The sequence below is a fragment of the Quercus lobata genome, chromosome 5, assembly GCF_001633185.2.
Source record: "Quercus lobata isolate SW786 chromosome 5, ValleyOak3.0 Primary Assembly, whole genome shotgun sequence".
NCBI lineage: Eukaryota > Viridiplantae > Streptophyta > Magnoliopsida > Fagales > Fagaceae > Quercus > Quercus lobata.
In genome coordinates, this window is record NC_044908.1 from 79,175,353 (window position 1) to 79,233,078 (window position 57,726).

Below are 57,726 nucleotides of genomic sequence, written 5' to 3' on the forward strand. Positions count from 1 at the left end.
ATGCCTTCAAATCAACTCCCAGTACTTCTCCCAAACCACTGCCGATTTCCTTACCCACCTCTTCCAATAACAAGTCAAAAGGTAGACTCCATATCTGAACCCACATCGGCATTGAAATGAATCTAACCGAAGTGGCTGTCATACCTCTCTCCCATCTTCGTAATGCTAGAGGGTGGTCCTCAAAACTCCATGGACCATTTGCTAGCACCCACTTCAACTAACTCTCCATTATAAATTTGAATTGAAAAAGATCATTCCCCACGTCAACAATGCCTAAGTTCGAGCCCAACCTCCACACAAACCTTAGCAAATCCTTGGCCACACGTTGGTTGAAAGCTCATGTAGTGAGAAACCTCCCCAACAAACTAAGGGAACATTCTTCCAGCATCCTTTCCCTCTGTGAGACCCCAACCTTAATGACTTCTCCCTCCTCCTCCATCAAAGTTATACTTTGCAACTTGTTTATAAAATTTGAATCCATCATATAAACAAGAAAAAGATGCTAATAATTAATTAGTCCTCACCCAGAGTGTGAGAAGAAAAGTCTCTCCCTAGAGAGAAAAATACTCACCTGGCGTGAGAATAAACTTACTCGTTAACTTGTTAGTCTATGGTTAAGTAGGGTTAATTTAGGTTTTTCAAATATACAGTATAAAGCAACTAAGTCAATTATGTACCAGATGCTATTTCAGTTTGGTCAAGGAAAGGGTATTAATGTGGTTGAATATATATATATATATATATATGAATTGATGGGGGGGGGGGGGGGGGGGGGGGGGGGGGGGGGTGTGGGGATACGGTTAGCTGTTGGTTTGTCCACTCTTTGTGGAGTAGTATTTAGTGTGCCCCTTGCCTTGACCTAATATAAAATTCAAACTTTCGAAAAATTTTGAGTCAAAATATGCAAGCGTTGTAGGTGATTAGTTAGATTAGCTTTTAACATGTGAGGATAAACAGCAAACACATTCCCATCTATTGATTATGAAGAGGATATTTAATATCCATCGAAGACTGCACGTTTGGCTTTTATCTTTCCTTTAAAATTCTTATGTTTGGCTATGACTTCTTGCATGGAGCTCAGAAATTTGTCTGTAGGTTACATAATTCTCCAATACCGTTCAATTATTAGTATATCAGGCTTGCACTCCAGTTATAGATCTTGAAAGGTCAGGGGAGACTACATTCCACTGAAGTAGGCTGTTTTCACCAGCATTTATATTTTAATTTTGAATTGCTTGGTACAAAAAGGAAAGAAAGAAAAGATTAAGAAATTATATAATTGTTCTTTAATACAAAAAGAGTAAATGTTAATTTTTCCCATAAATCCATGTAGAAGCAATAAGATACAGCTAACTCAAATCTTCAACTTTAGCGAGCTTCAAGCTTAGTTATTGTCACGCGGTCTATAGAGTGAGATCCCTCTCCTGTGTTTGATCCTAGATCATTGCCTGTTCTTCTGAAAATGAAGGCAGGCTCTTTTGGAGAAGGAAGAGTTATTTCACTACTTAGCATGAGATGAACTGCCAACATTGTTGGTCGATCCATTGCGTCTTCTTGCACACATAAGAGCCCAACTTGAATGCATCTCAAGACTTCATGAGAAACAAATGACTCATTTAGCGATGAATCAACTATATCCATGGCTTTATCTTCTCTCCATAGTTCCCAAACCTGTATGGGTCATCACATTATTTATAAGGGGTTGTGTTATAAATGCAAGTGAAAAAGATTGTTGGTTTTTCTTACTTACATGCCCGATCAAAGTTAGCGAAGTATGCTCTTGATACGAATTGCTGTTCTTCTGGCCACTTACGATCTCCAACATTATGACACCAAAACTAAAGACATCTGATTTTGTTGAAAATTTTCCAAATACAGCATACTCCGGTGACATATAACCACTGCATGTAAATAATATCAAAGAACATCTTAAAGCTTGCATAGGCCTTTATTTTCTATATGTGCGGCAAGTGTGCAAGTTTACATGTGTGAGCAAATGTGTTTGTGAGTTGCTTACTATGTTCCAACAACTTTGTTTGTCTTGTCTTGGATCTGGTCCCCTTTGAATATTCGGGCTATGCCAAAATCAGAAATTTTGGGGTTCATCTCATCATCTAGTAGAATATTGCTGGTTTTAAGATCCCTATGAATAATTCTTAATCTTGAGTCTTGATGAAGATACAAAATTCCACGAGCAATCCCAACGATGATTTCAAAGCGTTTCCTCCAATTTAGCAATGAACTTCTTGTAGGATCTACAACAAAATTTTCAACCAATGTGCTCAAAATGTGATTTAAATAGTGTTGAAATATGTAGTTTTATGTACTTTAAATAAATCATTCGGACATATAAAATAAAATCGACAATGGAAATAGAATTTTAGAAAAATATACCAAAGATGAAAGAGTCCAAGCTTTTGTTGGGCATGTACTCATAAATCAGCATCTTTTCTTCCTCCTGGATGCAACAACCAAAAATTTTGACAAGATTCCTATGTTGAAGTTTTGCAATCAAAGTAACTTCATTTTTGAATTCTTCTATTCCTTGTCCTGAACTCTTGGATAGCCTTTTTACAGCTATTTGTTGTCCATTAGGTAATTGACCCTGAATTCATGATAAAAAATAAGCTTACTCATAACTATTATTTTTAAGCAATTAAGTTCAATGCTTATATTTGCTACTTCAATAAGTTATTTCTTAGCTTTTGAAACTCACTTTCTACCTGCATTCACACCCTCACATAATTGGAATGTGAAATAGAAAGAAAAATAGGCAAGATATCAACAATGTCATAATGAATTGTAACTGTACCTTAAAAACAGAGCCAAAACCACCTTGCCCAAGTTTGTTGGACGGAGAGAAATTGTCAGTGGCAGAAACTATGCGACTTAGATCGAAAATTGATAAATCAGGATGTCTACTATTGTCCTCAAGCTCATTCCCGTCCAAAGAGTCTTTGGTGCCAATAAAAGATAATGATTGATTTTGCAAATTTCTCTTCACTGTCCTACAACATATTGATAGGAATTGCTCACTATAATTTTGCAATTTAGCATTTATATACCTCGCATGGTGGACAAATCTAATTACTCCTGTGTTTGTATTTGTTACCTTTTTTTTTCCTCTTCATTAGCCACATGTAGGCTATCAAGGACACCAGAAACAATGGCACAGAAACAGATATAATTATAACAGCCCTCCGCCCCTTGGGGCCAAGAAAACCTTTGGACTTCCTAGTGTAAGTAGCTGGGAAAAAGAAAACCGATGAATATTGAATCCACAATCCAAAAGGTGAAAATAGGCAGAAATGAGAATTTATGAAAAATTCAAGCAGGAATAGAAGGCTACCTAACTCCGTTGCATCCACACGTACATTTAGATCCCACGGTTCTAATGTATTCTCTGAAATGTCCATCAATTCACCATACCATGCCAAACAGCGGGTCCCCTTCCCATCAATATTCATGCTGGTAAAAGCTGTGCAAGAACAATTACTCAAGCATGCCTTCTCGCACTCTGAGCTACTCATACTAATGTCCATCCACGCTGCATTGGATGAATCTGGACCCTTCAAACGTGTCAACTTCACAAACCCTTCTCCATTTCCACACATAGAAAACCCCGGCTGCTTCCTTACACACCCCCCAGAACCATCTCTGAGATACCAATCCTTTGGTGACTTGGGTTCATACCCTGGCAAACACGTACACTCGAACTTATTAGAATTGTCATCCGAATCAAGAACACATTTACTATTTGGACCACAGTGTCCATAGTAATCACACTGGTATTTACGTGCTGACCAGGATTCCTTCCATTGGAGATCATCATCATTCCACATAAGGTTTTGGAGCAATCCAGAGTTGTCAACCACTAGTCTAGAAATGATGGAGAGGTCGTCCAAAAAGTATGCGTAAGATACTTCATCTTTGTTGTTAACAAAATCGTTATAAAAAACCGATGAGACTGATGCTGCTGCTGATGATGATGTTTTCCATGGCCATGGATCTGACCGCCAATAAAGGGTCGAACCCTTATATAAGGAGACCTGTGGAGAGCCAGTAGGATTCATCTTATAGAAGTAGTCCCCAGTTCCAGGGTCATCTTCTGACTTCCAAGATGTCAGGAACCTGTCTCGCCCAATTATCCGATTCAACCCAAGCCTCATGTTTGGAAGCAAAGTGTCTGTAGGATAGTCAAAGCTTTGCCATAACACCTTTTTGTTATTGCCCTGAATCAATACCAGGTTTCCTGAATCTTGAAGCTGAGCAACACAGGAGGTTGTCTCTTGGACAGAAACATTTGTAGACCAAAGAAGACGGTTAAAACTGTCATGGAGGACAAGATTTCCAAACTGGTTGATGGAGAGAACTCCAGAGGAATCTTTGACAGGATCATTCCTGTTCGCAACCCAAACAACAGTTTGTTTTGTCACTTTAACATACCCGATACCAATATACCGATAGCTGGAGTTGCTGGGGCTGAAGAAGCCTAAGGCAAAATTATTTTCTCTGGAAATCAAAGATTGGCCATCCTTGATGGATTGGTCTGGTGTGAAGGTGTTAAGGGAAGTGCAAAATGGAAACAAAAGAATGATCAGAATCAAAGACATGACTATTTTTTCAGCATCCATGTTTCTGCTAGCTTTACCCTACCAAAAGAGCTAGAGAGAGAGAGAATTAGGAAGTCCTCTCTCTCTTTCTCTGATAGCAGCTGTCTCTGACAATTTTGTGTTTTTTAGGACTAAGCATCCCTTCTTTCAAACCAAAAAGTAGCATGGCAAAAAGGATATTACATCAATTCAATAAGCCAGCTTACAAAGTCAATAAGAATCATCAGCCAACCAGAATTACATCTAATAGATAAATTTCTCATTTTGAAAATTGACTGCTGAAAAGTTATCCCAATATATATTGTAAATTGTAGAGTTTGAGACACTTGTATGCCTATTGGCATGTCAAATTAAAGTTTTCTATCTGATGAAATAAAATTTATGACATGTTTGTTCAATGCTATGGAATATTAATAATGTAATATACATATAATGTTCAAACATGTTGTATCACTATCTATTCTATAGCGTAGCAAGTTATTTACGCATGTATGACAATTACTTTTTTCTTTTTTCTTTTTTATTTTTCCTTTAATAAATCTTTGTGGTGATATTGTGCCGTGGACTGGAATGCATTTTTTATTAGTATAGCGTGGTTGGTTTATCAACTCAAGGAGGTACGTGCTTCCTTTGCCTTGTGTGACAGAGAGGCAACTTAGTACAAAATTAACTTTACATCTTAATCATATTGACATTTACTATTTAAAGAAACAAAAGTAATAGGTTTCAAACTCCAAACTTGTGATCATATATAGCTTGCTGAAGAATAATTCATTTGTTAGTGATCTATAACATTTCATGGACTCATCAAAATCTCACATGCACCCAAAAGAGTTGGTTAATTTGGCTCTTTGGTGATTTCATTTTGTGATGCACAGATTGTAAATTACTAACCTAACTTGGGGTTGATTTATTTGGTCAAGTTAAATGATGGTATGCCTAAAAAAGCACATCTTATTATTATTATTATTCTTATTATTATTATTATTATTATTATTATTATTATTATTATTATTTTAGACCATATGATAGATAAGAAAGACCTGTTACCCCATTGATATTGTGAAATATACAACAAAGTTTATAGGGAAAATTACACTTTACTCTCCTCCACTATGACTCCTTTTTTCACTTACCCAAAACTATACTCCCTTTTACACTTATCCCTATAAATTATGAGAATGCACACTTATTACCCTAAACTATTACCCGTGGGATGAGGTACAAACTAATACATGATTAAGAGTTTAGGGGGATAAAGTATGCATTCTCATAGTTTAGGGGGGTAAATGTAAATTGAGGTATAGCTCAGGAGGGTAAAGTGTAATTTCCTCAAGTTTATAAAAGTTGCATGAATGCAAAGTTAATTTTAATAAGGTAACTATAGTATCTCCAAGACTCCAACTTCTGGTCCAATTCCAATAATCATTGTTTGGAATTTTAAAAATTGGCGTCCTTGATGGATTGGTCTAATGTTAAGGTGTCAAGGGAAATGCAAAATGGGAAGAAAAGAATTATCAGAATCAAATATATGATCAATTTTTCAGCATCCATGTATGTTGTTATTGGTCTTTCACTTAAAATAACTTTTTTGGGGGGTTTGGGGGAAAAAAATACTGATATTTGGTTTGATTGAGGATTGTGAAGTCTTCCTACACACATACACAGAGAGAGAGAGAGAGAATTATGAAATCTTCTCTCTCTGATCCCTGTCTCTGACTATTGTTTCTTTTAGGACTAACCACATCTTTTTTCAAACAAAAAAAGTAGAGTATCAAAATGGAAATTGCATATAGTCAATAAGCCAGCTTACCTTTCACTAAGCATCACAAGTCAACCAGAATTGCTAATTGGAAGCACAATTTTAAAATTTAAAGAGAGGTGTTACATCCACAATATTTTCAAAAACAAATCATAGATGATTAGTTATTATTAGTTCTAATTTGAACTTACCACTAAAATTACTTATCTACCCCACCAATAACAACTTATAACAACTTGCTATATAGCATTTGTTGTAAAAATGTTGTGGATATTTCATTTCTCAAATTTAAAAGAATATCAAAGTATATGAGATCAAAGTATATTCTATGTGGCATGTAAGCCTTAAGTACAAGGTAGTAGATCTTCTCCAAAAAATAAAAGCACAAGGTATTGGACAAGTTAAACTATATCGCATAACTAAAACACATATTTTTATAATTTTTTTATTAACCCATGCAACATAATAGCTAGGATGCACGAACACGGACACAAACACAACTGTAAGTACGAGTATAGATGAGATACGGCAACACGGGTCATTTTAGAAAAATTTTAACATGATACAATAAATAGGACACTGTTAGTTACGATACGGAGACATGGGTACAACACCCCAAATAAAGTGTCAGTTCCTCCTAACATAATAATCCCTCATTTTAACCTTCTATCTCCCATCCAATGCAAAATTTGCTATATGAAGAAAGCAGATGTAGAGAACTCCAATAAATAACTGATTTCTGGGCCTCAAGTCAGTAGAAAGACCAAAGCTAATCAAAGTTGATATTGAGATATGAGTTGCATTGCATAAATAGCAAGAGTTAGAACTATGAATTAAGGAATGGTGTGATTATGTAGCTATGGACTAAGAGCCCGGGCCAACACCCCGAATTTAGTATCTTTTTGAACACATAGTTTCTTCTCCAACTCAATCTACTACCAATCTAAATCACATACACAAATAAAACACAACATGCAGAGAGGGCGTCAATAAAAACATTAAGTAACAGAGATAATCATAGAAGTTTCACAGTTTTAGGAAACACAGTCACTGATTCTCTCACCTGCTGCTGGGTGCTGCTCCCTGCGAGTCTGCGACCCACCCTTCTCTCTCAACAATACCACAAGGCAGGCACAAACTCTCTCTCTATCTGAGCTCGCATTTTCCTTCAAGAATTGATTTGGGTTTGTCACAAAGGACACAAGCTGGTGAGTGTTTACACCAGTCCCAGCTTATCTTGGCTTCAAAAAACTTCATTTTCAGTCTTTATGGCCTTTGTGTTGTGTCTCTTGTGCTTCTGTACGGGCTTTTTATGATTTTGATTTTGATTCAATAAATTTTGATTTTATTTTTTTTGAGAGAGATTGATTCGATAATTTTGATACTGTGGTTTAGGAACCAAACACTTATTTATTTTTTGGGAAGCATTTTTTAGAATGCAACCACAACCTTGGAAAACAGATTATTTTCAAAAAAAAAAAATTTTAGGGTCCATTTGGATCCACTTATTTTGCTAAAATTAATTTTTTTTGCTAAAAGTACTATGTAAAAGCTAGCTGAAATAGCTGAAATAGTACCATGAATAATACTAAAAAGTGTAGTGAAATCTATGGATAGTATTAAAAATAAGTTGGGAAAATAAATTTTTGCTAAACGGACACTTAATTGAAAATATTTTTTGGCAAAACAAACATCACCTAAATATTGCTAATCTAGAGCTGCATTTACTCTCGCATTATTTAAAAATTTAAATGGAAGAAACCAAACATATTTAGTATGATAACCAAAACTTATTCATTATTTTTTGAATTTATTTAATTTTTGGAGAGAACAAATTATTTATAATAAAATTTAGAGAATAAACTATACATATTTAGTATGATAATCAAAACTTATCATATAATTAGAGAATAAAATTATGATTATCATAATAATCTCTTTTAAGAGAATGAAGAATTTGAATAATTTATTTAAATAAAAATTATATATATTTATTTATTTAGTTTGAAGTTATAATCAACCTCATGCAATTCATTTAAAAGTATTGATTTTAAAACACGAGTAACTACCATAAATATCAAATTTGTATATTTATAACCTTCCTAATTAGAAAGACTTTCACTTACTGGATCGAAACGGACTAAAATGCTACTTTAATGTGGCTCAACAAAAGTGTAATGACAATAAATAAAATGCTTAAAATTTTAGATATTACGAGTTTGAGATTTATATATTTTTTAATAACTTTGGATTTAGAATAGGTGCTCTCATTCAAACATGTCTTTTTCCTATATTTAGTACAGAAAAATGGACCAAAGTAGACCAAAACGAACTGAAGTGGTTTGAATGGACTGAGATGGATACAAATGGATTGAATTGGACCAAATAAAATGAAGTGGACCAAATGGACAGAATAGGGTTGAATTGGAACAAGGTGGACTGAATGGGACCAAAATGGATCGAATAGGACAGTGTACCAATGTGTACTGAAAAGGATTTAAGGGGATTGAAGTGGACCGAATAAGAACAAATAGACAGATTTGGACCAAAGTGGACATAATGGACCGAATAGGAACAAATAGGATTGAATAGGACCAAGTTGGACTGAATAAGACTGAAGTGGACTGAATAGGACCAATGTTGACTGTAGAGGACCGAAGTGAACAAAATAACATAGGACCAATATGGAGCGAATAGGACTGAAGTGGATAGAATAGGAGCAATGTGGATGGAATGGACCGAATAGGACCTAAATGGACCAAATAGAACCAAAGCAGATTGAAAAGGATAGAATTGACCGAATAGAACTTTTTAATATTAATAATTTTTATTGCATTTTTAGGGCTCATATTTCTAATTTCTAATGTCTATTTTATTTGTATTTTTGTACTCAAAACTATAGAGTTTTGCCCAAACATAATAAAATTTCATACTTTTCTACTCGAAAATTAAGGAAAAAAAAAAAGAATTTTTGAGCTAAACTTTAAAAGTAACCTATAAAAAGAATCAATTAAGGCCCAATTCGTCCAACATGGACCAAAGAGGACCAAAATTAATGAGTAGATCAAATTGGATTGAATTATACCGAATGGGGCTTAAGTAGACCTAATTAGACCGAATAGAAATTGTTTAATTTTTAGGGAAAAAATTATCTTCAACAAATTTTAGAGAAAAAATTATACATCATATTAGAATTACAAAATAATTATTTATTACCATGCATCATGTGAGCTTGCGATTAGAATATATTATTGTAATTATCACCAACTTACATGTGTTCTTTAATACAAAAAGATTAAAATGATATATTGTCTTGCAAATCCTTATAGATGACATTTAGATGCATTTGACAAGAAGCATTATCTTCAAAGCCTATTTGGATTGAGGGGAAGTAGAGTAGAGTTGACCGGATATTGAACTAGTTTATGGCCAACTCTACTCTACTCCCCTTCCTCCCTCTCAATATATCCAGACATGTTATTAGTGAGCTTCAACCTTAGTTATGTCACGTCATTTATAGAATAAGATCCTCCCCCTGTGTTTGATCCCAAATCATTGGTAGGTCTTCTAAAAATGAATGCAGGTTGTTTAGGAGAGAGAAGAGTTGTCTCACTACACAACATGAGAATAATTGCTAACATTGTTGGTCGATCCATCGCATTTTCATGCACACATAACAGCCCAATTTGAATGCATCTCAAGACTTCATGGGAAACAAATGTCTCATTTATTGTTCTTCCCACTTATGATCTCCAACAATATGACACCAAAACTAAAGACATCTGATTTGGTTGAAAATTTCCCAAACATTACATACTTCGGTGACATATAACCACTGCATGTGACAATATTAAAGATAATGTTAAAGTTTGCATATGCCATTATTACCTTTGAATATATAGGCTATTCCAAAATCCGAAATTTTGGGGTTTAGCTCAGCGTCTAGTAAAATATTGCTGGTTTTAAGATCCCTATGAATAATTCTTAATCTTGAATCTTGATGAAGATACAAAATTCCAAGAGAAATCTCGATAATGATTTCAAAGCGTTTCCCCAATTCAACAATGAACTTCTTTTATGATCTACAACAAAAATTTTCTCTAGTGTACTCAAAATATGTGGTTTTATGTTCTTCAAAAATATTCATTGAACATATATAATAAAGGAGAATAAGACAAATGAATGCACAATAGATTTTTAGAAAGAAAAGGTACCAAAAATGAAGGAGTCTAAGCTTTTGTTGGGCATGTACTCATAAATCAACATCTTTTCTTCCTCCTGAATGCAACAGCCAAAAATTTTGACAAGATTCCTATGTTGAAGTTTTGCAATCAACAAAACTTCATTTTTGAATTCTTCTATTCCTTGTCCTGAACTCTTGGATAGCCTTTTTACCGCTATTTGTTGTCCATTAGATAATTGACCCTGAATTCATGATCCAAAAAATTAAGCTTACTCATAACTATTAGTTTTAATCAATTCAGTTAATGCCTCTATATGCTACTTCAGTAACAAATGTCTTAGCTTCTTGAACTCATTTTCCGCCATTCACACCCACAGAAAAATGGCGAAGATATGAACAATGTCATTGTGAATTGTAATTGTACCTTAAAAACGGAGCCAAAACCACCTTGCCCAAGTTTGTTGGTTAGAGAGAAATTGTCAGTGGCAGCAATTACGCAACTTAAATCGAAAATCAATAAATCTGGATGTCTACTACTGTCCTCGAGCTCATTATTCTCCAAAAGGTCTTTGGTGCCAATAAAATTTGATACTTGATTATGCAATTTTCTCTTAATTGTCCTAAAACATATTGATAGAAATTTTTCACTATAATTTCGCAATTGAGTATTTATATACCTCACATGGTGGACTGATTTAAGGAGTAAGAACTATATATATCTGTGTGTGTGTCAACAATACAATGCAAGCAATTTTGTCACCTTTTTGTTTTCCTCTTCTTCATTAGACACATATGGGCTGTGAAGGATACCAGAAACAATGGCACAGCAACAGATGATATAATAATAGCCAGCTGCCTCTTGTGCCCAAGTAAACGTTTGGACTTCCTTGTGTAAGTTGCTGGAAAAAAAAAATATATATATATATATATATATATATATTGAGTCCAAAATTCCGAAAGTGAAATAATGAAAATTTAGAAAAGCAAATTCAAGATAGCATAAAAGGCTACCTAACTGAGTTGCATCCACACGTATATTTAGATCCCACCGTTCATTTGTATCCCCCAAAATGTCCATCAATTCACTATACCATACCAAGCAACGGGTCGCCTTCCCATCAATGTTCATGCTGATAAAAGCAGTGCAAGAGCAATTACTCAAGCATGCCTGCTCACACTCTGAGTCTGAGCTAGTCATACTCTCGTCTACCCAAGCTGCAATAAACGAATCTGGAAGCTTCAAACGTTTCACCTTCACAAACCCTTCTCCATTGCCACACATCGACTGCTTCCTCACACACCCTTCAGAACCATCTCTGAGATACCAATCCCTTGGAGACTTAGGTTCATACCCTAGCAAACATGTACACTCAAACATATCAGTAGACTCAGGACCACATTTAAAATACGCGCCACACCATCCATAGTTGTCACACCGGTATTTAGGCATTGACCATAATTCCTTCCATTGAAGATCACCATTATTCCACATAAGTATCCGGAACGATCCTAAGTTGTCAATCACTAGTCTAGAAATGATAGAGGGGTCTTCAAAAAAGTAGGTGTAAGATACCTCATCTTCGTTGTGAACAAAATCATACTGAAAACCCATTGAGGCTAATGACGATGTTGGTGATGATGAAGATGATATGTGCCATGGCCATGGATCTGACCGCCAATACAGGGTCGAACCCTTATACAAGGAGACTTGTGGAGAGCCGGAAGGCTTCATCTTATAGAAGTAGTCCCCAGTTCCCGAGTCATCTTGTGACTTCCAAGATGTCAAGAACCTGTCTAGCCCAGTTATCCGATTCAACCCAAGCCTCATGCCTGGAAGCAAAGTGTCTGTAGGATAGTCAAAGCTTTGCCATAACACCTTTTTGTTATTGCCCTGGACCAATACCAGGTTTCCTGAATCTTGAAGCTGAGCAACAGAGGAGGTTGTCCCTTGGACAGAAACATTTGTAGACCATAGAAGACGGTTAAAACTGTCATGGAGGACAAGGTTTCCAAACTGGTTGATGGAGAGAACTCCAGAAGAATCATTGATAGGATCATTCCTGTTTGCAACCCACACGACAGTTTGTTTTGTCACTTTGACGTGCCAAATACCAAGATACCGATAGCTAGAGTTGCAGGGCTGAAGAAGCCTAAGGCAAAATTATTTTCTTTGGAAATCAAAGATTGGTCATCCTTGATGGATTGGTCTGGTGTTAAGGTATCAAGGCAAGTGCAAAATGGGAAGAGAAGAATTATCAGAATCAAAGACATAATCATTTGTTTCAGAATCGAAGACATTATTAGAAAGAAAAGTTTTTTGGTTTGATTGAGTATTATGATTATATAAGTTCCGTTTGGATATAACTTATTTTGCTAAAATTAAAAACTGAAAATATTGTAGTAAAATAATTTTTAAATGTGTAAATAGTGCCGTGTGACTCATTTTTAATGAAAAAATTGATAAAAAGTGAAGTTTGTGGAACCTATGAACAGTGCACGGGTGCACTGTTCACTGCTAACTTGGTCAATAACTACAGCTAAAGCGAGAAGAAAAAAAAGAAGAGAAAACACAAACTTAAAATGTAGACTTGGATCCAAACCCACACTTCATACACGTTTTGAGTTTTGTGTTTGCATTTTACTCTTCTTTTTTTTTTTTTTTTTTAAGCCGTGTTTTAGTTGGACTTGAGCAGTTACGGCTATTGTTCATGCATTATTCATGAACAGTAGCTGCAACTTTTAACTATTCTCCCACGTGCACTGTTGACGAGAAAATTCAGCATGTTTTGGAAACATGCATCCCCCCCCCCCCCCCTCACAAGAGTCCACCCCCTTGTGAGGGGGGAGAATGCATGTTTGGGGTCTAGGGAGAATGCATGTTTGGGGTCTACCCCCTTGTGAAGGGGAGGATGCATGTTTCCTAAATATGCAATACCTTCTCACTGTTCACAAGTCCCACAAACTTCAATTTTCAGTTACTTTTCATTAAAAATAGGTCTCACGGTATTATTCACACATTTAAAAATTATTTTACTACAGTGTTTTCAGTTTTAGTAAAATAAGTTCTATTCAAATGGACACGAAGTCTTCTCTGGTCTCTTTGATCCCCGTCTTTGACTTTTCTTTTAGGACCACTACTAAGCAGTCCCTTCAAACTAATTAAAAAGTAGCGTATCAAAAGGGATATTGCATCAAGTCAAACAGAATTGCGTCTAGGGATTGGAGGCATTCTCAGCATCAATTTTCGGCGAATTAAGGGTATGCATTTTTCTACCTGAAAATGACTGGCGTATTAAATCTCTTTAGATTTAGAGAAATTTAATGTATGTCTACAGCAACATGTTACATATCATTAACTTTTAGCACGTATTACTCACTGAAGTGAGTAATTTAGCGTATCAAAAGGGAATCAAGGGATATTGCATCAAGTCAAACAGAATTGCTCTAGGGACTGGAGGCATTCTCAGCATCAATTTTCAGCGAATTAAGGGTATGCATTTTCCTACCTGAAATTGACTGGCGTATTAAATCTCTTTAGATTTAGAGAAATTTAATGTATGTCTACAGCAACATGTTACATATCATTAACTTTTAGCACGTATTACTCACTGAAGTGAGTAATTTAGCGTATCAAAAGGGAGTCAAGGGATATTGCATCAAGTAAAACAGAATTGCTCTAGGGACTGGAGGCATTCTCAGCATCAATTTTCAGCGAATTAAGGGTATGCATTTTCCTACCTGAAATTGACTGGCGTATTAAATCTCTTTAGATTTAGAGAAATTTAATGTATGTCTACAGCAACATGTTACATATCATTAACTTTTAGCACGTATTCCTTCCTGAAGTGAGTAATTTTGATAGTTTGATGAAGTTGGCAGATACATGGTCCAGAAAATTGGCTTGAGATTGACATACTGGGATATAGAGATTAAAGTGCGAGTCATCAAGGCATGGCCAAATATTAATTCTTGGCTTGAGCGAGTAATTGGTAATTTAGCATCATGACTGATCGCAATCAGCAGAGATTAGAGATATAGAGAGACCAATTATATTGAAGAGAGAGATGAGGCTGAGAGTAGGGGTGGCAATTCGTGTTCACGTGTCGGGTTCATGTCGTGTCAACTCAAGGCCAGCCCTAGATATTTTGGGGTCTAAGGTGAGAACTAAAATGGAGCATTTTTTATACTTATGTATTAATTAAATTAATATTTATTTAATATTATTATATTATAATATATTTCATTAAAAATCTATTTTTCTTGCCTTTTGAGATGCAAATTGGCTAATTAAATTTTTGTATTCAAATTCTTCTAACATCTCCTTTTCAATCAATAATATAGATAATCCATTCAATCTTTCTTAGGATCAAGGTTTTGAAACCCAGACCGTTCATTAAACCGTAAAAGAGAAAGGTTCAAGGTTTTTGAGGTTGAACCAAGGTTGAACCGGGGTCAAACCATGATGATGTCATAATTAATTTAATAATTATTTTTTTATATATAAAAATATTAAATTAATAAAAAATATTAAATTAACTAAAATAATCCAATTAAATATAAATATCTATATTTCAAATATATATTTTCATATCATAACTTTTACAAGACAAATAAGAAATATCAAATTCTAAGCAAATTTAAATATAATATCTATTTATTTATTTATATATTGATTAGTTAAACTTGTAATAATAATAATAAGAATTATTATTATTATATAAGAATTAGAAAGACACTCAAATAAAATAAAATAAAATATGTAAATTATTTAATAATTTTAAATTGAAATAATTATTATATTCTTAACTGTAAATATTAATTTAAATTAGAGAAATAATAGTACCATAACATTTTATACAAATTTTGCCACAATTTGCCACATGATGAGATGTGAGTGGTAGAGATGTAAACTCATAATTTTTTTTTTCATTACTCACACTTTGCCATGTGTCAAATTATAGAAAAAAAAAATTGTTTGAAATATTGTGATACTACATTACTATCAGAGAAATGATATGTCCACAACATTTTCACAACATTTTTATAACAAATCCTAAGCTGCAGGTTGTTATTGGTTGTTATTATTAGGGCAAAAAAGTAATCTTAATGTTAGGTTCAAATTTGAACCAATAACAACTAACCACTTATGATTTGTTGTAAAATTGTTGTGGATCTAGCACCTCTCTTACTCTCAAAAATACTTAGAATATTTAATGCACCTATCAATGCATGTTACATCACGGTTGGGCAGCTGAAAAAAATATCTGAATCTAATGGCTGAAATTTTTTTGCTTTTATTAAAAAATTTAAACCTTTCATCATTTCCAAGTTAGCCACGTGAGGTATAGGGACTTAGGAATTCAAAAGAAGTAACAAAAGTAACAAAAGTCTAAAGAAAGAAAGAGAAGCACATACCTCAGTGAAAAAGAGGAAATTACAGAGCTCTATCAACGGAAAAAAGAAAGAGAAGAAGAAAAAAAAGAAGAAGTAGCAGCAGAAGACGAAGATACGTGTTACTGTAATTCGTGTTTTTGTTTTTTTGATCTGATGTAGTTTGTGTTTACTATTTATTTGCTGAGCAAGTGTGGAGTTTTTTATGGTGCAGACCCTGATTCGTTGTGTTCTTCTCTTTTTTTTTTTTTTTAAGGAACTTGTCTTCTTCTTCTTCTTCTCTAGTTTTTTTTTTTTTTTTTTTTCCCTTACAAATCCCTTTGTTCAAGATCTAAAATTATCAGATCTCCTTCCGATCTTTGTTCTTCTTCGTGCTCTTTCATTTCTTCTAGATTTGATCATAACTTCATACCGGTGTATTGGCCAAAATTCACTGGAAAAGATGAAACAAAAAGAAACTGTCTGAACCTCACAAACTGGTCACGTTTCTCAGAACCGTACAGTCTGACCACGGTTCACACGCGTTCCTGCTTTTTTCCCATGGAGTGGTTCTTGAAGTTAAAAAAACTGCAAAACTGAGAGGTTAGCGGTTTTTCTGGTCGGACCGTACGGTCTAGTCTGAGTTTCAAAACCTTGCTTAGGACATTTTCGATCTTAGATATGATTTTATTAATTTTAATTTTGAAAAACTTCTTTCTACAGAAGCTACTGTAATAGGTATTGTTAGTAAAATCCTATAAGCAATGCATGTATTTGGAAATGAATCTAATCTTTTTGTATAATTTAGTATGTCAATCAGAGTGTAATCTTATATTTGTAAAATTTCTTTTAAAACCTTTAACTCTAAAAATAAATCTAAACCATTAATATCATAATTAACATCATGTTTGAGAAAAGATTCAAGTTTAAGACAGTATTTTTGTAAACTATCATTATCTAGTGATTTCAAATTTTGTAAAATTTCTTGCACATTTGTGATATTTTCATCTAAATTTTGTGTTATATTTTGTTTATTACTAATAACAAATATCTATTGATTCTTTTTGAGACTCAATTAATTTTTCTTCTTTTTTCCTTTTTTTAAGTTTTTCATATCTAGATGCATATTTTCTAGTAAACATTTCTAATCAAACAATATATTTATAAAGACTAAAATAATAAAAAAATAACTTTCAAGTGTAGAGCAAATAAGAAATAGAACTTGATTTATATAAAAAAATATTGTTGTAATTTTACCGAATAATAACAAGTTTTTAGCAATTTCAACCTACATAAATAAAGATTTATTCATTATATTACTAATAACTAAATATATATATATATATATATATAAACATAAACACAAGATTAAAATTTTAAAAAAAAAATTAAAATTAAGCACAGCCATAACAAAAGTACAAGCCTAGCCCAACCAAAAAGATGCCAAGATGACCACACAAGTCTTATTAATAAGACCCACCCACAAAAAACATAAAACAAATCCTATTACACCTAAAAAAAAAAAAAAATCTTGAAGGCCTAAACGTGAAATGTCAAGCCATAACTCAATATATAAAGCCCAGTCTTAAAAAATCTAAAGTAGAGAAAGTCAAGTCTTATAAGTTATACCTCAAAATTCAAAAGCCCATTTTGCAGAATCAAAAGCAGCAGCGAAAAAAAATAAAAATAAAAAGGCAATCGACTCGACAGTCCTTACTCCTCAAAGTTTTCAGATCAGATGCGATTGGATGATTTAGATCGAAGGAAGCTCGAGCTAGGAAGCTAGCAACAGTGGAGAGAAAGAATGAGAGTGGCGGAGAGCAAGAGCCGAGAGAAAAAAGCAGAGCAAAAATGAGAAAGAGAAACGGTAAAAATTTTAGGGATTTGAGATTTTTTATTTGTTTTAATTATTGATTGTTTTGTGGTTAATTTCTTAGATTGTATTTGTATTTTATCTGGTTGAATTTTGGTTTGTTTAGTGGATAATGATGTTATTTTCGAAACAATTGATTTTATTTAGACCAAAAAATTTTTTGTGCTACCAATGTTTAACGGGTATAATAGAAATTTTGTTTTTTGGTCAAAAGTATGTGTCAGATTTTTTTTAGATTCATATAAAACCAAAATTTTTTTCCCTACTATCGTTCTTTTCAAAAATTTTGGGGCCTCCCTTCCACTTGGGGGCCTTAGGCAATTGCCTAATTGGCCTAGTGGAAGGGCCGGCCCTGTGTCAACTCATGAGTATCTGACTATATGGGTCAATACTAACCCAACATGTTTATTAAACAAGTCAAGATTGCTCAACCCTAACATGACCCATTTATTAAACGGGTCAATCGTGTTGACTTGTTTATCAGATTTTATAAAAAAAAATATATATATATATATATATTTATATGAAAAAAAACAAACAAATAAATATTTTTAATATAAAATTCAAAACTAACGAGTAACTGCATCACAATTAATCATTCAAAACTAAAATATATCTCAATATCACAAATAATTAATCACAATATGTCAAAAGAAATAAACCACAACAATTAATAAGTTTATATACCTAGGGTTTGAAGAATATATTTGTAAAATGTCATTCAATTAAACAAGTTAGATTGGTCAAACGGATTCCATGGGTTCAACATTAACCCAACCCCTTTATTAAACGGGTAAGTTGTATCAACTTGAATATGACACGAACCCACTAAACCTCAATCAATAACCTGCTAAATTTGTGCTGTGTTGTGTCGGGTTCACGAAGTGTGTTCAATTTTGCCACCCCTAGCTCTGTGAGAGAGAGAGAGAGAGAGAAAGTTGTTTTGGTCCATTCGGTCCTACTTAGTCCATTTGGTCCATTCGACCCTTTTTTCTTTTTCTTTTTTTTATTTTAATTTTTATAAATGAAACGGTGGCATTTCTTATCAGGCCTCACATTCTGTCATTAAAACACAGATGTGTCCATGTGATATTCATATTATTGATACAAACGATGTCATTTAATTAAAGCCTTTTACATTTTAGCAAAAAAAAAAAAAAAAAAAAAAATTAAAGCCTTTTAAATGTATTCCACCAAAAGGTGACGTCTCCCTTTATAGCTGTTAGATTCCAAAAATAGTTAGTCTGTTAACCAGAACCTCCATGTAATACTTTTGTTTGTGTTTTATTAAAATCCCTGCTATATTTAAAAATTAAATTTTCAATTGAAAATTGGGCCAAGCTTAAAAAAAAAAAAAAAAAAAAAAAAAACTTTGATAGTATGCTCTTGATTTCCCTAGTTTAATTTCTATGGACAATTAGATTGAGGAAAAATTATAATTCTAAAGTTTTAATTTAAACCCCTTTTGTTAATTATGTGGATTAATTAAAAATAATTTTATTAGATCAATTTGGTGATCATAGTATTAATCAATTAACCACAAGGTCCACAACTACAAATATAAATCAAACCTAAAGAGTGATACAATCAACACAAGAACACACATATTTTGATAATGAAGTGAAAATTAATGAAAAACCAACTCCAAACGAAGGAAAAAAAAAAGGACTCTGATGGTACCTCTACTCCTATAAATTAATCCACCATATGAAGCGGAGTTATATAAACTATTTCAATTAAGGCATCCTTTATACAAATTAATTCCATTTCGGTTTGCTTTATGAATTACTTTTGCAAATTTTAACGAAATTTGATGATGGGGCAGTTGCCAACAATAGGCCTGTATACGGGTCGGTCCGGGTCGGGTTTGTGCCCAACTCGGAACCGACCCGATCACTTCGGGTCTCCTAAACATGGACCCGCTGCCGACCCACCGACGGCAATAGTTCGGGAGTCAGATGTCAAAGTTTTCTGGTCGGTTTACGGTCGGGCTCGGATTGTGCGAATAGCGCCGGATTTTTGCCGAAATCTGCTTATTTTTGATGGATTTGACCGGATTTCGAAGAGATCTTGGCTGATCTCAACAAGATTAGGCCGAACTTGAAGAGATCTTGGCAGATCTCAAAGAGATCCAGCGAGATCTCAAAGAGATCAGGCCAGATCTTGACGAGATCTCGATAGATTGGACACAATCATACCGGCAAACTACTTCAATTGGTAGAGAAAGTTATTTTCGGTGTGTTTTCTAGTCGGGTCAGTTGAAATCAATTTTCCATGCTCTAACCCGTCAACCGACCCGCCGGTCTCAGATTTTGGGATTGGAGATTTGCAGCCGACTGTCACTGGCGTCGGGTCGATCGGTTATTGGGTCGGATGAGCTGGGTTGGGTATCGAGTCTGGTTGGACACCCCTAGCCAACAACATTCATTGGCAAAGAATTAAAGAAAAAGACTATTCTATTATAAAATTTGTGCCTTGTAATACACGAAGGGTGAGTTTGGCTCAGCTTTTTAAAACTGGGCTTTTTGAAAAAGTGGGGTTTTTAAAAAGTGCGGTATAAAAAAAGTGTTTTTTGAAAAAGCTGAGTATTTGGTAAAAGCTGTTAAAAAGTGATTTTTGAAAAAGTTGAGTGTTTAGCTAGTACTTATAAAAGTGGCAGTTTGAGTTATAATTACCAAAAAGAAAAGATATATATAAAGAGAATTTTTTATTTTAATTACCACTCTTAATGCAAGTTATGGACACAATGTTTTCACAAAAATTTCACAATAAAGTTTATATGACAAGTTGTTAATGGTAGGAAGAAAAAAAAAATTAATGTCACTAGTAGGTCTAAATGAGAACTAATAACAACTTACTATGTAAAATTTATTATGAAATTGTTATAAAAATATTCTGTCAGTAGCACTATTTTTTTTCTAAAGAAAAATAGTATTAATTTAAAAAGTTTAGAGATATAATAAAATGTTACAATATTTTTACAATACTCTTTGTTTTTAGTTGTGGTCAATCCTAGTCTAATATTTTATTAATTTATTTAATTTTATTTTGACATATGAAATATTTGATACATCAACTGTTGTGAAAATATGTTGTATTTTAACACAATTGTAATTTTTATTTAGTAAATTTCCTTACATCATATCCACATGTCCCACTCACTAATTTTTTTCTCATCCACCTGTTTCTTCCCCCATTCCCATCAAATATCTTTTCTTTTCCTCCACTCACTATCTTGTCTCATCTTCAGTCCTTCCTCACCAGGGGTGGCTCCAAGGGCAGCCCAGGGGGTTTAAATGAACACCCCCGACCCAGTCCCCCCCTCCCCCCCCCCCCCCCACCCACCCACCCTGCCCCCCAAAAAAAATTATATATAATTTTTTTTTAATCTTGTTTTAACCCCTACAAAATAAAATAAAATTAAATATGAACACTCTAACTTTAAATTATATATAATTTTTTTTTAATCTTGTTTTAACCCCTACAAAATAAAATAAAATTAAATATGAACACTCTAACTTTAAATTTTTGGTTAAGCTCAATTGAAATAAGCTTGAAAATGATCCTTAGTTTTTCTCAATGTTCAATCAAGTAATTTGATAAGTGCTCTACACATTTCCAAACCCAAGAAATCTTTTACTGCTTACTCCAATTCCAAAAGAGACTGCGTGTATATTTATAAAACTATACACTTCAAAAACAAAAATTTATTACTGAAGTATTATTTTTCTTAGTTTTATAGTTACTCTTAGCCCTACTCCTAACCGTGTTACTATTCTTTTTTTTTTTTTTAGTTAAAGTGTTTAGAATACTCTACTATTCTTATTTATTCTATTGTTTTTATTCAATTGATATAATTTATAAATATAATAAGTTATTATTAATTTGATAAAAAAAAGTATGATTAGTTATTTAATTCTATTTGTTTATGCATCCAATGATTGTTGTCTTAAGACTCTTAACGATCTTTAAACTGTTAATAATTTTTTAGAACTTGGAAGTTGTATATATAGAAAAACCAAAAACAACAATTACTCATCTTATTTTTTTCACTTGCACCTACCCTCCACCAATAAATTTTTGGTTCCGCCACTATTGACCCCCCTAGAAAAAAATCTTGAAGCCGCCACTATTCCTCACCCAAAATACAGTTCTTCTTCTTCACCCAAAAGACAAGAAAGAAATATATTACACACCAAGAAAATGAGAGAAGAAGCCGCAACTGCAAAAGAAGAATCATGTAGTAGTAGAAGAAGCCTGCAGTAGTAGAAGAAGAATCACGGTATTTTTATTTTTTATAGAGATCTTGGTAAAATTGGGATTTCAAAATAAAAATAAAAGTAGTTTAGGGATAATGCTGAAAATGACCAACAGTAACATTTCAAACTTATTTGCTTTTTCGAGAAAGCAACTCCAAGGTCTGTTTTCAAAACGCGATACTCCTTCATATTTGGAAAAGCTGCTCTTTGATAACGCGCAGTAGCAATAATTGACCAAACACACATTCTAGAATTTGGGCTTAGAAACACGCATTTTGGGATCTAAAAGTGTAAACAAACACACCCAAAGTCACAAACCCAAATGAGAATTAAAGGAGAAAGTTAGAGAGAGAACCAAATCTTGAGGTCCACCTATCTTTAATAGCCTATTCATGCTAAAAAGGTATTTATCTCACGCATTAAACATACGCTGCATCTCTTTTATAGAGCATAGGTCCCAAATAGTTGTAGGATTTAGTATTTACACAGTATGAGAGAAAATATACATTTATCCATTGTATGAGATAAATACTTTCAGATGACTCGATGAGCCATGGCTTGAATCACAACTTCTTAGACTTTCCATGGCTTGGAGCTGAGCTAGCACTCAGCTAATGACTTGTAGCCTCTCCTCGACTTTCGTATCTCATATATGCATTGTTACTCTCATAGTATAGTATATGTATCACATAAATGCGTAGGCGTCACATACTATGCAAAAGAAGATGCATATATCTCGCTTCAAAGTCACAACTCAAACACCTTATATCAAACACTTCTAAATTTTGGTAAAATAAAAAATTCTGCTTGACAACCATATGGTCCATCCTTTTGGTTGAGGAGGATGCTGCCATTTTCAGGAAGAGTTTATGTTGCGAGAATTTTATTTTATTTAATTTTGGAGAAAAAGGAGAATTTAGTTTAGTGGTTTGGTAATATGGCTATTTAGGTGAACTAATTAGTTGGGGTGTTTCCGTCATTTTATTGTGGAATATTCTAGGAAGGAAAAGATTCCATTATGTATTAACAGTTTAACTAACGGTAAAGGATATCTAGGGGGTGTTTGGTGAGTGTTTTCAAACAACAATTTTCAGTTTTTAAACAACATTTCACGCATTTCTACATACTTTTTCACCCACACGTATTTCTACAAAAAATTTTAAACACATGTACCAAATGGCCCCCTACTCATTTTTAATTATTAAAGAGAGACAGCTCAATTTATAGTTTAGAGTGAGAATTATGAACTCTCCCATAAATAAATAGTGAAAAGTGATTTTTATCTAATATTATTACTTTAATACTAATACATTTATTTGTAACTATTAAAAGGGAAACATTTACTTCACCTATTTAAAAGATACATTTTTTAACTTTTTGTCTACAAAAGGTTCATTAGGTCTATAGGCAGAGAAAAATGCTTTGACACCTCTTGAACTTTTAATTATTAGCCAAAATACTTCTTGAACTTTTAAATTAACCAATTTATTTCATAAACTATTCACAATTATCAAATCAATACATAAATTAGTCTCCTATTATAATACTAACAAAACAGTCCTATTGGAATACTAACAAAACAGTCACGTGAGACTCACGTGAACTTCAAAAAATCAATTCTAATACATGAATCAGATGCTAGAGGAGAGAGAAACCTTGGGGTCAGATTTAGAGAGAGAGGGAGAGAGCCCGTAGAACCAGACTTGTCTCACTGGAGTTGGAACCCATCGAACCAAACCAAATTTTAGTACACTCAACTCAAATCACCTCAAATACCAGCTTTCTTCTGTTGTGTTTATGAAAAACAAGTTCAATTAAAGATGTCTATTTTATGTTCAAGTTCAAGCTTAGGTGAGATTTCATTGGTGCCCAAAATTGCGGAAGGCCATCTCTTCCCTTTTATTGAGATCTGCAAACTCCTCTCCCGAAATTACAACATTACCCTTCTTGTTGGTTCTGATATTACTTCTTCTATCCCTTCCTCTCTCCTCCATTCCCTTCTATTCCATTTCCAACCGACCAAAGACATAGATGGTATCTCCAATGTGACCCGGGTACAACCCGACCCATTTGTGCCATCATTGACCACATCATGAACAAGACCACCCACCATGTGTTCTCCAAATATGCCATCCCCACTAGATTTCGTCGCATCTGGAGCTTGCTGGGCCGCCGTCCACCAACCTTTGTTTGCTTCAATGATAAGCTCTGTTATGGTTTTCTTTCCTTTTATTTTTATTTTTTTTCACTTTTTATTGGGTTTCTACTATTTGGTTGATGTTGAGTTGGTTATGCAGATGGGTGTATTTCGTGTTAATATTATTTGATATTGCATTTTGTGTTGGGTAAGTTTTCTGCTCTGGCCTAATTGACTTGCATAGGAGTTGGACAGTGAGATCGGCTGTGGGACACAAACTTTGGCTCTGGTGAGACAACTTTCTTGTTTGATTCCTTTCCTTAAGAACTCTACTGGTGACTAAGGAATAAAAACAAGCTCTTTTGTACTACTTTAATCGCTAGCCTATAATCCAGCCTAGCAGGTTGAAGCAAGGAATCCTAGAGTTCCCAAAGCTTCATTTAGGAGAGCCTATGGATATCTTTAAAGTAAAGTACAATATCGACTTGGATGAAACTATAGATGGCTGGTTTGGTTCAATGGGCTCTCTACCTCTTTCTCTCTAAACTTGACCCCAAGGTTTCTCTCTCTTCTAGTATCAGGTTCATGGATTAGATTTGGTTTTTGGAAGTCCACCTGAGTTTCTGTTCTGTTAGTACTCTTACGGGAGACTAACTAATATATTGATTTGATCGTTGTAAATAGTTATGGAGTAAATTGACCAATATAAAAATTTAGGAAGTGTCTTGACTAGTAATTAAAAGTTTAGGGAGGTGTTACAACAATTTTCCCTCTATAAGTTGCATAACTGAGAAGATAACACCTTTGTTCTTTATTTATATTTTGAATTTGATAGCCATGGGAGAGGAGATTTGGACACTAAATATTCTAGAGTCATCAAGAGATGCCAACTAATAGCTTTAAGACTTCCCCCGCGCGCGCGCCGGGGGGGGGGGGGGTGTGGATTACACCTAGATCCACCACAACTCATTCAAGATTGTTGTTAATAAATCAACCTATAAAGGAAAGCGCATGCTTTAAACTGCTGTAATAGGTTAACCTATTGTGGCAGTTCCTAAAAACACTACTATAAAACTAGTTTTTTGTATTGATTTTGTTGTTTGTATCCATAGATTTTATCAAGTTTTTAATGTAACTCCAACATTAAATTCTCAAAGTTGCATCTATTCATGATTAAATGAAAAATTCAAGTGGGTTCTAGTTAGCTCAATTAGTAAAGTCTCGGATGGTTGAATAAGAGATTTGAGATTTAATCCCTGTCTAGACCAAAAGCTTATTGGTGTGTTAGTTTGATGATAAAGAGCTATTATCAGGAGCGGACGCTATAAGTTGAAACTCTCTAAAAAAAATGAAAAATTCAAATTTTGTCAATATTTAAACAAACATTGGCTTGCATTATTTTGATATGGATTTATGATATTGATAACGTAGTAAAATCTAAATCATTTATATAACTATAAAATATTAGACTTTTAAAAATGGGTAAATTTCAAATTACACTTCTAAAGTTTGGGGATGTTTAGATTTTACATTAAAGTTTCAGTTTGAATTTTACTCCTTGAAATTCGGGTGTGTTTGGACTTTACACTCTAACGTTTCAGAATATAGATTTTACTTCCTAAAGTTTTGGAGTATTTAAATTTTACACCCCCAAATTTTAAAATTTCAGGATATAAAACCCAAATACCTCCAAATTTTATGAGGTAAAATCCAAACACCCTTAAAATTTACGGGGTAAAATCCAAATTCTGAAACGTTAGGATATAAAATCCAAACACCCCAAAATTTCAAGGGGTAAAATCCAAATTTTGAAATTTCAGAGTGTAAAATCCAAACACTTCCAAACTTTTGGGGTATAATTTGCAATTTGCACTTTAAAAATCTATTATAATGTTATTTTAATAACTCTAAAACACTTGCAGATTCCATTTCCACTTCCTTAAATATATTACACTATTAAACCAATTGACCATTATTAAAAGGCCCATTCTTTCGCCACAAAATTGAACATTAATTTTCTCCTCATAAAAGAAGAAAAATAAGTGAACATTAATTTAATAGACCAGCCTCTAGTCTTTTACAATATAAATGTTATGGTAAAAGTTTTGCTGCATATTAATATGCAACAACTGTTGCATAATGGGTTATGAGGCAGCAAAAAAAAAAAAGCAGTATATGTTCAAGGGTTCACCTGGTCATGACTCTAAAATACATGTTGCTTTCTTTTTACTGCCATATAACCTATCATGTAGCAAAACTTTTCCCTATTTATCTTTACCTATTTAATGACTCCTTTACTTATCCCAAAAAAAAAAAAAAAAAAAAAAAAAAAAAAAAAAACAATATGAATGACTCCTTTACTTATCCCAAAAAAAAAAAGGCAAAGCCAATATTAATCACTTACTTTGCCACAATTGAACTTAACTACCCTCTTGGACACTCTTCTCTATTTGAAATTGATCCATTTCATGATTGAGATAACAAAAATTACATAATCTTTTTTTTTTTTTGAGAATAAAAAAAATTACATATTCAAAGGTGTAGTGATTGTCATCTCATTTAATGACCACCTAAACATTGTTAGATCTAAAAAAAATAATATCTTAACCAAAAAATAGAATCTCTTTATTTCAAGTAAAATGGAGAAGATCTTGTTCCTTTTTTCAACCCAAAAACCCATGCAAGAGGCTAACCCAAGCTGACATCACTGTCTCAAGCCTCACCATCAATATTCATATGTTCAAACCTTTCACACCAAGCCCCTCTCTAATGGTTCATTTGGATTTAGGTGGAGAGAGAGAGAGTGAAAGGGAGTAGAGTAGAGTTGGCCGAAAAATAGGCTATTTCTATTTTTCAGCTAACTCTACTCTACTCTCCTCCACTCATCTTCCCTCCCTCTCAATCCAATTAGGCCCTAAGTCTCTCTATCTCTCTCTCTTCCATGGTTTTAAATTTTGTACCAATTTCAAATACCCTCAAAATGTACTAAATAAATTATTGAGCTGTACTGTGGGTTTCTCAAGTGTTTCAATTGGTTTTTTTTTTTTTTTTTTTTTTTGGAGGATAAACGGCAGAAGTGTTTCAATTGGTTTTAATATTTCTACTGATACAAGAAATCCGAAAACAAATGGGGGTTATAAAACAAGCTATTTGGATAATAATTTGCGCTAATGTATTTGAGCTTCTAAAATATATGGATTTTAATGTTTATGTTTAGAAATATAAATTATTCTCATAAAAAAGAAGAAGAAATATATATTATTTATTTATAAAACTTGTTGTAACGACCTAATGGTACATGGGTACTAACCACTATCTAACTATTTTGTTCCCAGAGTGCTATCCATCACAAACTGCATGTTTGGCTTTAGCTTTCTTGGAATTCATAAATTTGTCAATAGGTTAGGTAAGTTTCCAATATGTTTAGCTTGCAACTTCGTAAATACACCTGAGATACATTTACAAATAAGCATTACTAAATGTGTATTAAAATTTTACCACGATTATACATATAATATATATATATATATATATATATATTTATATATATATATAATGTTTGTATATTTGAAAATATAAAATAGCTACTAATAAAATAAATATAAGTTTATTTGAAATAGATGAAAAAAAAAATCATTTAAATTTTTGTAAAGACACGATTTGTGACGAACCGTAACAGTGTTGGGTTCGTACGAGAAATGGCCAAAACAATATCATTTGTAGAGCGTGGATTTGAAAGGCTAGGCCTTGGTCACCAGGCGATGGGTTTCTCGTGGTGTTCATACATGGTTAAGTTTTCTTCACCCCTAGAGTCTTTCTCCTAGAGGTGGGCTGGGAGGTTCTGGTTTTTGGCTATTTTTCCCAGCCTCCTCTTTAGATTGCTTATTTTTCCTTTTATACTAGCCTGCGTTCACTGTCCTTCGTCCACGTATAGAGTCAACCTTTCCAAGACTGATACTTGTCCCATCAGCCCATACCCAAAGTCGTTGGGGGTGGTTGTAAAAGTCGAAGAATACGGCTCTGTCAGGTTCAGAGTATTGAATGGCAGTAAGGGCAACTTTCCCTGGATATTTTAGATTTTTCTTCCAAGTTTTGGTCCTATACCGTTTTTACCCCTCTTTTCGGTGGGACTTTGGGTCTGCTGAGGACTGAACTGTCCTCGGCTGTATCCCAAGGCTATCTTGTGCTTTATATTATCGAGCTTGGGCCATAGTCCTCCTCGGCTTGGGCCTTTGGACTCCCCACGGGTAAATGGGCCTGGCCCATAAATTATTTGGGCCCCACAATTGTTATCCATGAAATTCTTAATTTTAGTTTGTCTAACCTTTATTTATATAATAATAATGGGAAATGCTAATGAATGCCCTTAGGGCATTGGTTAAAAATCCATTTAAAAAAAGTTTTTATAGGGAAAAAAAATTAATGTTTTAATAATTTTTTTCATTTCCCATAGAAGTTATGTCAAAACTTTCCTAAAATGGATTCTTAACCAATGTCCTAAGGGCACTCATTAGCATAACCCAATAATAATATCATAAGAAAAATGAATCAATGATGGTGACTTTTTTTAAGGTTTATTAATTTTGATTCTATAGTTTTCACACTTAATAACTCATTTAACACAAAAAATTAAGAAATTTAAATTAGACTCCTTGATTTTTGCAGTGTAGTAAACAGTTGCACCAATTTTTTTTAAAAAAAATAATAATAAAAAATTGGATGAGACACACAACATAAAATTAGACTCAAATTTGAGATTTAGTTGAATTTTCTTTTAGCTTTGTCTTTAAATACATATATATATATATATATATATATGTGTTGACTCTTGCACTGCGTTATAGTCTATAGATCTTGAAAGATCAACGTCTCAGACTAAAAAACAAAAAAAGAATGATGTTGAAAGGTCAAGGGAGAGTGCAGTCCACCTAAGTAGGTCATATTCACCATCAATTCTGTTTACTTTTGGATCACTTGGAGTAAAAGGAGAGTCAATTTATTTTTATATTTCATCTTATTTAGAAATTAAAGAATATTATTGTCACTTTCACAAGGGAGCTGAACAAACTTGGAGAATTAATTGAAAAATCGAACAAGAAAGGTAGCGGGTGTCTCAATTATTGAATCTTATGATAAAAAACCAAGTTAATGTGTATTTATTTTTAAATAATTTAATAGTTACAATAACGAGAGTGGAATTTCAAACCCTACCGGCAATGCCACTGACTAAATTAAGAAAAACAGATTATTAGTAACAATATAAGTAGTAGTAGTAACAACTGAAAAACAAAGGTAAAAATTTAACACTTAAGAATAAAATGAATAAGAAATTACATTTTTTTTTTTCATAAACACAAAAAGAGCAAAATTTTAATTTGTCCTAGAAATCCTTATAGAAGCATTTTAGATGCAGCTAACTAGAATCTTTACCTTTAGCGAGCTTCGAATTCGGTGATTGTCACATCATTTATAGAATAAAACCGCTCACCTGTTATTGATCCCAAACTATTGGTAGGTCTTCTAAAAATAAAAGCAGGTTGTTTTGGAGAAGGAAGAGTTGTTTCACAACTTAGCATGAGAAGAACTGCCAACATTGTTGGTCGATCCATTGCATCTTCTTGCACACATAAGAGCCCAATTTGAATGCATCTCAAGACTTCATGGGAAACAAATGAGTCATTTATTGATGAATCAACTATATCCAAGACTCTATCTTCTCTCCATAGTTCCCAAACCTATATGGTTCATAGCATTATCCACAAGGGGCTGTATTATAAATGCAAATGGTAAAGATTGTTGTTTTTTATTACTTACATGCCCTATCAAAGTTAGGGAATCGTGCCTTTGATAAGAACTGTTATTCTTCTTGCCACTAACGATCTCCAACAATATGACACCAAAACTAAAGACATCTGATTTTGTTGAAAATTTCCCAAATATTGCATACTCTGGTGACATATAACCACTGTATGTGAACAATATTAAAAATAAAGTTAAAGTTTGAATAGACCTTCATTTTACGTAAGGGTGGCAACTATGCGAGGCTTTGTGCACGCAAGCGTGCATGTGTTTGGGTGATACTTACTATGTTCCGACAACTCTAGTTGTCGTGTCTTGAATTTGGTCCCCATTGAATATACGAGCTATCCCAAAATCCGAAATTTTAGGATTCATCTCACCATCTAAGAGAACATTACTAGTTTTAAGATCCCTATGTATGATTTTTAATCTTGAGTCTTGATGAAGATACAAAATCCCACGAGCAATCCCAATGATGATTTCAAAGCGTTTCCCCCAATTAAGCAATGAACTTCTTGTATGATCTACAATAAAATTTAACTCCAGTATACTCAAAATGTGATTAATTAGTGTAAAAATATTTGGCTGTATGTAGTCCAAATATATTCTTTGAACATAAATAATAAAAGAAAATAAAACAGATGAATGCAATCGATTTATTGAAAGAAGACATACCAAAAATGAAGAAGTCCAGGCTTTTGTTGGGCATGTACTCATAAATCAACATCTTTTCTTCCCCCTGAATGCAACAGCCAAAAAGCTTGACAAGATTCCTATGCTGAAGTTTTGCAATCAACAAAACTTCATTTTTGAATTCCTCTATTCCTTGTGCTGAACTGTTGGATAGCCTTTTAATAGCTACTTGTTGTCCATTAGATAATTGACCCTGAATCCATTATCCAAAATTAAGCTCAGTCATAACAATTACTTCAAAGCAATTGAGTTCAATGCCACAATCTGATTCTTCAATAACTTATGTCTTAGCTTATGTAAATCATTTTCCTGCATTCACACTCACAGAATAATGGAATTTGAAAAAGAAAGGAAAATATGCAAGATATTTACGTTAAACGATGTCATTATGAGTTGTAACTTGTAACTGTACCTTAAAAACAGAACCAAAGCCACCTTGCCCTAGTTTGTTGATCGGAGAGAAATGGTCAGTGGCAGCAACTATGCAGCCTAGATCAAAGATCAATAAATCTGGATGTCTACTACTCTCCTCTAGCTCATTTCCCTCCAAATAGCCTTTAGTACCGGTAAAATATAATGATTGATTGGGCAATTTTCTTTTCACTGTCCAAAAACATATTGATAAATTGCTCACTATAATTTTGCAATTAAGCATTTATATAGCTCATGTAGGCTACTAAAATGACTCTTGATTTAGTATGTATATATATATTCCTCTGTGCTTGTGTGAACAATACAATAGAAGTGATTTTGTTACCTTTTGTTTTCCTCTTCTTCATTAGGCATATATAGGCTATCAAGCATACCAGAAACAATGTCACCATAACAAAAATTATTGTAATAGCCAGCTTCCTCTTGTGGCCAAGAAAACCGTTGGACTTCCTTGTGTAAGTAGCTGAAGGACAAAAAAATAAATTAAAAAAAAAAAAAACAAATAAGTCCACGATTTGTAAGGTGAAATAGGCAGAAATGCAAGCAAGTGGAGAAGGCCACCTAACTCAGTTGCATCTACACGTACATTTAGATCCCACCTTTCATATGAATTCTCCGAAACGTCAATCAATTCACCATACCATGCCAAACAACTGGTCCCCTTCCTATCAATATCATTCATGCTTACAAAAGCGGTGCAAGAGCAATTTCTCAAGCATGCCTGCTCGCACTCTGAGCTACTCATACTCATGTCCATCCTAACTGCATTAAATGAATCAGGACCCTTCAAAAGCTGCACCTTCACAAACCCTTCTCCATTCCCACACATCGACAACCCCGACTGCTTCCTCACACATCCCTCAGAACCATCTCTGTGATACCAATTCTTCGGAGACTTGGGTTCATACCCTGGCAAACACGTACACTCAAACTTATTAAAACTGTCAGCAGACTCGGGACCACATTTACCGTATGCGCCAGTGTCTATAGTTGTCACAACGGTATTTAGGTGCTGACCAGAATTCCTTCCATTGAAGATCACCATCATTCCACATAAGGTTCTGGAGCAATCCTGAGTTGTAAACCACTAGTCTAGAAATGATGGAGGGGTCATCGAAAAAGTAGCCGTAAGATACCTCATCTTCGTTGTTTACAGAATAGTACTTATAACCCGATGAGGCTGTTGCTGCTGTTGATGATGTGTGCCACGGCCATGGACATGACCTCCAATATAAAGTCGAACCCTTATACAAGACGACTTGTGGAGAGCCAGTAGGATTCATCTTATAGAAGGAGTCCCCAGTTCCGGGGTCATCTTGTGACTTCCAAGATGTCAAGAACCTGTCTAACCCAGTCATCCGATTCAACCCAAGCCTCATGCCTGGAAGCAGCGTGTCTGTAGGATGATCAAAGCTTTGCCATATAGCCTTTTTGTTATTGCCTTGGACCAATACCAGATTTCCTGAATCTTGAAGCTGTGCAACAGAGGAGGTTGTCCCCTGGACAGACACATTTGTAGACCAAAGAAGACGGTTAGAACTGTCATGGAGGACAAGGTTTCCATACTGGTTGATGGAGAGAACACCTGAGGAATCAATAATAGGATCATTCCTGTTTGCCACCCACACTATAGTTTGTTTTGCCACTTTGACAAACCAAATACCAAGATACCGGAAGCTAGAATTGCCGGGACTGAAGAAGCCTAAGGCGAAATTATTTTTGTTGGAAATCAAAGACTGGCCATCCTTGATGGATTGGTCTGGTGTTAAGGTGTCAACGGAAGTGCAAAATGGGAAGAAAAGCATGATCAGAATCAATGGCATGACCATGGTTTCAGTATCCATGTTTGTGTGCAGTGGTCTTTCACTAAAAATAATATATATTTTTTTTGGAGGGGGTGGTGGGTGGGCATGAAGTATTACTGCAAGTTAGGATGCACGGACACTTTATTTAGGCTATCGTACCCGTGTCGTAACTGTGTTCTATTTGTTGTATCATGTTATAATTTTTTGTACCCATAGCCATGGCCGTGCATCCTAGACTGCAGGAAAGGGGAGAGAGAGAGAGAGAGAGAGAGAGAGAGAGAGAGAGAAAATTATGAAGTCTTCTCTTTCTGATCCCTATCGCTGACTATTTGTTTCTTTTAGGACTACACGCCTCTCTTTTTTCAAACAAAGAGACCGGAGGCATTCAAGCATCAATTTTATAAAACATGTGGATTTTGTAATGGCATTTGTTATTGTGTGCCCTAGCATTTGTTACCGTGTGCCGATTTTGTAATGGCATTTGTTACCGTGTGCCAAGGGCACACAGTTATGCCAACGATAGTGGTGGCTTTTTACATAAGAAATTGAAATAAGTCGTACAATGAGTACTTTTTTGGTCTAACTATCCGTTTGGATCCGCGTTTGCGGATCCATGTTTGCGTTTCTTTCCTTTTTTCTTTTTTTTTTCCCAACCGCATGTTTTGACTTTTCAGCAGTGAATAGTGCACCCGTGCACTGTTTACGGGTCCTACAAACTTCTTTTTTCAGCAACTTTTTCCTTAAAAATGGGTCTCACGACACTATTCACACATTTAAAAATTATTTTGCTACGGTGTTTTCAATTTTCAATTTTCAATTTCAGCAAAATAAGTTCTATCCAAATGAACCCTAACAAAACAAAATGACAAATATGGCCTCCAATTTTTTTTAACAAGCCCGATCTGTCCAAACAAAATGACCAATGTTGTCCTCCAATTTTTTTAACAAGACAAAAATGCTCTTTTTGCATTTTCCCTCCATTTTCTATTTCATCTCCCATCAATAATTACTTTACCAATATTTACCTTTTCTTCTCCTCCACTTTACCAATATCATAGAAAAAACTAAAAGAAGAGTTCAATGAATGATCAAAGAATGTCTACAAAAATATAGTGTTCAAGAAATTATAAATAAGGTACATATATTTCTTTTGTTCTTAATTTATTTTTCAAATATATTGAAATATGTTGTTAATATTTATTTAGGCGTAAATGCTCTTTTTGTCCCTACATTTTGGGGTCATTTCTATTATAGTCCCTACATTTCTATTTTACCACTTTTAGTCCTAAATCTAATTAACGCTTGTTATTTAAGTCCTTTATGTCAGCCAACAGATGGAAATGGCTGACATGACTAACAGACTGATTAAAATATTAATAAAAATCCACCATGGCTCTCGTCACCCATGCCACCTGGGTTTCCCATCCCATTTTTTGCACGTGACGCTCACTGCCCCCCAAATTAGTACCAGAAACCCAAAATTGGTCCACCTTCCCCCAAACCAAATCAGTCTACCTTCTCTTTCTGTGAACCCCCAAACCAAATCAATCCACCTTCTCTCCCGATCAAACCACCACCATCGCAGACAAACAAACCACCATCGCAGACAAACAACCCTAGAAATAGATATATACCCAAACCCATTTTTCTTCGAATAGCAGAGAAAAGAAGAGCAGTGAGATCTCTATCTCTGTGAGATAGAGACCAAACACACAGGTATTAGCTCTCTCTCTCTGTGTATGTCCTTATATATAGCTAGCTTTATATTATGCGTAAGGGCCACAATGTTGCTTTTGTATATTCATTGTTAGGGTTTTGGCTTTATTATGTTTGTTTAGTTACTTTTGATTGTTTGTTGGTCCTTGTCTAGGTATGTGTTTCTTTGTGGCTTCCAATGTGTTTCTGCTGTGGGACAAAATGCTTATGACATTGCTATTTAATATGTGTTTGTTTGTGCTTTCCAACGTGGTCCCCCTACTCCCCTGTTGAAGATAATGTGCATTATCATAACATATAATTCAAAACAGCTGAGGTGGATTGTGGAATGATGAGTGCTGAGTTGGGAAATAATTACTATGTGATATATTGTTAACTAATGAGTACTATTTTGGAATGTAGTCAGTATTATTTAACTAATAAGTAATGAGTGTTGTTTTGTAAACCAATGGTTTATATGTGTTTTGCATGCAATATGAGTGAGCTATTTAGTTTGTCTGTGCATCATGGTGGGTATTTTACTGATGACCCTCGAAAATATGTGGGAGGTATAGTGGATATAGTGGACAATTGTGACCCTGATAGGTGGTCCAAGACAGAGATCGAGAGTATATGCAAGGATTTTGGGTACACCTCTGTGAGCAAGATTTGGTATAAAATGCCTGGTAGTGATCTAAAGAGAGCTAATTTCCATTTGATTGTTAATGATGATGATGCCATGTTTATGACAGATTTAGTGATTGGTCATGAAAAAATTCATGTGTTTTTAGAGCACCCTGTGGATAATCCTATACTAGTGGATGAAGGTGAGCTTGTTGGGGCAGATGTGCAGCCATTGGCAATGGAGCAAAACCCTTTAGGATGTGGTAGTAATGATGAGGATAATAACAATTATAATAAGGATAATAATGAGGATCACATTGAAGTAGATGCTGAACAAGCCTACTCTAGGAGAGAAAGTAACACACCAATGGTTGAGGAGGTTGATAATGATGATGATATTGTTGAGGTTGAAGCTACAGAGATTTATTCTAGGAGAGTAGGTAAGGAACCTATGAATCAGCACCCATCTGAGGACAAGGATGTAGTTGATAACAGTGACAGTGGAGGAAGTGATGGAGAAGGAAGTGGCCTAAAGGATGAAGATGTAGTGAATCCTGAGGAGAGGGAGTTTGTGGAGGACAGTAGTGATAGTTGGGATGTTTCTGATGAGGATTAGACTGAACCAGTACAAATGGGTGCTGGTGTATTAAACTCTGATTATGAGAGTGAAGAGCTGCACAGTCTTGAGGAATCATCATCTGATAATGATGTTGGGGATGATACTGATAGCTCTGAGGATGAACTGAAAACACCTGTGAGAAAGGGAAGGGGACAAAAGAGGACCTTCCCAGTGTTCAAGCCAATTGCTAAGGCTGAACGTATCAGATTTGAGAAAGATATGTTGTTCACAACATCTAAGCAATTCAAAGAAGCTATAACTGATTATGTAGTTAATGGTGGCTGGGGGATTAGGTTTGTAAAAAATGATTTGCTGAAGGTAAGAGCAGTTTGCCAGGAAAGTTGCAAGTTTGTGGCATATCTAGCAAAGGTGCCAAGAGAGAAAAGCTACCAATTGAGAACACTGAACTTGGAACACACATGCACTAGGAGTTTTAAGAATCCAAGGTGCACTTCTTCATACATTGGGAGGAAATTGATGAAGAGGGTGAGAAGACAACCTAACATGAAGCTAAAGACATCCAAGATGCTGTACATGAGAAGTTTACACTAAACATAACTCTGGGAAAAGCTAATAGGGCTAGGGAGAAGGTAAGAGAATATGTTGATGGGGCTCACACACAGCAGTACAATCAACTTTGGGAGTATTGTGAAGAGTTGAGGAGGGCTAGTCCTGGCAGTACCGTACTTATGAAGGTACACACCTTCAATGAAGGTAATTTGGCATTTGGCTGCTGAGATGGACCTGATCTGTGGGGTTCCATATTTTGAGAGGTTGTATATATGCCTAGAGGGTTGTAAGAAAGGGTTTATGGCTAGCTGAAGGCCAATAATTGGTTTGGATGCCTGCCACTTAAAGACTAAGTTAGGTGGGCAATTAATCACAGCAGTTGCTAGAGACCCTAATGAAGAGTACTTCCCACTTGTCTATGCTGTAGTGGAGGCTGAAACTAAAGACTCCTGGACATGGTTCATAAATTTGCTACTTGTAGACATAGGTCAGAACACAAGATGAACATTTATATCAGACCAGCAGAAGGTACGTATGTTTATTACCATATCTATTGCACTTGTTATACTTGTTGTGATAAGAGAGTTACTAACACCACAATTGTACTTGTTGTACTCACAGGGGTTGGTGCAGGCCTTCATTGATAATTGGCCACAATATGAGCATAGGATCTGCTGCAGACACCTCTACAATAATCTCAGGAAGAATCATCCTGGTGTTTTGATCAGAGAGTTCTTTTGGAAAGCAGCCAAAGCTACTTATAAAGCTGAGTTTGATAGGCCGATGGATGAACTGAAGGGAATTGATGAGGATGCACATAGTTGGTTGCAAGATCATTCAACCACCATATGGGCCAGACACATGTTCAATGAGGATGGGTTGAGTGATACAATGCTGAACAACATGTGTGAGAGTTTTAACAGCAGGATTTTAAAGTTTAGATCTAAGCCTATAATTACTATGGTATGACTTTAAGCCTTTGAGTAACAGTTAGTCAAATACATTATTTGATACATTGTTTGATTAACATTTTGTGTGTTATTGCAGCTGGAGTCCATCAGGTTATATCTTATGACCAGGTTTCAAGATAACAGACAAAAGATCATGAGAGTGGAATCAGAGATATGCCCTAAAGTGCTTAAGAGGTTGCATAGGGAAAAGATTGCAAGTAATAGGTGGTTTGCTTGTTGGACAGGTCATACACAGTTTGAGGTTAAAAGTGGATTGCAAAGCTTCATTGTGGACATGGAAAAAAGAGATTGTAGTTGCAGGAAATGGAATACAACTGGCATACCATGTGCCCATGCAATTTCCTGCATATTCTTCAATAGGCAAGAGGCTGAGCAGTATGTGCATAGGTGTTTTTATGTCTCCACATATAAGGCCTGTTATGAGCCAGTAATTGCACCTATCAATGGGCAGAATATGTGGAGGCCCAGTGGTGTCCAACCTGTTCAGCCTCCTATCAAAAGAAGACCACTTGGCAGGCCCAAGAAGAAGAGGACAAGGGAGCTTGGTGAAACAGCAGGTAGGAGAGCTGGTATCTCCAAACAATGTAGGACCTGGGGTAAAATAGGACACAATAAAAGAAGTTGCAAGAGTGAGGTTGGAGGAAACTCTTCCCTACCAGGCACCACAAACAGATTCAGTGCAGCCAAAAAGGTAACATTCTACCATATCTATCAAGTAAATGTGTGAGAGTTTGTATATATTACATGTCAATAAATGTGGATTTCTTGTTTGTAGACCAGCAAATGTAGAAACTATTCCAACATCAATCAGCTAACAGGACAAGCTCAAGCTCAACCAAGCTCAGCCACCCCATTTGCACCACCTCAGCCATCTGTATTATCCTAGTCCACCATGCACACCTTCACTCGTGGTGTACCACCTCAGCCATTGCCATCATTTCAGTCCAGCATGCACATCTTCACTCCTCGTGCACCATTCCAGACCAGCATGCACTTCTCATCCAGTCCAAGTGCACTATACCAGACCAGCATGCACTTCTCATCCAGTCCAAGTGCACCATTCCAGACCAGCATGCACAGCACTGCCACACCTTTTCCACCACCCCAATCCAGCATGTACAGCTTTAGTCTAAGTGCACACCAGACCCCCATAGGATCATCCAATCCAATTGCACCACCCAACTTAGGCAGCAGTCCAATTCCAAGATTGAGGAGGAAAAGGATGGCCACATCAGAGACCCTGAATGCTACCAAGAATGCATCTAGATACATGGGGGCTATCAAGTTTGCTGGGAGTCAGTCATCAATGCATGATCCAAGAAAACAATGAATGGCTTGTCGTTTTATATCTTTTGATGAATGGCTTGTGTTTGTATAATTATAGCCAAGCCCTTATTTTGTATTATTGGTAGGGGTGTGCATGGGTCGGGTTGGGTCGGGTTGAGGAGAGTTTTTGACCCAACCAACCATAGTGGGTCAAAAAAAACCCAACCCAACCCAACCCATCACATAAGTCCAACCCAACCCAACCCAACCCACATGGGTCGGGTTGAACCCATGGGTTTGAAATTTTTTTTTTTTATTATTAAATTGAGTAGAAAAAAAAAATTAAAATATTAAAAAAACCTAAAGATTAGTATCAATGTAACTCCTTAAAGGAAAACAACATTAATGACTAAACAACAGTAGTAATTTATTAAGATTTGTGTGAACTAATTGGCTTTTATATAGGATAGGAAGAACTTGCTATTTAAAAAAATTTATTAATTATATAATATATTTTATATATATATAAAAGTGTCCTACAATTGATTTTAAAGAAATTATTAAATATAAAAATATATTTTAAATATAAATTAAATATGGGTGGATCGGGTTGGGTTTGGCGGGTTTGTAATTTTATGACCCAAACCCAACCCAACCCGCCATAAAATTTTTTTTTGTAACCCAACCTAACCCACCAAGCCTTAAAAACCGACCCAACTCGGTGGGTCGGGTTGGGTTGGGTCGGGTTTGGCGGGTCGGTGGGTTTTCTGCACACCCCTAATTATTGATATTACTTAAACAATGCCTTGCTGTTTAGGTTAAGATTGGCAGTTGAACAATACCATTTTGTTATTTAAACATACTTTTGCTTTTTTTTAATGATAACTATGTATGGGTTAAGTTTGGCAGTATGTCATTTAAAATGTTTGGATTTCAAGATTGAGTTTGTTGTTTCCTTCTGTCTTATTTTATGTGTGTAGTATAGTGCTTTCTTGGAATATGTTATCTGTTACCAGTTTTATTTGTTGCATGCACTTGGAAATCTGCTACTTGGTTCAACAGGGACATTTCTAATCCACACATCCACACATTGAATTGAATGAGAAAGGTATTCATTTATTTCTCAACAGAAAGAGTACAAAATAAGCAGTAAGTGTGTGTCATTGCTAATAACTAATCCTACCAAAATAGAGCACACTGCCACTGCCAACCTCCATACATAAACATACATAAACACTGCAACCCTCCATGCACTAACAAGCACAGCAACCCACACAAGTTATTCCCACCTCCTACCTAAGCAAACATAGAACTGCAAATATCACCACTAACAATGCTACAACTACAACTAAAAACTTTTCTCTCTTCTTGCAGTTTGCAAGCTCAGCCTCAAGTTTGATGATCCTTTGCCTTTGCTGTGGGATAAGCACCTTACCACGTTCACATATCTCATCATCACGCCATTGGAAGAGCCTACACTTCCGCCCCACCTGAAACACAGATAATGCTCTGAAAAATGAAAAATGGAAATCTGAAACAACATACTAAAATTAACTAAAACCCACTCAAAAAATTTACTGAAATTGACATACCTAATAGTTTGAACAACCATAGAACCTTTTGCCAGGGTTGCCTTTAGTCCACGCCACAACTAGGACAGGTTTTTTTATTACAGTAGCACGTCATTGGTGCTTTCCTCCTCACACTAGAATTTGTTGAACAACTTGCTTCCATTGGGTTTCGAAGATTGTTTGTTTTGATCGTGGTTTTGGGAGATGAGGATTAGCTATGTAGGTAGAGGTCGAAGCTCGAATTTTGGGAGTTTAGGGTTTCTGGTATTGATTTGGGGGGTAACTGAAGGTCACATGAGGGTCACGTGCAAAAAATGGGGCTAGAAACCCAGGTGGCATGGGAGACGAGAGCAATAGTGGATTTTTATTAATATTTTAATCAGTCCGTTAGCCACGTCAGCCATTTCCGTCTGTTGGCTGACGAAAAGGACTTAAATAACAAGCGTTAATTGGATTTAGGACTAAAAGTGGTAAAATAGAAATGTAGGGACCAAAATAGAAATGACCCCAGAATGTAGGGACAAAAAAAGCATTTACGCCATTTATTTATCATTTTTGTTAAATTATTGTAGAATCAATGAATGAGAATTTTGTTGAGAAGAGTTCAATGAATGATCAAAGAATGTCTATAAGAATCTAGTGTTCAAGAAATTATAAATAAGGTACATATATTTCTTTTGTTCTTAATTTATTTTTCAAATATATTGAAATATGATGTTAATATTTATTTATCATTTTTGTTAAATTATTGTAGAATCAATGGATGAGAATTTTGTTGCAAGTGAGATTCACCAATTAGTTCTAATGAGTTGTTTTAACTTAAATGAATTACCTCAAGAAGGCATACTATTTTATTCAATTTTATTTTATTTATAGTTTATATTTCATTTAGAATTGAATATGTGTGAGAGACCACGCCCCCGGCCCGTTTTTATAGGATGTTAGGTCAAACCCACGTGAATAGGTGGAGTCGTGTTATTACCTCTCAAAATGGAGGTTCAACTAGTTATATTTTCCCCTTTAGATTAAGGATTTTACAATAGAGTCACCATTTATTTAATTATTGGAATAAATAAGAAAACCAAAATTGAAAAATTCCTCATTTTATTTATTTGGAATTGAATTTACATTGATTATAAGAAATTACATGGCTTTGGTCCTAGATACAATCTAAGATAAAGTACATGGCTTTGTTTCCTAGTTACAATCTAAAAATCGAAAATTACATGGATAAACATTTGATCTACTAACCCTTGATCTAAGTTCAAAGGCTATGTTACAAGGTGGGAAGGTGTTAGGCACCCACCTTACCCGATGGAACCGGTCTTCTAGACCATGGTGACCAACATTCATATCACATCATCCAATATGTTATCAATCAATTTTTCATGTTGAATTTAAAGTGTGTGCATGTGATAAACCTTAATTCAATTTATTAAGTATGACATTTGAATTGAAAAATAAACTCTAGTGAATGTGTGTGGATGGTGATATTCTAGATTCAAGAATTTAAAAGAATTACTAAACAAACTTCTTTTTCATGTTTTTTTTATATGGATTTAAGATCAAAGCTAGTGTTATGGATGAACATGTGATAAACAACCAAAAACATATGAAGAACACATAAGAACATTTAAGAATATTCAAACATATTCAAAAGAATTTAAATAGTTACTATCATGCCTTAATCCTAAATTCTCATCATGACAACACAAAAAAGAAGTAAGGGAAAGGGATTATACCTTCATGCAAGATCCATATGGTGGAGGAGGAGACTCTTGGTAGAGGTCCTAAGGGTGGAGGAAAAGAAAAGTTAGGAGAGGAAGAGTGAGTTTTACTCAATACCTTGAGTCTCAGGAAGACCAAGATATGACAAGATTACTCAACTTCACTAGAACACAAGAGAATGGAAGAGAAGGGGTTTTTTGTCTGCTTCGAAATAAAGGAGAGGATGAGTTAATATAGTAGTAGTGAAGGAAATATGAATGGAATGCCATTTAATAAGGGTTAACAAAGAATCATGAACTTACACCTTATTTTAGCCTTTGGGGAAATTTGGTGCATTAAATGTGGAGATTGATGAGAGTGAGGAGCAAGCAAAGTTCGGTTTCCCCGTAGCTGCTATAACAGTCTATAGAGCAAACTTCAAAAAATCATATCTGACTCAATTCTGATCGGAATTGTCTCATTTTTGTGCTCAAATTGAAGCTCCAGATGTATAGTTTCTGGAAAAATTAACCTCATTCATAGATTCAAAATATTCTGAGAGATATTGATGAAATAGTGAGCAGAGATCATTTGTTAGAAAATAGTTTCAGCACAATTAACATTAATAGGTCCCAAATTAGCTCTCAATTAACATTAAATGGCTTCAATCACTCCCATTTCAGACTTAATTGGTTCCAAATTTACTCTAATTAAAATATAATTGCACAAATTACTCATTGAATAATTAATGTTTAACTATCTAGTTAATTAGGTGTGTGCAACCTTACCATAAAATGTAATCCTAACCAATAAAATTATGACACATCATCGATCTCAAATTGATTATACTTATAACCAATTGAAATCAATTGTTCATAATCACATATAGTCGGACTCAATTTATTATAGTACATCTCAGCCATTAAAACTTGATTTGATGATAACTTTTAATCTGATGGTCCGATTAAGGCTCATAACCAATCGATTTGATCGTTACAATATTAAGATCATTTTGGTGAAATGAGATTAAGGATCTAATGACCAGAATCAAGATGCATATTTCCAAGGTGAAATTATCCTTTTACCTTCCATGTGAGGTTAAATGCAAGTTGCAAAATAGAGTGTCAACAATATGATGTTGATTTTTTTTATTTTTTTATTTTTTATTTTTATCCTTGTTACAACATAGAACAAATGAATGATATTGTAATTGCAAGTGAGATTTATCAAAGTGTTTCAAGGAATTGTGTTGACTTAAATGAGCTTCCAAATGATGGAGAAAATAATGACATTTGTGGGGAGGAATTAGTGGTTTGGAATGAATATCCAATGGAAGAAATAGGAGTTATTGAAGAAAATGAAGATATTAATTCAATAAAAAATGAGTTTGAACATTTTGTTAGTCAATGTTTTCTTAGTGAAGAAGAGACTTTCATTTTCTATAAAAATTATGCAAATCAATATGGTTTTACGATACAAAAAGGTCATTTTGTCACAAAAAATGGAGAAAATGTAAGACGTGATTTCTTTTGTCACCGAGAAGGTAGACAACAATTAAAAAGAATGGATTCATCTAAGGAGCAACGAAATTGGATATCTACAAGATGTGGATGCAAAGCTCATCTAAGAATCACATTGCGAAAGTCATTTGACATTTTTCCACAAGAATGGCATGTCACTAAGTTTGTTATAGATCACAATCATGAATTGTTGTCCCCTTTGGAAGTAAGATTTCTTCCGGCCAATTGAGTTATCACTAAAGAAGATAAAGATCGCATTCTCTTGTTAAAAAAGGGTGGACTTTCAGTTAGGCAAATAATACGTGTTATGGAGCTTGAGAAAGGTGTGAAGCATAGAGATCTTCCATTTTTTAAAAGAGATATCCATAACCTTTACGTGAAAATGAGAAGAGTGCATGCAATGAATGATGCTATGGGTCTCTTACAATTGTGCAAAGTTGCTAAGAAAAAGAATTCTAAATTTCAATATGCATATACAACTAATGAAGAGAGTAGGTTGGAGCATATTTTTTGGGCGCCTACTCCTTGTTTTGATTGGTACCAAAAATATGGAGATGTGGTTGTTTTTTATACTACTTACAAAGTAAATGCATATGACATGCCTTTTGTTATTTTTGTTGGTATCAATAATCATGGCACATTACTACTAAATTTAGTGGTTGGTTTATGGCAATTCTTCGTAGTCAATATTCAAATTGGTGCATGGATTTTTACAAGCTATATAAGTTAGACTCATGTGAAGAATTTGAGCATCAATGGTCTCAAGTAATGGCAAAATATGACATGCTTACTAACAAGCATGTAAGTGGCTTATATCAAATCAAGCATTTTTGGGTATCATGTTACCTTGATGGCTATTTTTTTGGGGGAATAACAACAATTGGAAGATCCGAAAGTATAAATGCATTTATCAAACGGTTTGTTAGTTCCTACATAAACTTGACACAATTTATTGAACAAGTCATTATTTATCGTTGTTGTTGTTTTTATTTTTTTTATTTTTTTTTTTTATTGTAGAATTTGATTTATTTTTTTATTTGTTAATATTTGTAGTCTTTATGTGTCTTTAAATTATTTACAATTTGTAATTTTAGGTTGACCCTGCCATTGAAGATATTGAGCAAACACAATCACATGATACAATGTTGGAGAAATATAGAGGTTCTTCTTTAAGAACATTGTCACCGATAGAAGAAAAAGCACATAGTGTGTTGACACCCTATGCTTTCAAAATTTTTCAAGAGGAGTTTGGAAGAGCCACACAATATTCAGTGCTTCAAGAAAACGGTATTGAATTTGTGTTGCAATATTATAAAGAGAAAACTAGACAAAAGCACTTGATCTTATGGGATGGTGAGATGACTAGCTGTAGTTGCTAGAATTTTGAATTTTGGGGTATACTTTGTTGTCACACACTTAGTGTATTCATTCACAAAGATTGTTACCGAATTCCATCTTTGTATCTTCCACCACATTGGTGTCACGAAACATCATTAGGTGGAAAAGAATTGATAGTGTTGAGTGATGAAAATTTAGTGGACAAGGAAAATATGGTTGATGCTAATGCTAATGATGCTACTGATGGAGATTGTTTTGTTCGTTGTCCTCCGCTCTCAAAGATGAAAGATCACCCAAAGCAAAAACGAATGAAAGGTGGAAAAGAATTGGGAAAGCAAAAGAGAACTTATGGGTTTTGTAAGCATGTTGGCCATAACATCTCTACATGTCCGGAGAAGGAGAAGGAAAACTTGACTTCCTCAAATGGTGCAAAGAAAATGAAAAATTGTACTTCAATTGATATGCGATTGAACCCAATATTTTATTTGAAATGTTAGGTCTTTTGCTTAAAAAATCACCAATATGATGTTTGTCAACCTTTTTTTTTTTGTCGGTTTTATATTATCATTTTGACAATATTATGCCAATGAATATCATGCATTCTTGAAAAAATAGAAAATTTTACCATAGAAATAATAGTGTTTCACTAAAATTGAAATCTAATGTCCCATATCATATCATGTATCATGACACTTTTTCAATCCAAAACAAACCGGTATTCTTACGACATTTGAAACACAAAATAGCGAGGTACCATTTTTAAACTTAAAATAATATTAAAAATTACTATTTATGTTTTATTGTCTTAGGACACTAAATCTCTAACACCTATAACCCACTACTAATCAATAAAATATTTTTATTTCTCTCATTTTAGATTTTATTATTTTTACTATTTAAATAAAATAAATGTCAACTCCATGTAAGACCTTAAATCTATAGGGAAATATAACAGGGCACCAACACAACTCCACCAATTCACGCAGGTTTGTCCCAACAAAAATTTGGTGGACTGAGGGTGGGGCCTCTCACATACTTACTATGATAAGGCTAGTGGTACAAGACCAGGAAAAAAATACAATGACTCAAGCTCGTGCCATCACATATACAAATAGAAATTGCGGACTCAAAAGGAATTGGTCATTGTTGCAAGAAACAAGATTTTATTGTCTTGATACTTATTGATCTCATATCATCTTGAAATGTTACAAGCATAAAGGTTATAAGAAGAAAATGTAGTGTGAATGTGTATTTGTCAAAATTCACACTCAATGAAAACTTGAAATTTAAAGATTTTATTGATGTGATCTTTATTTTTCCTAGAGTTTTAAAATTTTGATTTTACCTCTTGAAAATGTATATTGTTTACATTAGTAGCCTCTTCATTTATACTTTTCCACTAAGAGTACATTTGGTATGCTGTAATAGCTCCTGTAATGGAATAGTTTTTCATGTGTAATAGCAATTCGGTCATTTAGTTGCATCTTTATTACATGGATTAGTTATTACATTGGAATAACTATTCTTTAAATTGAAGAATAGCTATTCCTCTTTAAAATGGGTGTAATAGCTATTCTTTAGTATATATAACAGGTTTTAAAATTAATATATTTCCAAAAATATAAAGTTTCCTTACATCATCTTTTACAAGCTTTCCATATGTAACAACCAAACTTATGAATAGTAATAGTTATTCCATTACAATGTCTTCTATTCCCAGTAATAAAGATTACTATTCCTAATGTAATCTACATTTAGTGTACCAAACGTACCCTAAGAGTCACAAAATAATGTTACACATGTTTAGTTTGTCCAATAAAATAATGTCACGTGACAGACTAAAAATGATGTGAATAATAGACACAATTGATACTTATAATAAATTTCACAATAAATTTAGTTTTTCACAAATACTTATAATAAGTTTCATTATAGTTACAATAATTAATTGTGATATAAATACTTAATAATTTCACAAATACTTATAAAAAGTTATTGGTAGCATTATTTAATCATTAAACTTAGATAATTGTTTGTAGCAAGTAGCCAAGGTCAAAAAGTTATTCACTGTGTACTGTGTAGGCCTTTACAAAAATAATAATAATTTGTTGTGTGGCTCTTTTTTTACCATGTATCCACATGAGGACAACATTTTTTTTTTCAGAAATTGTTGTGTAACAAGTAGAACTTGTTTCAGAAATTTTGTCCTCCTTTCAACTGCTACACCACTATAAGGGAGGAAAGTCTTGGTCTTCAATGGTAAATGTTTCTTCTCTTTCAGTTTCACTACTTTTTTTTTTCTTTCTTTCCTTCATTTTCTCTCAGATCCCATCTCTTTCTCTGTATTTTTTCTTTCTTTCTTTCTTTCATTCCCTCAACAAACAGAGACCACTGAAATCAAAGAGAACTCAAGCACGAAATGGGGATGGCTTCAAGGAACGCCCGATCATGAACCATGCCTGGCTGATGCACCCATTTCAAGGCCCCTCCTGTCGTCGGCAACAAATAGTTGTTCAGCTCTGAATAGTTTCGGCATCGAGATTAACACGTATTTAAAACCCATATCGATTTCTTTTTAAAAAATATTTAAGTATAATTTTTTTTTTATTGATTATATGTTTTGGTTTTGTTCTAGTAACATCTGAAATTTGTATGAGGTGTAATTTTTGTAAGAGGATTTTTTTTTTAATGAGAATTTTTGTAAGAGGTTGTTTGGTGGTAGAGTATTGTTTTCGGTTAACTTGTTTCAGGTGTGTAACTTGTGTTTCAACTTTCGAGGAGGAGCGGGAGGAGAAATGAGTGAAGGGTAGTTTAGTCTTTTTAGAAAAATATAATTTGTCAGATGCTTTTCTCTTGTTCTCATAAAAGTCATTGATGTCATGTGAAAAACCAAAACAAAACTAATAAAGTATTCCCTTATATTTATGGTTAATGTGTGCCCCTATGGCACACATTAACCGGACCCTTTTGTAATTTCGTTTATTGACTAGTCAAACTCAAAAGCGTTAACATAATTGACTACATGAGTTGAACTTAGAATCACACCTTCAGTACCTAAAATTCGACAAATTATAAGGTCATCATAAACAGCAGTCCACTATTCTAGTAAAAGACTCTAATCTATTTAAAATTGCTGAGTTAAAAAAAAAAAATTTAATAGAAACTAATTACTGACTCAACAATTTTAAATAAGTGGGAGTCTTTTAGTGAATTGATAGACAAATGACGTAGTCCACCAAAAAAGGGTATAATTTCTCCTAAAATTTTGACTTTCATGTGCAATTGTTACTTTTCAAATAATAACAAATCCCCTTTTCTCATTTCTTTTTTGGACCACGATGCTAGATGAGAAAAATACACACACACACACACACACACACACACAATTGTAGGAGAAAATGGGCTTTTGCCCTTATTTTTCAAAATATCTAACAATATGTCCCTGTTTGAAACTATATAGGAGCATATCCCTGTTTTGAAACTCGATTTTCTCAAAATCAAGTTATAGGCAATCAAACTTATAAAAAAAAAAATTTTATGGAACATGAGTTCCACTTGAAAAATTTCAAGGAACTCGAGTTCTACATTGATACTCGATTTTAAGAAAATCAAGTTTTAAAACAGGAACATATCGCTATATAGTTTCAAAACAGAGACATTATGCTAGATATTTTAAAAAATAAGAACAAAAGCCCATTTTCTCCCACAATTGTAAGCCTTTCTTTTTTTGTGGGTACGATACCCAACCAAATCTAAACCATTAATTGGTGTTATTTTAATTATGACCGTTGATTTAAGTTTAGTGCGAAACCCGTTACCAGTAGACTTGGTTACCAGTAGACTTGGTGGGTCTCTCTCAACTTCATATGCTCTCTCTCTTGTGTGCTCCCTTTTTCTCCTTCTTAGATTGCTTCTTCTTCTCTCAAGTCCGTCAATTTCACTTCATCCCATCAGCGTCCTCATTTACTCACCGCTGAGGGTTTTTTAAGGGATCAACTCGTTTTGATTTTGTTTAAGGTAAGAATCAAACAAAACCTTAATTTCTTTGTCATTGTTTTGTGCCCCTTTTTCTTTTTTTGATTTTTGAGAAAATTTTGGAATTTCGCTCTTAAATTTCATTTCACTGTAACATTGGCATAGAAAGTGCTTGTTGAAATACTTCTTAGGGATTCAGTTTTTCCAAAACTTGTTCTTGTGGCTTTGTGTTCTGTTCATCAGGGGGTCTGGGTCTTCTTGTTAGTCTAGTGTTGTAATTTTATTTTTTATTTTTTTTAATTTTTCAATTCTTTTTATTTTATTTTATTGGTTAGCAGAGGAAAAAGGCAACACCTATGTATTGTGACCAAACAGATAAGTTTCCACTATTCCAAATCAACTACAAGACACATAACTCACCAACACAAAAACCAATAACCAAATAAACTAGCATTACTATATCAGCAATTAACTATAAGCATCTGATCTGATTAATCAACGGTGGTAAGGGCAGCATGTGACCAAATAGCTGCCACCAGTGCAAGTAGAAATGCTAGTAGGATCATCATAAGCATAAGAGTAAGCCTTAGGACAAGCCGCCTAGAAAATCCTAGAGTATGCTATGGGTTTACAAGCCTGAGGACTTACAAAGCTCCCAGTACAACAATAGCTCGTCAAGTTAAACACAAAGCAAGCACTCTCACAAGCCACAGCTCTTCTATTATCATGGGACGGAACTAGAAGCCCAACTGGGCACATCATGTTAAGGTCACTAACACACCCAGCGTAGCTGCGTTTGCTTGAGCCTTTGATGGGTGTGATTGAAATGGCCAAGTTGTAGCCATCAACAAGGCTTACATCATAGAAGTCTTGCTCGTTTCAAAGAGTTATTTCTGCTAGAGTGGCTGGTTGGGTGCCACGTAGACCGTTGCAGAGAAGTGAGCCGCCACAATAACCAGTGGCGCAGAGGCCCTGTCCGGACTAGAGAGCAGTGAGGTGGAGAGAGTAGGCCTTGCTTGGTTGGAGCTTGAAGCCACCACAGGCTAAGATGGGCTTACCTGTGTTGGGTTGAATGCTTGGCCAAACTGGATGGGTGCACTTGTTGTAAAGGTTTATAGTTCTTAATTGACCATATGAACTTTCCCAGAGAAACTACTATTAATTATGTGCATAGATTAATAACAGAGAGATATTTATTAACTTAAAAGAAAACCGCAAAATCCCTGTAAGGTTGAATTTAATCAACCATGTGTTGGCTTTATTTCGTGCCAAATTTTCTTGTAATTCAGAATGTAGAAACCCTGTATTTAGGTGGGAATAATGTAAGGGTTGTGTGTGAGAGAGTGTGAAGAAACTCAAGTTGGGTGCATTTAAGAGGAGTCTCGCGATTGGATCTCACGACTGACTCACGACTAGCAAGTTGCCAAAGTGCCACATGTGTGAAGCATGCAGGAAGCTGAAGGGTCATGACTACTAGAGCACTACAAGACAAAAAGTATAGTTTGGCCTGGCAGTTAACTCGTGACTCGTTTCAGTCACGAGGCCGAGTCACTAGAATGCCCTATTTTGCTAAAAACTGATTTTTCACATTCCTCTCATACCTTACTATAAATACCCTTATACCCACAAAATGTATTGTGCTGAAAAGGGAGCCTATGGAGAGAAAAATCCTAAGAAATGTTTCTATAATACATCCACCTTATTAGAGAGAGAACTACTCATTCTTAGAGAGAAATCTCTGTAGTCTATTCTCTTTCCCTTTCCCATTGTTATACCCATTGAGAGGGGATTTGTACCCAAACACTACCCACACCCATTCAAAGTGTTGAGAGTGTTTTTGGAGCTTGGGAAGTATTGGAAGATGCCAAGGATGGCGGATACAATATCAAGCTTATTGCAGGGATCCGGAAAGCTAGAGAAGACAAGGTTAGGCGTAACCCTATTAGAGCAAGAAGTTTGGAAGGATTAGGCTTGCAGGGTCTATTGCTATTCATGTATTTATTCTTTAGTGGATCATTTCATCGCTTGGGAGGCAGTAGAGAGGTTTTTTGCCGTGTTCTTTGATTTTCTCTTCGATAACACGGCTAGTGTTATCCTCGTATTTGCATTTCTCTTCCTTTACTCTTTAACCACTAATTGTTGCTGTGTTTGTGATTAATTATGTGTTAAAGTAGTTTGCCAAATTGGGTATTGCTTATATTTCATATTCCGCACATACATTGTTTGAATATGTTGGTTATTTTGTAATTGGGGGTCTAAACATTCATTAGCGTTTTACACACTAATTGAACATTTAATCCCAAAAGAGAAAAAAAATGGAAAGATCTATACAAAGCAAAAAAAACCCCAAAAGAGAAAGGAATTACCTTTAGCCAAAGCAGAGACAGAGAGTGGTTTGTGATGGAGACCAGAGAGAACAGAGAACAAAGTAGAGAAAGAAGGGAGTTTAGTTGGTAGAGACTAGAGAAAGTGAGTGAAAACAGAGTTAATGTTAAGGCGTGAAAAAAAATGACTAATTTGTTTTCCTGCCCAAGTTCTCCCTTTTTAGTCTTTTTCTTCTTAAAATATATATATATATATATATATATAATATTTAAAACAAAAAATGAACAAAAATAAAAACAAAAACAAAAGAGTGAAGAAGAAGAAGAAATTTATTTTCAAACAATCAAAGAGAATAACCTAATCATTTCAATCTTTCCTTTGGATTTTTTATTCAATCCTGTATTTATGAGATGTACAAAACTAAATTGAGCTACATTTGTGGAGCTATTAAATTTAATCACGAAGGATGAGACCCTACTCAATTAGACCCTACACAATTATAACTTACTTTTGGATCACTTGGTAAAAAAAGAGAATAATTTTTTATTTTATTTCATCAGATTTAAATGAAAAAAAAGACGTATTATTTTCACTTTACATATGGGAGCTAAACTAGGAGAAAACAAATAGAAAAGTAGTATGCGTCTCAATTAATTCTTTTTTTTTTTTTTTTTTTTTTTTTGATAGCCAAACTTAACGAAATTTCATTAATAGGGGCAACAGCCCATTGAAGCTACATCTGTAAGGTTGAATTTATTCAACCATCTAATTGGCTTTATTCCGTGCCAAATTTGCTTGTATTTCAGCATTTAGTAACCCTGTATTTAGGTGGGTTTGATGTAAGGGTAGTGAGTGAGATAGTGTGAAGTTTGCTCAAAAAATGTGCATGAAAACAGAGACTCGCGGCTTGGCCTCGCGGGTGACTCGCGGCTGCAAGCCGCCAAACGCAACACACGTGCCAAGCATGCCAGAAGGTGAATAGTCATGCTAGCTAGAGCACTACAGGACAAAACAGGATAACTGGCCATACGGTTATCTCGCGACTGGATCTCGCGACTTAGTCAAGCCGCGAGCCACCCCTGTTTTGTAAATCCTGACGTTTCACATTCCTCTCCCACTCCAGTATAAATATCCCTTTTACTCACAAATGTAAGAGAGCTTCCAGAGAGAATTTTGAGAGAGAAACCCTAAAGAAAAACAAGATTGATTCACGAACAATCTATACATTAGAGTCTCTTCAAATTCCTCAACTCTCTTCCTCTCCATTGTCAAATCTTTGAGAGGCATTTTACCAAACCTTGTTCTCACCATTTTCATTACTGTGAGAGAGCTGTTTGGATTTCTGGGAAGCAGTTAGGAAGGAACCAATCTTCATTGGTTGATGCTACGGTCTAGTAGCGGAATCCGAGAAGCTAGAAAAGAAAAAGGTTCGGCACAACCTCGTTGGAGCAAGAAGCTTGGAGGGCTTAGGTGCACTGGGTAGATTAGGCTTGGAGGGTCTATTACTGTCCATGTATCCCAACTATATTTTCTAGTGGATTGTTTACCGCTTGAAGGGCAGCGGAGAAGTTTTACGCCGAGGGCTTCGGTTTCCTCTTCGATAACACATCGTGTGTTGTCTTTGTGTTTGCATCTTCCTTCCCTTTATCTTTGCCTTTTATTTTCTGCTGTGGATGTGATTTTAATTAGGCTTAGATAGTTTTACCAATTCCATATTATAGCTTATGTTAAGTTTCCGCACACTAGTTTTTTGACATAATGCTTGAATTGGTTAAGTTGTAATTTGAGGGTCTAAACGTTCAAGGGTGTTTATACACGTATTTGAACTTTCAAAATCCAAGAGCACTTGGTTTACAATTGCAAGGAGGGTGTCTTCCACCAAATAACTGCATCTGAAATAGAATTTGCTTTCCTAGCCAACTGATGGGCAATAACATTGCTATTCCTGCCTACATACTTTGCTTCCCAATCCTTAAATCTTCGAAGCATATGAACAGAGCTTTCTACCACTTTTTGGATAGAGCATGGGGGCTGATTTACACCTGATAGAGCAGACATTACTGTCATGGAGTCACCCTCCACAACCACTTCTCCAAGACCCAAATCCCTTGCTAGTATAATCCCTTCCTCGGCTGCCTTGGTTTCCACCTCCAATGCCCCCAAGGGGAGGTGCAATTTCTTTGTCATTGCTCCCATAATTTGCCCTCTATCGTTTCTGATAACTACTCCTATTCTGTAGCAGTAGGGGTATTCAAAAATTGCTCCATCCACATTGATTTTGTACCACCTTGATTTTTAAGGGCGCCAAAGAGGTCTAGCTTATGGAGGTTGATTTTAGGGCTTCGGGTTGAACATATTATTCTGTCTAAATTCTTTTACATATTTGCCTACTTCAACAACAAAGCTCTTCGCTTGCTTGCTCCTCCCTTCATGTTTCATCTCATTTCTGTTCTTCCACACACACCAAGCAATAGTTGCAAAGAGCTCCCAGTCAAAATCATTTGGCGTCTCCAACAGATTCCACACCAGGTTGATGAAATCTCCTTGAGGCGATAAGCCATTTGGCAGATTGATACCAGACTCTTTCCAAACCTCTGCCACGGTTCTGCATTCCCAGCGAGTATGGCCTGAGGTCTCCCTTTCCCCACAGAAAACACAATCCTCCTTCACAGCCATTTTCCTATTTTTCAAACAATTTTTCGCAGGGAGAGTGTTTTTGCTCGACCTCCACATGAAATGTTTAATTTTTCTTGGGCAATTCAAACTCCAAATCTTCATCCACAATTTCTTCATTTGCCTACTGTCTGAACACTCTCCACCATCACTCTTTCTTTTCTCCTTTAGGACTTTAATTGCCACTCCATAAGCACTCTTGACTGAGAATTCACCATTTTTTGTCCATGCCCTGATTGAGAGTCTTCTGTCATGCCCGGATTGAGTGAGATTCCTAGGATTGTTTTCGCTATGTGGTGCAGAAACGTGGCTCTCACCTTATCAATATTCCAGTAGCCCTAGTCAAAGTCAATCAGTTGCTCAACCTTCTCTAGCCGTACCTCCTGGTTTCTTGGGCTCACTCTCTTGAAAGAATCCACTGTTGGCAGGCACCTATCATTCCATATGTTCACCTTTTTCCCATTACCCACATTCCACCTTAAGCCTTTATCAATAATGTCTCTAGCCGCGACAACACTCCTCCAAACATAAGAGGGATTCCTCCCCAATTAGGTGTCCATAAAGGATGCTTTGGCAAAATATTTTGCTTTAAAAACACTATGGAGCAATGAGTTTGGGGATTTTAGGATCCGCCACCCTTGTTTGGCTAACAAGGCCAAATTGAAAGCCTTTAGGTCCTTGAAATTCATTCCCCCCTCAGATTTTTTATTACAAAGCTTTTCCCACGACACCCAAGCCAACTTTCTCTCCTTCTCTTTTTGACCCCACCAAAAGTTTCTAACCAAAGAGTTCAACTCCGAGCATAAAGAATCGGGGAGGACGAAACAACTTATCGTGTAGGTGGGGGATGCTTGGGCCACCGCTTTTATGAGGATTTCTCTTCCCGCGTTGGAGAGGAGGTTTCCTTTCCAACTTGCAATTCTTCTTCCCACTTGGTCCTTTATCCGACTAAGAGCTTTCTTCTTTCCCTTACCCACTATGGGTGGCAACCCAAGGTATATTTCATGTTGTTGTATTATTTGTGCTCCAAAAAGATTCTTTACTTCCTCTTGAGTCTCCCTTGAGGTATTTTTGCTAAATAAAAGTGAGGTTTTTTCTTTGTTTAATTTATGCCCTGAATTAACCTCGTAATCCTTTAGAATCTTCATAACCCAATTGCCTTCCTCCTTTGTCGCTTTGCAAAAAATTATGCAATCATCTGCAAATAGGAGGTGCGATATTTGTGGTGCCTTTCTACACACCGAGATCCCTTTAATTTTCCACAAACTGGCCTTCCTCCTCAGCATTGCTGACAAACCTTCCGCACAAAGTAAAAAGAGATATGGTGAAATAGGATCGCCTTGCCGTAGGCCCCTTGTTGGTATGATTCTGCCCTTCGGTTCCCTATTATTAAGGACTGAGAAGGACACTGATTTGACACACATCATAGATAGGGAGATCCATCTTTCTTGGAAGCCCATTTTTGTCATAACTTCCTCATGGTACGCCCACTTGACTCTATTATATGCCTTGCTCATGTCAAGTTTTACTGCCATCATCCCCTCCTTCCCTTTCCTTTTTTGATTTATGCGATGCATGGTCTCGTATGCAATAAACACATTGTCTGTGATCTGCCTCCTTGGCACAAAGGCACTTTGTTCTTCGCTTATTACATTGGGGAAAATTTTCTTTAACCTGTTGGCAAGTACCTTGGAAATAATCTTGTAAATTACATTATATAAGCTTATGGGTCTAAATTCTGAAATTTTATGTGGCCATTTAACCTTGGGGATTAAACATATATATGTTTCATTAAGAACCTGAGGCATCCTACTTGAGTTTAAAATATTCAGAACAAAATTGATGACAGTACTACCCACAACATCCTAGTACTTTTGATAAAAAATTAGGGGCATACCGTTTGGTCCAAGTGCTTTTGTTGGGTGCATTTGGTTTAGGGCCTTTCTGATTTCATCTTCCCGAAACTTCTCCAACATCTTGCTGTTCATCTCAGTCGTGATTCTTGTAGTTACGCCCTCCACTTTGACTTCATGATTACAGGGTTGCTCAGAGCTGTACACCTCCACAAAATAATCTAGAATCATTTGTTCAATCTCCTCTTGTTCCTCATGCCATCTACCATTCGACCCCCTCAATCCATCAATCCTGTTTTTCCTTTGCCTTTGAGTAGTCGTGGCATGGAAAAACTTAGTATTAAGATCCCCATGCTTCAGCCATATAGCCCTTGATCGTTGGTTCCACATCACTTCTTCTTTGGTCAAGCACTCATTTATTTCCTTCCTCAGTTCCTGAATTTCTTTTGTTGTTTCATGGAGCAAGTTGAGAGTTTCTAGCCGTTTAAGTCGTTCTTGCTTTTGCTTTAACATTTTATTAACATTGCCAAATACATCTCGGTTCCATCTCTGCAAGTGAGTTTGATAATTCATAATTCTATTCTGAATTTGTGTGTCTGGGCTTACCATGAGCAGATCCCATGCCCTTTCTTTAATTTCTTTGCACCTTTCATCGTGAATCCACATTTCCTCAAAGATAAACCTTTTAGGCTTTGGCAGACCCCTTTTTTCAATCATCAAGGCAAGAAGACAATGATCCGATGTAGAGATAGACACATGATGTACCGCGGCCTTAGGGAACATAGCTACCCATCCTTCATTAGCTACCACATGATCAAGCCTTAACAGAGTTCTCTAGTTTCCTATTCTTTCATTACACCATGTGAAACTCTGTCCCACAAACCCCAAGTCCGAAAGTCCACACTGCCAAAGACACTCCTTAAATGCTCTGATTTGATTCGCATCTTTGTCCAACCACCCTTGCTTCTCCTCCGGATGGGTGATTTCGTTGAAATCCCCAAATATAACCCATGGCATATCACATTGCGCATTCAAAGTTTCTTTCAACTTCCAAGACACATACCTTTTGTTTGTATCGGGTTGCCCATAACATCTCGTTGCTCTCCGCGGTGGCTTACCGAATTCACCATGAACCACCACATCTATATGAGAATTAGAGCAACTTTTGAACCTGATATTCAGCCCCTCTTTCCAAATCATTGTGAGTCCTCTGCTACGGCCGACGCCTGGTACCAAAATGCCTTGCGTGAGCTAAAGCTTTTGTTGAATACCTTTAACTTTGCTCCGGTTTGTTGAATACCTTTAACTTCGCTTAGTTTCTTCTCTATCGTAGTCTTTGCATCACCAAATCTCAGCAAATATCACAAATTTTCATCATTAGGTAGCTATTGAATAGCTTGTACAGATAATCAAAACTCAACTTTCAAGTGGGACACTAAAATCCTCCATATTATACTATGGGATTCAATTTTGTGAATCAATAAATAATTTGGTATAATTAAAAATTTTGTTTGGCCAAGTGTGAGAGGCATAATACTCAGCTAAAATTAGACATACCCTTTGAAGAGTATGTGCATTAAGCCATTAAAAAGACATTGTCAAACACTTAAGGGCATTGTACAAACTCATGATTCTGTGTTTATCTCTTCGTTTTCTTTGATAGGTTTTGTGCTAGAATAATACAATTTATTTTTGGGTTTGTACTAAATTAATACAAACAAACAAGCCACCTCAAAACCAATTTATGAATTCCTTCTCTCTCATTTCTCATGACCCCACCCCAGTTTCAGACCTTTTCGACTCCTCCCTATGAATCCGTACTCTCCCTTCTCTCACGATCTGCATCTGTGATCACAATTAGACCCTCTAAACGACTCCAAGGACCAACATAAAAATTTGTTCTGTACTGTAACGTATTGAGATAATAGGCTTTGTGACTTTAGCTCTTTATCACCAAAATACCAACTCCATTGTTGAATAAAGACTTTTGAATCATAGGTTGATCAAAATGAAGTTTAGGCTCTCTCTCTCTCTAAACCTCTTGTTGAAGTCATGCTATAATAAGCCTTCTATATGATGTCATGTAGGGACTGAAAAACAAGGCAGCAATTGACTTAATTAACATAATTAGATTTTGGTTTCACAATTTTCAA

General features: G+C 35.1%; 4 pseudogenes across 1 annotated transcript; 1 reads left to right on the forward strand and 3 right to left on the reverse strand.

The window, feature by feature from the left end:
• Nucleotides 1–1,368: 1,368 nt before the first annotated feature.
• LOC115991224 lies at nt 1,369–31,344 on the reverse strand (annotated as a pseudogene). The gene is made up of 17 exons (XR_004092180.1): nt 31,102–31,344; nt 30,672–30,882; nt 30,283–30,520; nt 30,012–30,099; nt 29,863–29,932; nt 29,647–29,754; nt 11,608–12,816; nt 10,983–11,178; nt 10,590–10,800; nt 9,885–10,457; nt 3,350–4,652; nt 3,113–3,247; nt 2,813–3,003; nt 2,395–2,605; nt 2,018–2,255; nt 1,751–1,901; nt 1,369–1,671 (listed from the first exon to the last, which is right to left on the reverse strand). The product of XR_004092180.1 is annotated as an uncharacterized LOC115991224 (transcript).
• A 98-nt stretch (nt 31,345–31,442) lies between these two features.
• LOC115991225 lies at nt 31,443–32,966 on the reverse strand (annotated as a pseudogene).
• Nucleotides 32,967–43,083: 10,117 nt separating this feature from the next.
• LOC115991227 lies at nt 43,084–45,244 on the forward strand (annotated as a pseudogene).
• Nucleotides 45,245–49,207: 3,963 nt separating this feature from the next.
• On the reverse strand, nt 49,208–53,234 carry LOC115991228 (annotated as a pseudogene).
• Nucleotides 53,235–57,726: the final 4,492 nt, after the last annotated feature.